We start from the raw sequence: 72,089 nt of genomic DNA on the forward strand, positions 1-72,089 counted from the left end.
CAAAAATGAAAAACCAAACTAATACTTTTTTTTAGAAAAATTTCTATTGTTAGTATGCTAAAAATAGATTTATCAAAATAAATAAGTAAATAAATATTAGGGAAATTTTTTTTTATCATCCCGCAATACAAAAATGCATCTTAAAGATAAATTCTAAAAAAAAACTACAATGCTCACAGAATGAAAGCAGAAAAAAATTTAGTACATATTAAGTAATGTACATTTAAATTAAATATTTAAAATGAAGAAAATTTATAAGGTTTAAACAAAAGCCTATAATAAACAGAAAACTGTTATAGTTCAAAATAAAATTCAATACTTATTGTACTTTATTATTTCTTTTTATTGATTATTAGATTTTTTTTTACCGAAAAAGATCTTTTAAGCAACGAAAAATTAAAATCAAAATTAAAAATAGGGAGCAGTTAAAAATTCACATTTTCCGCCACTTTGTGCTTTTCTTAGGTTACAATAGTATTGCATTGCATTTAAATAAGGGATGTAACGAGTATTTGACCCTTTTCTCAAAAAATTCAGTTGGTCGAATGATCCGCCAAATATTCAGCAGAGTATTTTTTAGAAAGTTATTTTTCTTAGTTTTTTTTTTTGTTTGAATTTGTATAGATATGATAAAGAATATTATAAATTCGTATTTTTAGCTACAGTATTGTTCATTATAAAAAATAGTTTTGACACAAATTTGCTAAATTTTAAAATACATGTTTCTGCACATGACTTGCAAATTTATCTTCTAGAAGGAAAATGGAAAAACGAAATTTGAAGACTTGAATCTAGATTACTTTATACTTAACCACAAATTTCTGTACTTCTGCTTTCTTTCTTTTTTTTTTTTAATTATATTCTGACAAGTCAATTTCGTAGAAAACTGATTTTCAGTGTTAAAGTTTTGTTTTAGGAACTAAGAACAATTTGTTTTTGCTGTTTTTATTTTTAATTTGCTTTACTTTTTTTATAGGCATTTTTATTATGACACAGCATTTTTTTTTAATGAACGTTACTAATAAGCTTAATATTATACGTATACGAAAAATATGATGTGAAAAATTTAAAGTGAGATTTTCAGTATAAGATTTTCATTCAAAAAATTAAGAACGTTTCTTTTTCTATCTAGCTTTTTTTTTTCTTTAAAAAAAAAAACTGCTATTTTATAAACGTTTTTATTATAGCGCGACAATTTTTAAGATCATTTCTGTTAGACTTAATTATTTTTTCTTGACTTTTCTGGTAATTGAATAACTGAGATGTTCAGCTTTAAAATATTCTTTCGAAAATTAAGATCGATTTTTATTTTCTCTGTTTTGCTTTTGTATGTAATCTTTAGCTTTTATGATAGTGCGGCATTTTCAAAGGCGTTTCTGATAGGCCTTAGTGTTTTGCCTTGTTTTACGAATACGTTTTTCCAGAAATTATTATTCTTATCATTGAAATTTCAGTTTCAGTGTTGCTAAGCTGCTAAATAAATGCTGCTATTTGGTCCCGAATATTCGGTAATCGTTACCACATTCGACCAAATCACATTCGTTGCCAAAAAAACGAAGGAAAAATAACTGGGATTTATGATAAAACTGTACTGAAATACTGAATCAAAAAGTGATTATTTAAATGCGTGAATGGAAATTCGCGTGTCGTAATGACATCGTAGTTAAATAACGAGATCAAAATCACGTGGAAAAGTATAGCAATGATTGAAGAAAAAAAATCGCTTAAATTTATGCTGAACTTAGCACAAATAAAGCGTGTCAAATGCTCGATTTAAAATTTGCTTGTAATAAAATTATCGGAATTTTTTATACTATGTGGCAGGGTTTGTTGATTTAAATCAAATGATTTTTTTAAAAAAATCATTGATTTAAATCAACTGGTTTTTTTTATACATATATTGATTCTAAAAGTTAAAAAATAGTGTTTTAAATTATTGATATTTTTATTATTTCTCTTTTATTTTAAAATTTATTTTAAATAAATTGCTGCATTAATTTCAGTTAACGAAATTTCTTGGTGTGTGTTCAATTCCAAGACATTTGAAATTACATTTTTAAAAATCTTTTGACTCGAGATTGAAAGTACACATTTAATGTTGTCTTATAGATTTGCATGGCTGTAGAAAGTAATTAACACGCATGAATTTATTGGTGGAAAATGTATATTTCTAAAGCTTGAGGTTATATTAAAAAGAAATTACCCTAATATGCCAAAAATAGAAAGAAAAAAGGCTGATGAGTTCAGATATTTTTTTCCTGATATGGTGTCACTTTTTCCATTCTAACTCTTTCAAAGTCTATTTGAAGCAGTAGAGTTATTTACTGGTAACTGGTATTTTTTTCTCATAATATGTTTACAGTATCTTTGACATTATCAAATTTTCGATAAAGAAATTTTGTGAAAAGAAATTCCAATGAGTACAGAGATTTTTATTAAAAATTTTTTAGCTTAACTTATCTATTTCGATATAGGATTAAAAATTAATATTTTAATAAAAAAATATATAGATCAAATATTTATTTTTGACGAATGACTGCATTCATAAACAAAATCTGTTACATTTATTTTGTCATATTAAAAATAAAGAGAAAAAAAATCACAATTTTAAATTAAAATTATGGTTTGCTAATTGAAACTTTGTCTTAATGGTTAAAGAACAGGGGTCTGTTCAAGCCAAATTTACTACCGCTTGGCGGTACCTTCACAAATTTAACTTTAGGAGAATACTTTTTCGTCAAATTTTATTTCTGTGTCTCGTAAGAAACGATAAATACATATTTTTGTGTTGATTTTTTAATATAATTTTTAATTTTCACAAATTATGTCTAAATTTTCTCAAAATAAGTACCTTTCAGAAAATCCTAGACAGCCCCCTGAAGTATTCTTTAAATTCTCTATTTCATCTAGTCTTGAAATTTCAATCATGCATTTGTTCCAAAATGGTTGCTATGTATTCAAAGCAATGTATTATAATGGAAAATTATTTTAGTAAGTTAGAGCTTCTTAAATATTGTTATAATATAGTTTTAATATTAATTTAATTTTGATTAAACATTTATAAAGGTTTTCTAATCATAAATTAAAGTTCTTACAATTAATTTGAATAAAAATCAAAAAAATCCGATTTAAATCAAAAAAATCTGATTTTTTGATTTTTTTTTTTAAATCAAAATCACGAACCCTGCTATGCAGGAATACATAGCAATAACTACCGAAAAAAATGGTTAAAAAAGTAGAAAGAAAGAAAGAACTGCAAAAAAAAAAAAGCTGAAAAGTTACTTAGATTTAAGATGAAATCGCACAAATAAAGTGAGCCAAAAAGTGATTATTTAAATGGATGATCTGAAACTCGCGTGTCTTAATAATATCGTAATAAAAATTCGGGATTTTCGAAATCATTTGAAAAGTGGAAATAATTGCATACGATAAAATCGGCTTAAAGAAAACACGTTAAACATACATTTACTCTAGAGTCTGTAAAAATTGAGTGCATGAAAACATGACGACTCAAAAGTGCGATTAAAAACTTATTTCGACATTTTTCTCATTTTTGAAAATTTTGTTTTAGAAGCTCTCGCGGGCCGCAGGTTGACCACCCCTACCTTATAAGAAATTCCTTATTATTCAATTAAACAGAAGTTATTAAAATTAAACGCATTATGTGCTGCATTACCTGGAAGGAAGTAAAGAAAGGAAATGATGGGGTACCAAATAAAAAAAAAAAGAGGCAGAGGTGAATGAGTCGCAAATTATAGTAATTTTTTTTGGTGGTCAAGTAATTTTATTTAGTTAGCACGTAGCTAGTGGTGACCACTAAACTTGCAATTTACCAACCGATACCTTATATATTTTATTTTATATTTTATAACAGCCGACCCAATTTTTGAGTTTAAAACTACTAATATTCAACTACGTAACCTTGTAATTTTGAACCCGATACAGAAGACAAGGGAGCTCCTGGATCAAGTATTGTGAGAAATTTGCCTTCGTGGTGGACTTTTTGGTGAAACTAACCCGCATTTGCGGTACGTGGTGACGAAAACCACGAAAACCGATGGTTAGCCTGAAGGCAAGGGGGCTAGCCCATGATCCGTCAGCCAATGAGGATATTAAACGTCAGCACTGTGGTCGGTGCAAACCGGATATGAAATTAGTATCGACCAGTCATCACTGGGATTCGAACCCGGTTCTTAGATTGAATTTGCACGCTTGCGTTACCAACTTAAAAATAACTTCAGTCTTAAATTAAAACGGCAGCAAATAAAGTTTAAAAACTATTTTGATAAAAAAAAATAACAAGTTTGACCTGTGATATTACTTTTAATAACGTTATAAGATTATATATCTAAAAGTTCTTTTTCTTTCGATGTCTCAAAGTTGAAGGGACGCTAAAAACTTTTGAAATCGCAAGTTTTCGAGATAACAAGATTAAAAAATATTGAAAAAAATTCTTAAACAATATTCTAAAACGCACAGTCATAGTAAATCAGAATTACTACTAAAAAGATATTTGTATAAAAGTTGACAATAAGTCTAAATACAGCAATTATAATTTATTTTTAAAAGCAACAAAAATATAAAACAATTCCGTTATACCAATAGCTATAGAAAACAAGCTAACAATTAATAACTAGCAAAAAAAATATAACTATTACTAATAAAATATTCGTCGAAAGAAATAATTAATCCCTTAATAAACGTGCTTTTGTAGTACATATTTTATTTCACATTGAAAATTATTATCACAAACTATTTAACACAGTGTATTATAGGTATGTAAACAACTTTTAAACTAATTTATTTCATTGTGTGCCGTCAAATTTCGAAATCGTTAAAAGTGTGCTGATCTAAAAAAAAAGGTTGAGAATCACTGATCTAGAGTATACCGTAATACATGCGTAACAAACAAATTCATTAATTCTTTTCGGATGTGTTATTATGATGTGAAACATTCAATAAATATTAAGTATTAAACCAAATGAATTAAATGAAAATACTGAACGGTACTGAATGAAAACCGACGCTAATAAAAAAAAATATATGTTTATCAAAAAAAAGCTATGTCAACAAAATTTTCACAATCAAAACATTGATTTCAGTTTTCCAGCGTGACTAAGAAAAAAAATTGCCAAGAACGATCAGTCGATGTTCAACTAAATATTTTATATGAGAAATAAATGTTATGATTTAAAACAGGAAAATCGTGAGCTGTAATAAAATTAAAACTGATGTTAATGAAATAATATTTGTTTATCAAGAACGAAAAATAACAAAAAAATTTCTCACTTACAAACGCCGATTTCACTTTTCCAATGTAACTTAAGAAATTTTTTTTACCGGGAACGATTAGTCGATGTTCAATTATATATTTTAAATGAAAAATTAAACAAATGTTTTTTCATCTCTTCGAATTGTAGGGTTGCCAGTGTTGGCACATTTGATTTTCCCTTTGACTGTAAAACTCGCCAAATCAACTTTATCTCGAAAATTTAGTTGATATTTTTTTATTATAAAGAATATTATAAAGATTTTATGATAAAGATTATAAAGACTTTATTATAAGGATTGTAAAATTTTTATTATCATGATTATTATAAATATTCTATCATAAATATTTTTATAATGATTAGTAAATAACGTTAAAAAATTTGGATTTTGTATTAACGCTTTTATATGAGTAATGAGTAACCTAAAATGTACCTTCTTCAAATATTTCGAAGTTTACAAATGTAACAGTAAATTACATTCCAAAAAATCTATTTTATGTCATTAAAAGTTCAATTAGTTTTTAAATCTAACTAATTTATAAAACTACAGTTATGTATTTTGTATGTAACATTATTAAATTAACTTTTGTTTCTTAATCAAATCAAATTTTAATATTATAATATTTGCCAAGTAATAATTGAATTTTTAGTGTAATTATATAACAAGATCGATTTCTAATTTAATAAATACTTTCTTCTTAACAAACACAAAGATAAATTCTATCAACAACAAAAAAATATTCTATTTATTTCATTAATAGTGATCAAAATAATGTTAGCGCAAAATAAATGTTTTTAAATGAAAAATCCCGAATATCAAAAAAAAATTAACAAATAAATTTAAAAGTATGGATTTATTTGTCTTTCCCAGTATACAGCCTAGTAAAACTTTAGATTTCGACTTACAAAATCGCATACTTGTCTAAAAAAAATATAAATTGCCTTTAGATTCCATAGTTAAAATAGCTAAAAAAATATTGCATTTTTTACATTAAATTAAATTTAGATGTCAACAGAAACTAATTGTTTGCATTTTTTAAAAAAATCGTTCTTTTTTCGTCTTACTTTTACAGTCAACTTTAAGCAGTAAACTCAAAATTGAATCGGCTGTTCAATGACTGTTATAAAATAAACTATACACTTCCAAAAAATATCCTAATTCAACATAAGTAAATGTTCAGGTAAATCCTAATTACTCGCGTTGTTAAAACCCCAAATAAAAAAATAAATCTTCAACTGAAAAATTATTTAAGCATTATTAAGCATTAAATTCATCAAAGTCAGGAAATATGAGAAAAATAAAAAGATAAAAGATTACTTACTTGCAAATGGAAGGTAAACTACGGATAAACTACTCCCACAAAACTACATGATCTATACTCTGGATTACTCTAGCAGAAACTGAAAAAAAGATTTTTTTTTTTTCAGAACACGCAACATCCAAAAGAATTAAAATAGAGAGAAAATGCAAATTAAGATCTTTGCGGGTTTTCGATTCGCTGAGAGTAAGTGACGCAATATAGACGTCACTCATTAGAAAATGAAAGCACCTTTTAAAATCCGAACTTTTATACATCTCGTCGAATCTAACTTAAAAGGGAAGCAATCTTACACCTTTCAAACAAAATTTCTTTTAAAATTACTTTTAAACTTTTGCAAAATTTACAAACTGTTTTTTAAGAACTTTTACTCAAGGTGTGTTTCATTAAGTTTTTTTAAAATAAAAATAGAGTTCATTTATTAAATGCTTAACTTATTTATTTTTTCTTTCTATGATAGAATTATAGATTACAACTTTCAAAAATAGACGTGTGTTTCGTGCTAGAAAGTAACATTCATTTAGACCAATGTTTTAATAAATTTTATGAAGAAACCTATCTAATACAACACTAGCTACTTTTTTAAATGAACAGTTGTACACACACCTTTTTTTTTCAAGTAAAAAAAGTTTACAATTCATTTTTATTATTCAAATGTAGTTAAATGTAGATCGCATTGAAAGTAAATTGTTTCTTTACTTTAAAGAGACTCGTTAAATTGTTTCTTTCTTTTCTCAATATACAGTCGGACTTCTATTTAACGAACTATTTATTTTACTTCTATTTATTACTATTTTTTCTATTTAACTCTATTTTGCTATTTTTTTTCTGGAGGAACAAAGAACTTTATAGAAATTTATTCTAAAAAAACTAATTCAAATTGCGAAGTGAATAACGAACTTTTCTTTGATATGAACTTACCCTATTCCCCGAAATATTTCAAAACATTTTAAACTTGTTAACGGATTTTATGGGGGAAATGACCTTGAATTGTTTCTTGTAGCCACTTAACTTTTAGAGAAACTAATCCCGCTGTGGACTGATCGTTAAGACATGGTTCCCAGCAGATCACAGAAGTCAAGCATCCCTGGCTACGGTCAGTGTGCGGGTGGGTGACCACTTGGATCAGTCTGCGTAGGGACCGAAGGTGTGCGATATTGGTCCTCGTTAAACTGTTCTAGCGTAAAGTGCTCGACTTCGAGTGCAGGTCGTTGGGCTACCGAAGCGGGGGTGCCATCCCCTCTGCAGAGGATCAAAATTGTGATGTCATGTCTTCGGATCATCCTCAGGGATGTTTCCCAGACCGTCGCCAAGAGCCCATTGTGCAGCTCTAGTGCGACGTAAATGAACAACAACAACATATTTAGAGAAACTAGTAAAATCTTTTTCAATCTTTGTTTGCATTTCAAACGAAAAACTCAGACAAAATTAACGGATTTTAACAGTAATAATTAAACTTAAGTACGCATGTGGTAATGAATATTTAAGAATACTTTCGCAAAAAATGCAGCTTTAATTTTATATATAAATTTAGCTTTTTTTGTTGAAAATGTATGAAGTATGTACTGAATAATGTTTTGCTCTATTCTTGCTTTCCATGCAGATTTCCTTTATGGTTATGATTTAAATAATAAATAGGTAGTTACTCGTTTACAAGATAAAGATGTATCCATCGCTTACTTAATTATGTCTAGTGTTAATGAATTTAAAACCTGTTTTGTCTTGTTTAAGTATTTCAAAAGGAGATTTTCTATGGAACGAATTTTCCGTCTAACGAATTTATTATCGGGATTAAGCGACTTCGTTAAATAGAGGTCCGACTGTAATTATGTTTAGTTTTTTTTTCCATCAGGTTTCAGAACAAAATGGTAACCAAACAAAAAGGCTTTCCTGATAGATTTAATATTTTCAAAAAATAGTTTCGAATGTTATATATTATAACATGATCAGGGATATTCCATATGCCAGTTATTCAAAACATACTCTAGATTAACAGTAAAATAATATTCCTATCCTTTTTGGCTCAGTTCGATTAATAGTTTGTTTTTACAACGATTTTTTGAAAAATAAATTTGTTTTTACAACGATTACTTAAAACAAATTTGTTTTTACAACGATTACTTATAAAACAAATTTGTTTTTATAATTTTTTATAAATAAATCCAGAAGAGAGGGATTAAAGAAAAGACATTCTCCTAAATTTTATAAAATTAGCATGGAAATAATTAAATCTAAGTTGTCGCTGAAACATAAGCATGGGAGTGGGGGACATTGGTTAAGAGCAAGTTCCTCCTAAATATTTACCAAACTTTTTCCATATCTTTTCTCAATCCCTCCAAAAAACAAAAAAACTCATTTTTATTCAATAAAAAAATTAAAAATTCCAGATACTTTATTTACAGTCCCTGGCCAAATTATTAGAAGCACTGTAAGATTCTATGTGAAATCTTAATTATCAAGTGATAGCGGATAGCAAAGCGGTTTTAGTCACGTAAATACAGATTCATTGTTTTTACGTGACTAAAACCGCTTTGCACTTGCTTGCGTCATCGCATTGGTTAAATTAGACGATATATAATATAAATAAAGAATATTATACCAGGTGTTATATTAATAATAATTCGATCAAACCATGAGACGCACTGTAGTTTTTTTAATAATGATATGTTTTGCACGAGTTTATATGCAATACTTTTATATTTAAACATACATGTAATGAGTTTCATTAATGAGATTTTTTTATATACTTTCTATTTGTATTTGTTTTTAACGTATTGCATTACAATGTTAACCAACTGATACACGAACGTAAATAAGTGCAAACCGGTTTCAGTCGCTTGAAAACAATAAAGCTGTATCACCTGACAATTAAGATTTTGCATAAAATCTTACAGTGCGTCAAATAATTTGGCCAGGGACTGTATGAGCAAATAACTGCACACATTGATCAGCTCCATAAAATTGAAAAATGATATGAAAAGTGAGTACAGAGGGCAAAAATAGTGAACATCCTGAGTAACTTTTGATCCAATAATCGAACTTCCGCGTACTATTAGTCACTTATGATTTCGGATCCTAAATATACAAATTAATTCGTGAAGACGATATTTTTTGTTACGAAACCAGATGGGTAAAATTCAAAAAGTTGAACAAAATCGGTCGAATAGTTCCTGGGAAAACTAATTTAAAAATACGACGTTTTTAAAAATTTAGTTTTTCAGGATCTACTCGACCGATATCGCTATAATTTTTGTATTCTGGATAAAAAATTATATTTTTAAAAATAATGTAAAATTTGTATACTTTTCTCTTCAAAATATTTTTTAACTATTATTAAATAAAATAAAAAATATTATGTATTTACTAACATTTATTTTTTGCATCTTAGAATAAAAGAGTTGGATATCTTAGGATATTGGACATCTTAGGACATCAATATATCTTAGGATAAACAAATTTTCCCGCAAATTCTGATATTTCATCCCGATATTTTTGGGGATATTTTTTTTACACATAATCGTCGTTGAACTGCCGACCCAATTTAGGTTTTACGACTACTAATGTTCAACTCCGTAACCCTGTAATTTTGAACCCAATCTGGAAGACAAGGGATCTCCTGGATCAAGTATAGGGAAAAATCTGCCTTTGTGGAATACTTTTTGAAATAACTAACCCGCATTTGCGTTATGTGGAGAGAAAAACCACAAAATCTTCCAAACTGACAGCAAGGGGACTTGAACCCATGATCCGTCTACCACTGAGGACATTTTACGTCAACACTGTGGTCAGTGCGAGCCGGGTGCAGAATTCAAACCGACCAGCTATCGTTGGTATCGAACCAGAGTCACCTCATTAGGAAGCGAGAGCTCTATCCCCTGAGCCACCATGGCTCAAATGTAAGGGATAGTCACAATTTGGGAAATATGATTCCCATAATTTGATCAAGAGAGAGATCCAAAGTTTGAATCCCATAATGGAAATTTTATTTTCTGCGTATTTCGTCATATCTCGAGAAGTTTTTAAGCTAATTGAAAACTTTTTGCTCACTATCATAAAATTCTTTTCCATGCTAAAAATAACTTTTAATCGATATTTATTGTTTTTTAACATTTAATTTAATAATAGGAATTGTAATTTAATTTTAAACTATAATTTCAATCAAAACTATTGATATAAACATATACAATTATTAACTTAAACAGTTATAAAATAAATACAAATTTCAGATATTAAACAATTATAAAAATCTATGATAATTGTAACAACGAAAATGAAAACTAACTTACTAGTATAACGCCAGTTTTAACAAAACTTTAAAGCCAACCTTGGAAATGGAATTTTAAAAAAAGCCTAAATCATTTTTGAGATATAACATATATATGAAATAACTGATTATATCAAATTTTTATGAAATTCTGTATTATCTTTACTAAATCACTTAATTATCAAGTGAAATAACTGAGATTTAATATCGTTAAACTAGAAACTATCGAAGCTTTTACAATTTACTACTCAACTAGACGAGAGAGAATAATAATTTGTTTTCCTAGGGTTGTTATAATCTAATATCATTTTCGCCTAATTATAGTTATTTCGAATTTTCCGGGCGAAAGTCGCCAATTCAAAATTCGCCAACTAAAAAAGTTAGAACTAAATATTACAAAACATATTTTAAAATCTAGATTTTCTTGAAGTATATTACAATAAGTTGCGAAACGCTTTACCATTTTAAAAAATACTGACCTAAATCAGAACTTTATACAATAAAGATATATTTTACAGCACATTTTTATTGTATTGTTGAAAACATAAAGCATTTTCTAGAAACAGATGATCACGATTTTTCTAAATACTGTTCTTTATATCCAAATTTTAAAACCTTCTTATTGAATGAAACATAATCTGTTCAAATTTCGTTTGACGTTTTTCTTTTAGTCCTTGTTCTTTTAATTTACTCCCTGCTTCATCAGAATTACAAAAACTCTTTCTCGTTAATCGATTTTTTTGAATTAAATTTTGATATTTTAGAGGGGATTACATCGGCAAGACAGGGTTATATCGGTTAGAGGGCGTTATATCGGCTAAACTTGAGTATGAACCCGAGAGAAATTATTTAAATCAGATTTCCATTTAAAAGATTTAATATATATACAATACATCAATAAAGAGTAGTGGTTGCTCAGGGGATAGAGCGCTCACTTCCCAATGAGGTGAACTGGGTTCGAATATCAGTGGTGGCTGAAATGAATTCTGCATCCGACTCGTACCGATCGCAGTACTGACGGAAAATATTCTCAGTGGTAGACGAATCATAGGTTAGAGTGCCCTTGCCATCAGGCTAACCGTGAGAAGTTTCCATGGTTTTCTTCTCCATGTAACTAAAAGCGGGTTATTTCCATCAAAAAGAGTTCAACGAAGGTAAATTTCTCCTAATGCTTATTCCAGGAGTTCTTCTGTCTTCTGGATTTGGTTCACACTTACGAGGCTACGGAGTTGAACATTAGTAGTCGTAAACTCAAAAATGGGGTCGGCAGTTCAACGACAGTTATAAATAAAATACATCAACAAAGAGCCGTTTTGGATCTGGGAATATAGCGCTTGCCTCCCAATGAGATAACCCGGGTTCCAATCCGCAACCGGCTTGCACCGATCACAATTCTGACGTAAAATATTCTCAGTGGTTCACGGAATATGGATTAGTATCCCCTCACTGTCATGTTAACCACGGGAGGTTTTTACTATGCGCGTAACGCAAACGCGGGTTTATTCCATCAAACAGTCCTCCGCGAAGATTAGTTTGCCCCAATCCTTGGTCAGAGAGTTCCTCTGTCTTCTGGGTTGAATTCAAAACTACGAGGCTACCGGTTAGATCACTCTCCTGATCAAACTATCAGGACCCTATTTCCAAGATTGCGGTTATCCCCTATACTTTGGAGGTCCGAAATTTGAATCCGTTGTAAGAAAAAATTATGTTTAATCAGAGAAAGTACGCTATTGTGTCTGATTTCGTAACTTAAAACTTCGTCTGCACGGATTCAATAGCATATTTAAGGTCACCCCCTAGAACCATTGAGTCCTAGAACGTGAAGTTCCAGTCATTAAATCGAAAGTAATTTAGGGTGATTCGTTCTTTTTTTGACGCACTGTACACGAGTGTCCATTTAAACCAGATTTCTGTATAAAATATTTATCTTGCACTCCGCAGGCTTCTGTCCAGTATGTAAGAGATAATGTTTAATTATATAAAACATGTTTCTTAGAAAATATTTTATTACACGCACTGCACGTATGAGGCACGACTTAGACTGAGGGTATTTACGGGCACTCCACTCCTTCATCTGGATTAGGGCCCTTAGGCAACGGAGGTATTGTCGTTAATAGTTGTCATAGCAAGAAGAAATTGCGGAAGCTCTATAGTTTGTCTTAAGTAAGAACTCCCTAACCGTTCGTCTGGACACGTGGCGGTAACCATGGTAACGAGGTATAACTATTTCAAATCGGGGTGAAACAGATTAACTTTAATGCCAACAGATGGCACGCAGACTAAATGAATATTAATGTTTTTTTACTTTGTTTCAGTTTGATTTCTATAGCTTTGATGAAAGATGATCGATTATGTCATGTCCGTCCTTTTTTTTTATTAAATTTGTTTTATCATTAGAGTTCGTTTTCTTTTAAAGACAAGCGATGCAGTATCGAAGTCTGGTAAAAAGATAAAACCGGGTAGGAAAGAATAATTGAATTATTTCTACTCTATTTCTTCAAGGGGTGCAGGGTTCGTGTTTATGGCAGGTTTCGGGTCTGGTCGGCGAGAGAATCTTTTTCCACGGTCTATTGTGTTAATTTTAAAGTGAAGAGAAGCTACCCGACCTCAGATTTTGTAGCGGGGGGAGGGGAGTTCTTACCGTAGACAAACTATAGTAGACTTAAGTTTAAACATTTATTCAGGTTTTTATCTAAATTTGAAAGTGAAGACAAATGGATGGAAACTTCCGAACTGAATCACACGGAGGTCATTTCCTGCTCGACGGAGCATCCATATCAGGAAAATTAAAAATTAAAAAAAATATCGGATAAGTTTTGGGTGAGATAGATCTGATTTATTTAAAAAAAAAAAGTATAAAGTAAGGGGTGGAATACTCCTGAGTCAGTGACCATATGAAGGTCATTTTAACCTCTCTGGGAGTATCGTGATTGTCGTGAAGATATCGCATAATCGTGAAGATATCGAGAAGAATATTTATAATGCTTGAAAAGTATTCCTTATGAGAGGGGAGGAATGAAATTATTGGGTTATGATCCCTCATATAACGAGTTGATCGCTATTTAGCATTCCATTAAATCCTACAGTCTCTTGCCTTACTAAAAAAATATGAGGTACGGCCCTGTTGAAGGCTTTTTGGACAATATAATGTTAGTTTAAACTCTTTAAGACTTTTCATACATTCTGCGAGAGTAAAGCTTTTCAAGGAAGTGTTTCTATATTTCTGTGTACATCGAATAAATCTTTCCTATAGTTTGTCTACGGTACGAACTCCCCCCGCCCAAAGTCAAAATTCCCTTTCTCTCGCCAACACGAGTCAAAACATTCCCCAAACAGTGATGAAATAAAGGAGCTTCTATTAACTGGACAATCGCCATCAGATCGTCATGATATTTCTGCACGTGTATTTAAACAAAAGTTAAAATCCTTAATGGATTTTATTGTCAAACACCATGTATTTGGAGAGACGCGCTGTTGGACGTATTCCATTGAATGGCAAGAAAGAGGTTTACCACATGCGCATATTTTAATATGGATGATGGAAAAGATAACACCTAACAGAATTGATGAAATCATCTCTGCAGAAATACCAGACATTGAAATTGATAAAGATTTGCACGAAATTGTCTAAAAAAATATGATTCACGGTCCATGTGGCTCACTAAATAATAATTCACCATGCATGTCAGATGGAAAGGGCACAAAGCGGTATCCTAGAGACTTACTTGCTGAAACTATTACAGGCAATGATGGATATCCACTCTATCGACGACGATCTACCGAAGATGGTGGAAAATCCATTAAACTAAAAGTACTCAACAATACTATTGATGTTGATAATCGTTGGGTAGTACCATATTCTCCATTACTATTAAAAACGTATAACGCGCATATAAATGTTGAGTACTGCAATTCAGTGAAAGCTATAAAATATATTTGCAAATATGTGAACAAAGGAAGCGATATGGCAGTGTATGCACTGGAAAATACAACTGCTTCTAACGATGAAGTCACCCAATATCAACTGGGACGCTACATAAGTAGCAATGAGGCTGTATGGCGTATTTTATCATTTTCCATTCATGAGCGATATCCAACGGTTGTTCATTTAGCAGTACATCTTGAAAATAGACAGCGTGTGTATTTTACATCAGAAAATGTACGTGCAAGAGCAATGTCACCACCGCCAACAACATTAACTGAATTTTTCACATTATGTAGAAATAATACCTTTGCAAAGACACTACTGTACTCTGAAGTACCAACTTATTTTACGTGGAATACATCAACAAGAAAATTTCAGCGTCGTAAACAAGGTAGAGCAGTACAAGGACATCTAAATTTATATTCCACAGATGCATTGGGTCGTCTGTACACTGTACATCCAAATAACGCAGAATGCTTTTACCTGAGATTATTATTAATCAATGTTCGTGGACCAATATCTTTCCAAGAATTAAAAACAGTCAATGGCCATGTGTGCGCTACGCTACATTTCGTGAGGCTTGCCAGAAATTAAGTCTCTTAGAAAACGATGCTCATTGGGATATTTCACTCGCTGATGCTTCTAATACAGCTCAACCACCACAGATACGTACACTATTTTCCATCATACTAACTACATGTTTTCCGGCTAATCCAAAGGATCTTTGGGAAAAATATAAAGACTGGCTAGCGGTGAGTACCGAGAGGTGCAGGCATACCGAAGTTCAATAACTCGGTATTGCCGAAGAATATACTTCCGAATATCATTACCGCGGTATCAAAGAAATACCGGTAAATGACGGTATTACGGTATATTGCCCAGGCCTAGCCTGCACCTCTCGGTACTCACCGCTAGCCAATATCTTCGGCCGACCGGCGGCGAGGAAGTGGCGGTATGGTATGGTATCTAGGAGGTATTGGTATGGCACGTGATTGATTTAGGGGTGAAGAACTCAAAGGCTTGCGCGTAATATTTACGATACCTCCTCTCGGCAGCTAGGAATTTCTCCTACAATATATTGTGGTATCATTTGACTTTAAAGCGCATGCGTCATATCCGTGGTATTGGCGATATCGGATTTCAAACACCCGCGCGTTATATCAACCCTCCATGGTATACTTAGTTACTGATTTTGGTTTCATTTTGAGAATAGCGTGCTTCTGATTTTAAAAATATCCGAGATTGTCGGATCTCCTAGTGATGTTTATAATTGTGTTGATATTTATAATTGTTGATGTTTATAATTGTGTTGATGTTTATAACTGTTTTGATGTTTATAATTGTGTTGATGTTTATATTAGTAATTGATGTTTATATTAATAAAATTTTTCTGTTTTAAAATAATGATGCTTTATAATTAGTTGATTCCATGGGATAATTATGCTGCGAGCTAATATAGGATAAGTACCCCATTTTTTTTAAATGATGCTCTTTAAACACATTAATTTTTAATTGCAAAATAGTCTTAGCATTTATAATATACATAACAATTTAATTACCGCGGTATATCATAATATCGTGATATGAAGCTCACAATATACCACAATATCGAAATTCTGACATTGCCCAGCCCTAGTACATATGCTAGATTTTTCATAACGGCTTACTTAAGAGACCTTTACCCTCGGCTTGTTGGATTGTAAGTTAAATTTTTGATTTTAAATTTCTTGTACTTAATAAACTTTTGGTGATATAGTATTATTTGACAGCTCAATACCTTTCAAAAAAGGTGGAAAATAAAAGTTTTATTTGATTAAGAAAAATGGCGCTTGATAATTTTAAATAATTCTAGGTAATTTTTCTAAAAGCAATAAAAATAAGTGATTTGTGGTTTTGAGTCAATCATTTAAAACTACACATTTGAAAATTTTTAGATTTTTTTAAAAATTTATTTCATTACAGTAAAGAATTGGATGATGTTAAAAAATTCTAACAAAAATTGCACAAAAACATAGACTATTAAAAAAAAAAAAAAAAAACCAACAAATGTATACTATTTAACTATCATTCAAAGAATTAAATAAAGAGGATAAAAAACATGTTTAGAATTTCTCCACCCTGTTGTAAAAATTGAATTAAAAAATTATCTACATTAGGAATCACAAATTAGTAAATAAAAGTTTCCTAGCTCTGAATAATTAATTGCTGTTGGAAAGAGGAAATATATAATTAGGGTGACCAGACGTCCCCGATTTCCGGGGATTGTCCCCGGCGAGGACCTCGTGTCCCCGGTCTGTTTGCGTCCCCGGTTTTGTCCCCGGTTATAAAATTTAAAAAATTTGTGTAAAATATTTGATAAAAATATGTTATATGTAATTTTTATTTTCTCAAAAATTTTCCTACAAATTAATGTAAGCATTGAAAATTAAATATAAACTAGCTGTCTTGACCTTTTTTATAATTTCAATAACAGATGGCGCAACTGGTACTGTTAATCAAGAAAGAATTTATTTTGGTATTTTTTTTCTTCCCTTTTTCAGTTTCAGTTTAGATTTAAGTCATTATGTTGGTATCATGCTCTGTTAAATCAATCAAAGAAATAAAAGTAAATGTCCGGTAAGATTTTGAAAACTTATTTGTTGTGCTAAGTTGTCATTATTTTCATTTTCCCACATCGTATTAGTTTCCATAAATTTAATGATATTCTACCTAATTTTTATGATTTTTCCATTATATAGGTTTATGATTTATTTAAGGTTCATTCCACTAGTTTTTAAGAACACACTATAACTTATACTACAGAAATTTTGGAGCACATAGCTTTAATATCTAGTTATGTTTACATTTTTACTAGGCTGTACGCCAGACATGTTTATATAAGAAAAGAAGTTTAAAATAAGACGTAACATGAATATTAGTTGCTGCTTTTAAAACAATTAATATCTTGGGTTACATAAACTGCCAATATTAGCTAATTTCCACTTAAAACAACAACAATTACTACATTTCTGTTTTATTTTAGAAAAATAACTAAAACATTTCATAATCAGGTAAACATTTTATAAATATCTAACCAATAAAGTATAAAACCATTTTTTATGCAATTGTTATTATTATCACTTACGACTAATTAATTTTTATGAATTCTAATTTTATTCTACATTTTGAAAACCTCATAATTTGTTATCGTAATAGATATTTAGAAAAATATTTTTATTTCTCTAAAATAGATGTTAATATGGCAACAGAAACAAAAAAAAGAAAATGCCATTATTTGGATGGTTGGAAAAACGAGTTTCCATTTATTGAACCGAATCCTGATAATTCTTCCAAAGTAAAATGTACAATGTGTGGAGCAACGTTTTCAGTTGGAAGTGGAGGACGAACAGCTATAGCAGATCACATTCTTACAATTAAACACAAAGAAGCTTTGGCAGCAAAAACAAAAACGAAATCCGTCAAACAGTTTTTTCGTAAGCTGGAACCATCCAAAGAAGAGTTTGACTTAGCAACATATGAAGGAACGCTTGCATTTCACACCATTCGTCACAACCAATCGTTTCGCAGCATGGACTGTACTTCAAATTTACAGAAGAAATTTGTAGACAAGAAATTTTCTTGTGCCCGAACAAAATGCGAAGCTATCGCTGTCAATGTTTTTTCTCCGTGGGCATTTCTTGAATTGAAGAAAGATTTACAGTCTGTTCAATTTGTAACAATATCTTACGATACTTCCAATCACAATCATGTAAAATTACTTCCTATTTTAGTGCGGTATTTTCAGTGGGACTGTGCTAAAGATCCAATTAATAATAAACTTGTATCATTAAACGAAATTAAAGGAGAAACTGCAAAGATTTTATCTTCAGAAATATTAAACGCACTATTCGAGTTCCAATTGAAGGATAAAATGGCTGGTTTGTCTGCGGATAATACTAACACTAATTTTGGAGGATTGTTAAGAAGAGGAACAGAAAATGTTCATACTAAACTTCAAACTGAGATAGGAAGAGATATTTTTGGTTTTGGGTGTAATGCGCATATTATACATAATGCCGCTAAAACTGCTTTTGATTGTTTGCCTGTAGATATTGAAGTTATGGTATCTAAACTTTTTAGTTATTTTAAAATTTACACAGTCCGAATTGAAAGACTGAAAGAATTTTGTGAGTATGCTGACCAAGAATATCATCAAATTTTAGGACACATTCATGTTAGGTGGTTGACATTACTTCCTGCTGTAGAAAGAATTCTTAAAATTTATTCATCTCTTAAAGAATTTATGTTGTCTGAAAAAAAGTGCCCAAAAATCTTGAAGAATTATTTTGAGAGTGAAACAACCGAGTTATGGTTGTTTTTTTGCGCATTCGCATGCTGCAATTTTTAATCAAAGCATCTTGAAAATTGAAATCGATGACAAATGTGTTATTGAATCTGGAGCTGTTGTCAAGGATTTGATATTTAAATTGAAAGCACGAAAGAATGCCAAATTTGCTCCACTTGTTGTAAAACCTGAATTGACTAAATTGATTGCTGAGAATATCATTACTGAAGATTCTTATTTAGAAACGTCGAAAGATTTCTATGAAGCTGCGATTTCATATTTAGAAGCTTGGAACGATAACAACGATGATATGTCTGATTTGAAGTGCCTTCTTTTAGATTGTATGCCTTCACGGTCTGAGTTCGACGAGGCAGTTCTGTCTCTCTCTTCAAAATGTACAATTTTGAATGTTAATTCCGACGATTTATTTGACGAGTTTACTTATCTTGAAGGTTATTTGGATTCAAAAGACGATAAATGGTACCAATCCGTACACATAACAGACAAATGACGCGAAATAAACAATTATTTTCAAAAAAACAATATACCATTTACAAATATCAAAAGAATTGTTGAGCTTTCAATGTGCTGGCCAAGCAGCAATGTGCCTGTAGAACGGGTATTTTCGCGTATAAATAACTATTGGACTGAAGAAAAATCGCGAATGCATGTGAATACAGTGAAAGCGGTTTTATCTGTACTGATTAATTTTGATTTTTCATGTGACATATTTTCTCAATTACTCGAAAAAAATCCTGAAATTTTAAAGAAGATTCATTCTTCAGAAAAATACGGTGTTTAGAAACAGTATAATTTTAAAAGCAATACAATTGTTTTGTTAACAGATTTTAAAATTGTGTAAAAATGTTATGATCACGATTTTAAAGATATAATTTATGTACTAAATTATAAAAAAAATGTAAACGAAAAAAAATAATATTTTTTAAGATAAATGATCAAAATTTTTTTCCAATTTTTTCTGTCGATAAAATGGGGGGGGGGGGGGGGGGGTAGAGATGAGTGTCCCCGGAATTGCCCGAAAAAATCTGGTCACCCTATATATAATCCATTTTGTATAATTTGATTGGCCTATCAATAGCCTGATAATGTTTCATTTTTATTTCCCCCTTGCTCTTATTGACCTTAATAATGATTGCTCAAAGTAAAATTTTTTTTAAAGCAATTGAAAAAAAATTCAAGTTAAGGGCTGGTCCAGGGCATGCCATAGGTTTTAGTGGCCCTGGGCGAAGCATTTTCAAAATAATTGCATCTAAATTAATTAAATTATTAATTGTATCAAATTAATTATCATAAATTCAATAATATCTCATCTAAATGAGTTTGTTCTATTTAAGTATTAAAATTAATAATAATAAAGAACAAGAACAACAAAAAAATCGATCAGTTCCATTAAAATATCTTTTTTTTCCTAATTGTTTCTTTGAATTGATAAGTCATTTTATCAATTCAAAGTATTATTGTATTATATTCCAATTGTATTATTTCCAGATTTTGGGTAAAATGCCTCAAAAAATCTTACCTGCTTCTGGTGTATAAAGCATTGCCTAATGGAAGCAAACACATACACACAATCTATTAAAAATAGAATTTATTGCAAAAGAGTGCATTTTTTTTAAAAGAGAACACATTGTTGTAAGACTATGTATATGAATATTGTATACTCCATTGAATATTTCTCAACATAACAGTAAACTAATTTTACAATCTGGATTAATTCTAATAAATTGAAAGGCTTCCCTTTCCATATTGTTAAAAGAAATAAAAACATGAGTATCAACACTATGGTATTGGCAAGACCTTTCATTTGCAAAAAAATATAACTGTTTACTTTCAACAAGTAAAAAAGAAGACTTAATATTTGAAAAATTTGTAATCAATTCTGGTATCAAGAGAAAATCGCTTTTACAAATAAATCAAAATAATATATATATATATACATATCAAATTAAGTATAGTACACTCATGTATTAAAAGGTTTCCAAGAAAGTTGTTATGCTACACCATTAATTATATATCCTGGTATACATTAAAAATATCTATTGTAGATGTTAATTTTATAATTTTAAGAGTGTAACATAACCTGGATAACTAATCTACAAATTAGGGGTGCACAACCTGCGGCCGGCCGGAGCTTTTGAATAATGAAGGAAATTTTTTTTTCTTCGAATATTGAATCACACGTATGTCATCTTTTTTTGACGAGCTCAATTTGCACAAGTTGTGTTGTAAATCTCTGTTGTTTGTTTTTTAGTGGTTAAGGCTACTGAATTCCACATGGTTTTAAAAATATCAAACTTTTTTTATATGAATATTACGATACGCGAATTTCAAATTTCAGTAATCACTTTTAAGACTCGCTTTATTTTTAGCGTCCATAAATCCATGTGACAGTTTGATCGTTTTTTCGGCAGTTATATCTACCTATTTCCATGCAGTTAATCCGGATGCATTTAATACGATATACGAAATTATTTCTAGTATTTTCTGCGTGATTTTAACGATCTCGTTATTTTAACTGCGATGTTATTTCGACATGTAGGTAATCGCGAGTTTAATTAATCACTTTTTGTTGCAATTTATTGTGCACATTTTATCGTAAATCCAAGTTACTTTTCTATCGTTTTTTAGGCTATTTGCGCCATGCATTTGTATGGGATATTTAGAATCCTGATATAGCGACATAAAAAATTCGAAAAGTGGAGGAAGACGCGAATTTTTAAACTGCTCACCGTTTTAATTTTTTGTTGCTTGTGATTTTAATTGGATAAAAATAAAACGTTCACTATTTAAAATTCGTAAAACTTCTAATAATACAATCGAAGTAATATTTGAATTATATTATTAAATAAATATTGAATCTTATATTTAACTATTAACGGTTTTGTTTAAACCCCATAATTTTCTTCAATTAAGATATTTTATTCCAATTTAAGTATACTTTCATTCTTCCTGTAAAAATTGCAGTTTTTTTGTTGTTAGAATTTATTTTAAAATTAACTTTAATATTATGTGATATGATAAAAAAAAACTCATTTCTTTTCTCCAAAGTTTATATTTTCTTGATAAATGTATTTTTGATGGGAAAATTTTTAAAACAAAAAGCATTAGTTTTTTCAAAATTCTAGAAATTAAAAGCATTTGATTTCCTGCAAATATATTACTAAGTTTACTGATAAAAAATTTAGCGCTTATGTTTACATAAAAATTACCATATTTGCCCTAACATGCAAAAATTCGTCCTTCGTTAGTCAATCTGCTGAGCAAGTGTCTCAAAAAAGTTGTACACCCCTAGACTAAGTAAATTTTTAATCTTTTTCTTTTCTTGGTAAATTTTTAAAACACAAAGTAAAGTATTTGTAACACATTCACTTTATTTCTACTTCAAGAGCATTAGAATGTTCTTTGATATTAAATTGAAAATATAGTCAATAAATTAACACAGAAGAAAACTAGACAAACAAGACTAAGATGTACATAAAAGTAATTGGCCAGCCAACAAACTACATATTTTTTTTACTGGCATGACATTACAAAACATTAAATAGCTAATATTTAATTTACAAATTAACTTCACATTTTATTGCATTTTAAACATAAGAAATAATAAGCTAAAATATATTTCATTAACATACTATGAATATTCTTAGGCACTGATATTTCAGATCTGGCAGGCTTGACAAAATTATTACACAAAAACACAATGTTATTTTACTGAGAAAATGTTAACAACTTTATTATTAAACATGATAAACAAAATAATTTATTGCCAAGTTGACTTTAATGCTCCTGACATCAGAGAATGCAAATATTTACTTTAAAACTATTTTAATTACATATTACTAATAGGAACATATGATACAAAATAAATATTTTTTTCTGAGTTAAATGTGACAAAAAATTATTTTGCATTAGCAAAGATGGTTAAAATTTTGAATATATATACATAGGTGTGTGTGTAAATACAAGTATTTGTTTCCTGCTTTTCGATTTATTTTAAAATACAGTTTTATTTTAGTCCCATTTTTATTGCTAAACCAGTGTTAAATTATCATTTGTCACAAAGTTACTTTGAAAACTCAGTAATTACATGCTATTATAACAAAAGGATCTAAAATTTTTTAATAATCAAAATAAAAAAAGAGCAATTTTAATGATAATCAATTGAGTAATAATATTAAAATTTGCCCAAGAGTTTTTTTCATAAAAATGAGTCCAGCTCTAAATTTTATTACACTAAAATTTATGCAAATACATACTGATAAGTACATAGCAAAAATATATATTTTAAAACATAATAAATAAATAATTTAAAAAAAAAATAATTTAGGTAGTCATTATTTAAGTTAAGAACAAAATTTGTAAAAAAAAAAAATATTTGATGAAATTTAAAAGAAAAATAAATAAATTAGATTCAATACAAAATATACATTATTTATCATAAATTAGTTAAAAGAACAATGAATGTGCCCAAATAGAAAACATAAATATTTGAAAAAGCAACAACAGTATGAGCTGACAAAGAACAAACATTAAAAAACCCACCGAGAAGTTTTATTTCTTCATAAATCATTACAAAATAACACTGAAAAATTACTATACACATTTAATAACATGAAATATGCAGTATATTGTTAAAAATAATTTCCACTTCCATGAAGATGCTCGGTGGGTTTCAAATATAGAGGCTGAAGATTAAATTTTGATGACTAGTTCTTCAGAAAGCTGAAAATGACATTAGCTACCATTTTGGCATAACTAGAAATGCTTCTAAAACACACACAACATAGCTCATATGAAAAAAATATTTAAGTTTCGGAATTTCAATTATATACAATTTTAGCTTCCTTTTTCATAAATAAAGAACTTAGTAACATATACATACTTAAATTATAGCTGAAATATAAATCGCATATATTTCAGTGCTTTTATTAACCGAAGACAAAAAAGGTAATGCTTAAGTAGGATCTAGCATTAAAAATTATCACAAAATATGGTTTAAATTAAATAACACAGAAGTGCAGTATACTCTCGATTATCCATACTAAATTTTTGTCTTGGTTAAAATTGGGAATTGAAAAAATGCTAATAAAATTAAAAAAAAATGAATGAGCTTTATTTTGGTACTGTACTGCAGGGGTGCAGATAATTCTCAGAGCTTAATATTTCTCATAATTTCTTTGGTTTGAAATTGCCCTTAAAATTATAGCACTTTTTTTCTTTTACCTTTTTCAAGATATTTTTAGAAAGTTTATAAATTAAAATTTTTTTTTCAACGAAGAAAAATAAATTCATTTGATTTTACGCAATTCTTGAATAAACTAGCATCTGTGTTAAAAATAATAAATTAAAACATAATGAAATAGTAATAATTTATAAAACTAAATTCAAGGCTTCACTCATAAACTTAAGGAATTCAAACTAAGAAAAAAAATTTGATAAATGACATGACGTTTGTGTTATATTTAACATCAGAAATATTCTATTTTTTGCAGGGATAATTTTCCATTCCTTCTTTCATAGTTAAAATTTTTTAATGAGAAACGATAAAAATTTTTGAATAATTTTTTTAAAAAATTGGACCAAAGAATTTCTTTTATTTCGTTCCTTGTGATTGGACATATTCTATACCCCTGCTGTACTGTTTGGTAGCAGATCATGTAAGAAAAAAAAGATACTAAATGAATGCAATCAGACAAAATTAAAAGTTCGCACATAAACTAGACAATGATATTCATATTACAATGACATGAAGTTATTAACACATAAATAGAATGTAAATTAATCAAGACAAAACTAAAAAATATTGTAATTTTACTTTTATATGTAATGGATAATTGCGAGTATACAGTAATGGCAAAAAAGTAAGCAGAAATATATCATAACTGGCCTCATGAAAGGTAAAATTAACAATTACATAAACAAAAAAATTTAGCCTTGTGGTATGGGATATAAAGAAATGCACATTTATTTAATGGATTAGCATTATTATGCAGGTTTACTTTAATGTGCAAATTATTTTAATTTCGGGTTAAAGAATTCCTTCAAAAGAAATTATTTTTGATAAATTAAGGCGTAAAGCCTATTTTAAAGAAGGATAACAGAGAAGATGTTCCAACACAACAGACACTAATGTTTACATTTAAAAACTATTTTAAATATATGCATATTTAAAATATGAATAGGTGTTTTAAGCATCCAGAATTTTTTAAATTTTGCTATAAAATAAAAGAAAAAATGTTAAATTATGATAATTGTAATACTGAATTGTGATAAGGGAAAAACATATTGTAAAACCTATTTTCTTACAGTTATTTAAACTCTAATGAGAAATGTGGATTTTTGGCCAAAATTTGTCAGCAAAATGTAAATATACTTTCATGTAATTCTTTTCAGCTGTACACCAGCCAACTTCAGAAATTTAAAAAGCTGGATCTGATAAACATTTTTCTTCATAACAACTTTGTCTTGCACTACAATATTGCACAATAAGTTGAGAAAATATTGAAAATAAAATAAAACCCTCACTTTCTAATTTCTTTGTATAAATTTATTTTAAGCCCAACAGTTATAATTAACATGTACGCTCAAGTTAACATATATCAGTCAGTAGTTATTAAACAGAGATTGGTGAATCTAACAAAAAAAAAAAGATCGATAAAAGTTAAAGGTTTGGTGCCATTATTGGCGATCGAAATGGGCTACAGGAGGTGTAGAGCAGAACTCTCTACCTATGGCAAAACTTCGCATGTTTTCACCATTAGCGGGTGGAGAGTCATAGGAGAAGGAAATACGTAAGTTTATCTCTTGACTTTGAAATAAATTAAAAACTTTTAAGTTTTGTAAGAAAACTACATGGAACTGAAAATTACATTGATCATAGTTCTAAGAGGAAGCGTCGTGTAAAATTAAAAAAAATATTTGCGACAATCAAATACGAAAAATATCAAGAAAAGAGAAAATATCGTAGTACATTCCTATACAACTGAGAAGAGGAGAGGGAATTTGAGCGTTGCGATCGGGAATAGTTAATTTTCAATGATATATAGGTCACACACTCACTGTGATTTTATGTAAGAAATTAGACAGTTCAAGTATTCTTGTGGCAATGGGTCTCTTTAGTTCAGCAATGGATGATGGATGGATGAGGGTTGTAAGTTGGAATTGCCCATCTTGTAGCTTTAAAAACAGGCTTGTTAGGATTGAAGTTTTGAGACCTAGCTAGCCATTACATTACCAAATATCTCTATATTCCAGATAATTAATACGATGAACTGAAAGTTGTTGTGCTTTGTTTTTCATTAAAATGAAATTACGACCAATTGCACCCCTTAAAAGGTGAACATAGGGCTGCAAAATCTTTAGCCCTTTAGTCACACTTGATGGTTTAGGGATGACATTCTCAAATTTATTAAGGTTCCTTATTCAGAAGCAATCAGAGAATTCATTTTTATGGATGATAATGCCATGTCACATCATGCAATTGTTTTATTTGAGGAAGGTATTCTTCGATTGGTATATAGCAAGTTCCTCGGACATGAGCTTAATTGAACATGTTTGGAATTACTTGATGCTTATTATTTCTGAAAGCAATTCAGCAGTTAGACTGCTCTCTTCTGCAAGAGTGGATGAGAATACTTGTCCCATTTTTGATTCCATACCTTATGTGCGTTATAATGCTGTCAATCAGGAAAAACCATACCCCTTATTGTAACCTAATTTTATCTCAGATATCAGGTTTTTTTTTCGTATAAAATAAAAGAACTGCACATTTTTTTACAGCAGCAAGTACCATTAATAAAATTTAATTATTGCTAGTTCTTTATTTTCTTTTCTTCCTCAAATGTTAAAAAACCTATATTAGTTACCAATTTCATCATATGCAGATTTAATCCAAAAACATATCTCTCAATTGCCTTGAGCAGGGTATATACAAATTTAATACCACCTTAATTTCTTTGTTAAGTTGGCCCAGAAAACAAAATGGGCACATAAATGAAAATGCAAGAAAAAAAAAATATTGTACAAAAATGTATTAAACTTAGAAAAGTGGAAAATTAAGGAAAGCTGTTCATCATTTTTGTCTCTTGAAAGTTATATAAAACAAATGCATGTCATTTGACCTATATTTTTCAATAACTGCTTCATTCAAGTATTTATTCATAATTCAGTCATTTAGGTGCAAAATCTAAAAAGAATTTTTAGCAGAGACAATCTTCAATTCTTGATTTTTAAAATTTTTTCTTACATAAAAAACAATTAAAATGTATTGTACCAACCATAAGCTAAAGTTTAATTCACAAAAATACCCCGCTCGAAAAGAATTTCATATCCAAATTTGTATCTTTAAATTATCAATATACAGTCAAACTTGAATAAGATGAAGAGAAACAGTTTTCATCACTTTATTTTAGAAAACAATAACTATTGTATCATTTAATACGAACATAAAGACTGATCACCGAAGTCAAGCATCACTGGCTGCGGTCAGTGTGCTTAGGGACCGAGGGTGTGCGATATGGGTCCTCGTTAAACTGTTCTACCGTAAAGTGCTCGACTTCACATGCAGGTCGTCGGGCTACCGAAGCAGGGTGCCATCCCCTCTGCAGAGGATCAAAATTGCGATGGCATGTCTTCGGATCATCCTCAGGGATGTTTCCCAGACCGTCGCCAATAGCCCACTGTGTAGCTCTAGTGCGACGTAAATGAACAACAACAACAACAGCTTCCATTTTTGTCAAAGTAAATTTTGCATCTAATGAAAACAACTTCTTCATTGGGGTCACTTTCTTTATTCGAACATATTTATTGCTTTACCTGGACTTGACAAGTGAGGATAATTCACTTGTTCTTGAAACAGAGGTAGAGGTCACCAACAGAACACAAGAAGGGGCATGGACTATTGACAAGGGTGTGAGTGGCTGAGACTAGGTTGTGATTCTGGAGAAAGAGAAACGAATAGCATTTTTTCCCTGATGAAGGTGAAATTCCTTCATAAACATCATTCTTTAATGAGTATTTCATTTGGTGGTTTCTATTTCAGCAAGAAATGCCAATTGAGCTTTGAACAATTTGGAAAAAAGTGGAGTTTTTTAGAAACAAATGTAGAATACAAAATTTCATATAAAAGTCAATAAATATTTTTTAAATGTCTAACTTTAAAGAGATTAATGCATTTCTAAATTTTATTTTTTACTTTGCTATAGACATGATTTAAATTAAGAGATGAAAACATTTTTCACCAGGGGGTCACATTGATATATATGACAGGGCACACAACTGCTAAATAATGCAGTTAGTTATAGAAATTTAATGTAAGTCAATTTTAGTGTAGGTTACTAACTAAAGCCTCAATATCATGTGGTTAGGTCAAATAGCAGTAATTTTCAAAGTATCCACCAAATGCTGACCTGTCAAATATGTTTTTGATTTTTTGTTCTTATGCTGTACAGGTATTTAATTATTTCTGTCTTAAATCATTAATTATATATAAGTACCAGTCATTTATTTTACGCCACTAGTTATCATCTGATATAAATGTCATTCAAAGACCCATTTCACTTTATGAAACTATTATTTTAGATGAAATGAAATGCTTCTGTGGGCTACTCTAAATATCATTGTAACAACACATGTTTAAGGTCTCTATTTTATATTTCTTGACATTTTTGTTTTAATGTTTTGGAATCAAAATAATCTTAAGTAATTTTTGCTGTTTTATTGGTCAACACAAATTTTGGTTATTAAAAATTTTTTTGCTGCACTTTGTCTTAATGGGATTTGAACTGTAATGTCCAGTATCCCTAATTTTTGTCAAAGAGAAATTACCGTAACAAAATAATTTTGAATTCCCATAACTTTTTTTGGCACAGATCCTTAATGTCATCCTTAATCATCCTTAAATGAGTTAACTCTTTATAATAAGTGCAATATATTAAATTTATTGCTAACTCCTAACTGAGAAGAACCACTCAAGTGAATTTATCTGCAAATTTACTAAAACGGGTAATAAATCAAACGTTTTTGTACAATTTAACAGTGAGGCCAAATTTTTTGTCTTCCAATAAGCATCGATTTTTCATTTAAATAAGGGCCAATTTAAAAAAAAGTTGGTTCTGCTTTTCTGGAACCAAAAAGCAAACAAAATGACTAAGGAGGATTTAGTTTATGAGTAGGTAGAAGATAATAATATTGAAACTAGGGTAGCATATCCTATTTTTTAAAGATTGATTCAAATAGCAAGGTAATATTGGGGAAGAAGCAGACTAGAGATGTCTACCCCCTCCCCAAAAGTACACCTAAGCAAACCATACTTAAATTAGGGATGTAACAAATATTCGGCCAAATATTTGGCAAAGTATTTTTTGAAAAAATATTTTTTGGCAGTTTTTTTTAATTTTGATTAGATTGAATAAAGAATAATCTAAAATAGTATTTTTAACTATACATCATTACAGATGGTTTTTATACAAATTTTTAAGATCTAAAACTTGCACTTGGCTTGCAAATTTATGTCCTGGAAGACAAATGGAAAAGCGAAATTTGAAGAATTAAAACGAGATTACTTTATACTGAATCACAAGTTTTGTACTAACAATTTTTTTAAAAATTTATATTCAGGGGCAGGTCAATTTCCTCATTTTTCGACACTTTTTATTTTTATCTAATCTGAGAACATTTTTACTTTTTGTTTCGTTTTCGCTTTTTTTATATTTTATTATAGCATAGAATTTTAATGAAGTGTTTCTGATAGATTTAATTCTTTTAGATTAACTTTCTTTCTGGTACAGTTATAGATAAGTGCTAACATAGAAATTTGTGATTTTCAAAGCTAAAGTTACGTTTTAAGAATTAAAAAATTTTTTTTTTCTCTTTTGATTATTCTTTTATTGCCCCTTTTTTCTACCAAAAAAAAAAAAAAAAAAAAAACGGCATTGAAAAAGTTAAATTGGGAATTTTAGTGCTAAATTTTTCTTTTAAAAATTAAAAAAAAATTTTGTTTCGTTTTTTATCTAGCTTTTACTTTAAAAAAAAAACTTTTGTTTCTATTGACATTTTTATTACGACATGGTAATTAAGTGGGTTCTTATTAAACTTGGTAAATTTTTATTGTTTGATAATAGGGTAATTGAAAAACTGAGAGTTGGTCAGCTTTACAATTTCTATTGAAATTTAAGATTGATTTTCATGATAGTGTAGCATTATTTCTCATAGAATATATTTCTTTTAGCGTTTTATGGATACTTTTTTTTCGGAAAATATTATTTTTAGCAATTAAGTTTAAGAGATTCTTTTCTATTTCTCTTTTCTTTTACAACTTTCGTTTTTTTTAAAATCTTTTCTATTTCTCTTTTCTTTTACAACTTTCGTTTTTTTTATCTGTTAGTCAGCTTTTTCCTTTTAGCCCATACTAATAATATAGCTAAGTTTTGATCATTTTTCACTCATGAATTAACTTATTTAGACATAAAAAATAAAATTTGTTAATGATTCTTTTAAAAACATTTTGCTATTCAGGTACCGAATATTTGGTAATTGGCTTGTTTTTTTTTTTTTGGCCGAATCACTATTTGTTACATCTCTATTTAAATTTTCTTTTAAGAACAGATAAAAAAGGAGTTGGTTTGCAAATCCTTTTTTTTTCCCTCAAATTACTCTTTCCTTTTTTAAGCTAATAATCTTGATTACTCTTTAAATGTCTATCAACTTTAAGCTTTTTGGCTTATCTGAGATTGAAACTGTTTCTCAGTTTGGACCAGACAAGCCCACGTGTAGAAAACATGCGTTCAATAGCTGCCGAGCTAGCTGATTTATGTTTTGTGTTACTTATTTAATTGCAAGTGTGACTGATAAGTAAATATTAGAGGCCATCTTATGTTTTTTTCTACTGATAATAGCCTAAACTAAAATGTAAAGAATGAAAAAAAGAAGATCCACTAAGATGAAAAGAGAATTTGGCATTTTTCTAATAGGATTGCTTTTTACATAGTTATCAGCAAAAAATATTTTAAAATATCTATATGACAGAGTTCAAATAAAATTAAATTAATTTACTGAAATTAAGAAAATATTTTTGGCTAGTTCAAATCGAAAAAAAATTATATAAACTGTCTAATGATATTATTTGTTTGCCAGCTTTTTAAAATAAATTTTATGTTTAACATATTTTTCAATATTTATGGTACATGCTGTTATAGAGTTAGCAATAAAATTATTTCATTATCTTTAAGATATACTAAATATTTGCCCCATCTCCCCCCTTTAAAAAATAACACACAATAAAGCCTCCCCTCCCCCCAAAAAAATCCATCTGGATAAGTTTTTTTTTTTTTTTTTTTTTTTTTAAGGCCTTAGAATTGTAGGAAGACATATCTATTTTACAGATACTACAACACTGATATGAGTTACTTTTCTTAATTGCTTTCGCAACTGAAAATTGCAACTCAAACTTCTTTCAACAAAATGAATATTTCAATTCCCTTCCAATCCTACATGTTGCCCAATTAAATAGATATCTTATTCACTTATTGAAGATTTCTCTCTTTTTATACATATTTATCACTGCAAAACAAAAGAAAATTGGGAAAACAACAGATTATCTTGAGTTCATTATACCAGCTAAGACAACTCCATGTAGTTTATCATTTGCTAAAATATATTTAAAAAGAAAATATTTATCAGATTCCATCAGGAGTAATTACACGAAATACATTATTAAAAAAAGGGAGGCAATTAATATGGACTAAAATGAAGTACCTAGAGCAATATTTGAAAAAGGGAAAAGAAATTTGTTTCTTTAATCTTTATTAAAAAGGTATTAACTAAAGGAACAGGAAGGAATTAAATACTAGATGATTTTTAATGAATAAGAAGAATATTCAAAACGCAATTATAGCATTCAAACGCAAATTTGAGAAGTAGAATTTAAGAGACAAGAAAGAAAAGTAGAATTAAGAGATTATTTAACTGTGACCAATAAATGGATTAAAACTTTTAAGGTGACATTCGAATGTTTTTTTAAAAACAAATATGGCAGATAAATGTTATGTTTTTTATGCTTAATCATGCATAATTATTGCTATCATTCTGATTTCATGCCACTTAAAATGAGTAAGGTCAATACTTTTGTAAAAAAATATTTATAACACAATTATATTATTTAGGATATTTCTTTGATTTGCAATTCTGAATATTAAAACATGATTATCATATCACAAATGCTCAGTTACAAGCAGTAAGTTATACTTTATCAATGGTTACTACACTGGTTTCCAAATAAGAATATCACAGGAGTCTTAAATGCTTTATCTTTTGTGCCTAACATTTTCAATTGAACTCATTTAAGTTTTGCCAAATAAACTAAAATAATTTTCTTTTTTGAGTTTCTATTGATATAAGAAAACAACTACTCAGAACTCAACATTGATTTTAAATATATTGGACAATTTTTTTTTTTTAAAAACATGGAATGGAAGAAAAACCAAAACAAACACATATTGCAAGATTGTGCGAGTCTATAAATGTTGCCTTCTCTGCCAAAATAAAGTATGCTTTCAAGTTCTTAAAATTTTCTAAAAAAAAAAACATAATGCCTTTTTTACATTTTTTATGCATTTTACTGGAACATTTGTTAAGTTTTTAGAGCAGTAAGACCAATAAAATACTTAAGAGATTGTTTACTTGAGTATAAGAATAAGAGTTAGTTAAAAACATAATTTTTTTTATAAATAACCTTATCATATGCTCAAACATAATATAAATATTTTAAACAATTTTTTTTCTAAATTTGCAGAAAGTTACTAATTTCAAAGATATTTTTTCATTGTTAGACATCTACCAAACTTTTTCAACTCAATCAAAGCTAGGTGTATAAGGGAATAATGAAGATTTCTCTAGTTTCTTTTCTTCTCCAATCTATTTTCACAAATAGTAATTGAAGATGCACTTTCTGTAATAATAAATATTTATTTTGGTTTTCACAAACATTCTTTAAATTTTTGCCTGATGTAACATGTTATGTATATCTTTATAATTGTTGTAGAGCACCCTTTACAAGTTTTTTAAAAAGTCTTTAAAGAAAAATAAAAACAAAATAACAAGAAAAAATTAAAATCAATAAATAATATTTAAAGCAGAAATTTCTTATCATTCTTAATATACAGTTTTAGTATCTTAAAATATGTATCAGGTTTCTTTTGTTCAATATAATTTAATAGATAAGAAACTTATGATGAAATTAAAAAAAAGTTAAGTACTTCTGCAACAGTCAGTTTTGGCTAAGGGGTTAACGACTAAACAATTTTGTGACCAATGGCATAATGGTAGCAAGTATTCTAAATCAGTTGTCTATGTTTTTCAGATCAATCAATCTGAGCCCCCACCTAGTCCTTACCTTAACCACTATGCTATTATAACTCAAAACATAACCTTCTTCAAATTTTGATTTTTACTTTTAAATTTATGAAGCTACTAAATATGAAGTTGCAAACATATTTTCCCTCAAATGATTTTCAATTTAGTAGAATTCTTTTAAAAAAAATTTTTCTTCAAAATTTTAGTAATTTAATTTGTAGGATAAAATCTTTTTGTTATACACTACACTTACAATAAAAAGTTTAAATATGCTTTTTTGAATAAATCATAAGTTTTTTTCCAAATAGTTTTCTATAGTTGATGTGTCAGCTCTTCAAAAACATAGAAATGAAAATAAGCAAGTGTATATATAAGTGTATATACTTAGTATTGAGTAAAACACACCTATAAGTAACTTATAATTGGTGCCCTACAGAATATTTACATGTTTTATTTTTCTAAGCTTAAATTTTTAAAGAGCTGTCTTTAACCCTCTAACTGCATAATTCTTAAATAGAAATTGTGTTTATTGTAAGTCAAATTTTTAAAAACTTTGAACATTTTATAAGAATTTAAATGTAATAAAAATGCGTAATATATTGATCAAATATTAGAAAAATAAATCGTTGAAAATAGATGACATTTTGGCCAGAAATGTATAGAAATCTTGGGATTATGCAATCAGAGGGTCAACTCTGAATTACAATGGAAGGCTCTAGATCAGCATTTTTTTGCCACATTTTTTTCTTCTTTTTGCTATGAAACTTTTTATGCTAAAGAAAAGTTAATCAAAACATTAAATGTTTATCTTTTCAGTAAGCATTTTTCAACATGACAAAACATATGTAAGCACCTAATTTTTTTGAAAGGAATGTATGAGACTACTCCCCATAATCATCAATGCATGTCCGCCCAAAGCGACAGGCAAGTTTAGGTAATGCACGAGAAACAGCTACCACCACCCTGAAATTCGAAGCTGTTAAGTTAGTAACTACTCACATTGAATATCATCAAACAATCCTAACATCTTTAGAACAAATATTGGAACATATTCAAATCATCAAAATTATTATAGTGCATTGAATTTGTACATTACTTTGTATCAAGACACCTTTTTTTGTAGTTGTGATAAGCGCAAGCTTTAGTAAAATTATTTTCAAGAAATTTATCCACAATATATGCAATTTGTACGCGATTTACAAAAAGAAATCCTGTTTTTAAATGTTAGGGAGCATCATTGAATGCAGTAGAAAAGAAACAAAACTTCACACAAACAATGTTGCCAACTGAAAATTATAAAAGCACATCAGAAAATATCACGAGATTGAAGCAAATCAATTACAGTAATTCTAAAAAAATAGCATTGCAAACTGAGGTGTGGGAAAAAAAAACAGTTTTTGGTGAGGTGGTGATTACTGAAAGCAAAGCAGGTATGTGATGCAGACTGCCCACAGTTAAGACGTTTTCTATCTACGACTTGAGTTGGTGATTATGGGGGTAAATCTGAACCTTATGAATTACACATCTTGTTGGTAATAATTCGACATGTAGGACAAAGTTCCTACATTTGTTTTTAATACTTTGGTAGAAAGTGCATTTAAAAGACCAGATGGTAAAAATATTTATCTTTATGTACATTAAACAGGACTTAAATTATTTAAATATTTCCATGCACATTTCCACACTAGTTGAATTTTTAAAAAGTTTAAAACTCCAGAATAAATTAAATATTTTATACACATCCTTTTGGTAATCTTAACACATAGACTTAAGAAATACTTATTAGATATATACTTTAAGTCCTGTTTAAGAACATTAACAGCAATCGTATGGCAAAATATTCATACAATTTAAATATCTCATTAATATTTTTGTTGCCTTATTTGATCAGTAAATATAACAAGATTTCAACAACCTTTCCCAGTCAACTATAGATCATGAGATATATGTGTGGTCCACTGACCTTCCTTTATAATAAAACTATCTGGACACAGTCTATTGTGCTAATCAGCGGAGGAGGACGAGGAACCTGGCAGTGTTAGATGGTCATTTGTTCATCCAGTGGATGTCGTTTGGTGCTTATGACTACACCACCATCACTAGTCAGGCTCTGGATACTGCTATGGTCATCGGTATCACTTTGGTTACTATTATAACCCATTATATCAACTTCATCTGTTTAAAAGAAAGTTAATTTAAATTATACAATAAACTAATACATATTTTGTGTATGTCTAGTGATGGGATACAAATAATTCAAGGACAGGTGCAGTTTAAAGAAATGTTCAATAAGCTATAAAGATAGACCAAATTATAAATAAATATAACTATAAAAAATATGAGAAACTATAAACTAATAGACCAACGTACATAAAAACATACAAATTAATTTTTCTTAATAGAAGGAGAGAATGAAAATAATTTTGAGTATCAAATTATGTTACTAATTCTTCTTTATGCAAAAATTTAATTAGCCTCAGAAGCCTAATTACAGTGGTTTAAATTACACCTCCACAGATGTAGGGAAAGCGATCAAGTTCTACGCTTTTTCTGCTGGATTCCACACTTACAGGTTTGTACACTTTTATTTAATCGATAACGATTTAAAGATGACATCACCTCATAATATGCCTCAGCTGCCATGGAATTTTTAAATTTTCCTACAGAACAGGCATCATACAACTGCAGCTACATTCTATGCATCGAATTATAACGTCATGTGCAGACGAGGTTGCTTGGGTCTTCTACGCTCGTTATAAATGTATATAAATTAACATGTTACTACACTAAGCTCTTACTGTTTACTTCTCACAAACCGTTAGTCAGTCCCTATCCGTGTTGCAAGCATGTGTAAATATCTGGTTCATAATGTTTGTTTAAATTTAATGTATAACTTTTGTAAGCTACATTTCAAGTCTTTAATGTTTTATTTTTTTAGGATGTTTCTCTGCTTGTTACAAACAACCACGCTTTGCTACCATCAGCTAATGCTTGAAGGCTTATGAATACGAATTCCCCGTACAAATATTTGGTTCTCTCAGATTTATTTTTCAATAGCAGACCCTGCGATGTGGGACACACACGATTTGAGAGTGCACCTTCAGAAAAAATATAACTATAAGTTGAAATAAAAATATTTAGCTATTTTGAATAATTATTTTCTTTTAATTCAGTGTTACTCACAGGCTTTCTGAATGAAATTTCCATTAATACGCCACATGATGAATAATTGATATCGTACACACCGTTTTTCTCTTCTGTGTACATGCATATTATTTGTCAGTGTACACCTCCATTTCAGCTATAGTCAAGCTCAGGGTTCATACAAAGATCAGAAGAAATCCACGGAGTATCCAAGGAGTCCAAAATTTTAAGGACTTATCAAAAATTTAAAAACTTTGTGTAAAAGATAGTTTTTTTTTAAAAATTAAAAAGCAGTTATTATAAGGAACTTGAAAAAATGTATATTTTGAATTTAATTTCTAACCCTTTTGAAATAAATTTTGACTTTGTCAAACTTCGTCAAGAAAAATAAATTAAGTTATCATTTTAACACATAAATACATTTTCCAATTTCATATATTTTAATAAATCTTGTTAAAGTACAGATGTTAAGGATTGACATAAAAACATACCAATCTTATATTTTTAAATTTGAATACATAAGAAAATCTAAGGCATTTTATACAAAAAACAAAAAAAAATCACAGCAAATTAATTAAGTTTGCTTGTAACATGTAAAATTATTTGCTGTTATTTTTCTTCCTCTAACTCTTGCAATTCAATTTTTATTCTTTTAAAAGTTTTCTTAAACTGCTAGATTTTGACAGCTAAGTCATATCCAGTGGTGCAAGTGGCTAAACATGGCTTAGGAGCAACAAAAAGCAATTTTGGAGCAGCGAAACGAAGATTTGGAACATATGTAATAAAAAGAATTAAAACAAGAATTTTCAATTTCGCTCATTAATAACATGTCTTATATTTTTCCTTTTTATGAAGGTCCCTGCATTAAAAAATTAAGTTTCTATTTGGTACCTTCCAATGCTGTTAAATATTCTGCTATCCTTGACTTTTCCTCAGATAAGAGGATTTGTTCGCTTTCCATAATCGACATGTCTTTATTATTTAACCCATCTTTAATATTTTTTTCAGCTGTGGCTATAAGATCCTGAGAAGCCTTCAATTTTTTTTACAAATAAATTTCAGCAGCTTTCAATCTGCATTCCTCAGTTTTAGTGTTTTCACATTCCTTTCACTTTCTTTTTTCTCAACCTCTAATCGAGCAGAATAATTTTTAAATGCTGCACGAGCCACTGTAATCATATCTTTGTCAACTTTAAAGTTATTTAAACCCCCTATTTTGTTGATATGTGACATAACTTGTCTCAAACCATTAATACTATGTGAATTTAAACTTGCCCTATTGTCAAGTAGCTTTTTGTTCACACTAAAACTTCTTTCAACATCGGCATTCCCATGTGGTATGCACAAAAGAGATTTAAAAAGCTGTGCTAAAAGAGGATATTTGATATTTCTCAAATTTTCTTTCTTCACAGAATAGTTTTTCCAAAACATATCAATTGGTGCATATTCATTTCAGTCAGAAGAATAAATTTCTGGTTTTCTATGTAACCTCGTCCATTCATCTAGTAACAAAGATGCCTTAATAGAAGGGTCTTCCATTCTCATTACAGGATGTAACACTTTAAGATGCAACAGTAACCTATTTTCAAGAGGCAATGCTTTTAATAACTTTTTTGCACATGCCATAGACCTGACACCTAAATACATAAATTTTTTTTCTGAAGATAAGGATGTCATCACATTTGTGGTATCTAGTCCAATATCTATTAAATTTGAATTTTGCCAAATATCTGCGTTTTCTACATACAATGATTTTAAGTCCTTTCCTGACAAACTAAGAAAAGCAGAACTCTTTAAAAAACGCCCTAACAATGCCTTAACTAAAGACACCATTTCATCATACAGCAAGTGAATCAATGGTGTCTCAGTTTGGAAAAGACCTAAAAATTAATTTAATATAGCCAAAATATTTCTTTAAAAAAAAAAGAAGAGATTTTTGCAAAAGCAATTTAAATAAATTCAATATTGCGTGGCTCATACTATTTTCTAAATTAATAATTACTTTATTTAATTCTGTAAAAGGTAATTCAACACTAATTAATTTAACTATTATTTAAGGTTATCGAGTGTATTTTCCCTTAAAATTTTTATAAATGTTATTGGTAATAGCATATTCAACAAAACATTAACAAGATTAATATTGATCATACTGAATTCATAAAAATATGTAAAGAATTAAGCAAATTAAGAAAACTTTAATAAATTTTTATTAAAATTGGTTACCTAGTACAGTATTTCATTAATGAAATGATTAAAAAAAAATTAAATAATTTTTAAATGCAAATTCAATGAGTATTGAAGCTAAAAAAACTTGTCAGAAGTAAATTATTATATTGTCCCTACACTCATAATATTTCACAAATCTGTGATAATTAAAATTTTTTATATCAATTGTTTTAAATCAATTAAAAATTTTTATATCAATTGTTTTAAATCAAAGATCATTTTTAAATCATTAAGAGATAAATTAAAGTATTTTTGAATGACAAATCTGAAAAACATAAGATTTTTTGCTGCATTTAAAATTTTGAAAGCCCCTCTCTTCATGCTTGCCTCTAAATATTATTAAGTTTTTTCCTTGAACAAGTTAAGAGCACCGAAAATTTTGAAAGTAATAATTGAATAATAAAATGCATTAAGTAAAAAACAGAAAAATATTATTTAAAAAAAAATCAATTAAGTAAAATCAATGTTTATATACAATATGTAATTAGTGGATGGTCCCTCAGATAAAATTATTATGTTTAAGAAACTCAATTAATTTTTATCTTTATTAAATTAAATGAATAAAGGTTAGATGGAAATTTTGAGGTTATGAAGCTTTGTGATTCTTGACTGCTCTGAGGATCAACATGAAAATATGTACTTAGTGAATGGTCCCTCAAATTAATTCAAAGATCATGGTACTAATCTATAAATAGAATAGCGCAAGAAAGCCATTAGGCTGCCATTGACGAAGTTGATAGCACTTCAATAACTATGAAATTAACAAGAGAAATAAAATTTTCTCTTGTTAATAAAATTTGGCAATGTTTAGTTGGTCCCCGAAAGTTCGAGAGAAGTTTCGGTTCCATTTCAGAGAGTGGAAAATGAAGCCTGAAATTGAGAATATCTTGCAAAATAAATCAGAGTTGCATATGAAAGTGCAAGAATCCTTCCCACTGAATCCAGAGCAACCCACATGGCAGTAGCTTGGTTGCCACAAAATTGTGCCTTCATGATACCCAGGGAAAAATATCCTTTTTGGAGCAATTTAAGCCAACTACTTCAATTTGGAGCATGTTTCCACAATTGGAGCGGATCGGCGCAGCACTTGCACCACTGCAAATCATTTAGTTTCCCAGCTTGGACAGTAAATTCATCAGCGGACTTAGTAAGTTCATCTATGCAAAGCAATAATCTAAGGAGTTTCTAAGGACTAATTTGGAAATCTAAGTAGTTCCAAGTACTCCTTGGAGACTTTTTTATTTCCAAGGAGTTTCTAAGGAGTATAAGGAGTCTGTACGCACCCTGCAAGCTGCTATGGTAACAAACTGGTTAATTTCATTACAGGGGAAGGTGATCAATCTGGCAACTTTGCTATTACTTCTAACTGCATGTTTGTCTCAAATGTTCAAATTCAAAAGATTTTTTTACACTTTAACCGATAGAAATCACTCATTAATTATTTAATTTTGATATTTTGAGAGTTTTTCATTAAAAATGAATAAAAAGAAACCATTGGGTGCAGAGTTTCTTAACTGAAAGAAAGAACAGGGTGTGTAGCCAAATCTTTCAACAAAAAATAAGCACCTTTTTACGCACTTTTTAAGCCCTCAAAGATATTTTTAAGCACTATATACATTAACAAAATGCAAAATAATTTTCAAAGACATTACATGATTATGATAAAATAACTAGTTTCTGACAAAGAACTCTTTTCTTCATTATATTAGCCATTATAAAAAGATCGAGAGATTTTTCGGTTTGATTTCAGAGGGTGGAAAATGAAGCCGGAAATTAAGAATATTTTGCAAAATGCAGCAGAGTTGCACAAGAGAGTGCAATAATGTCACCAAATCCAGCTTAGTCGATGCACACTCGAGGGAAAGGTTACAATGGAATAATCATTATGAAAGGTTGCAAGCAAGAATAAAAAAGAAATGTGATAATATGTACATTGCACAATCTGAATTTAGTTAAATATGATTCAGTAGGAAATATTACTGATATAGTTGTATTTAATAATTTACATCTACTTTAGTGAAAGTTTAGGCAGATGGGCCTTACTCTGGGAATGTTCTATGAAATGTATTGTAGAAAAACACTTCAGAAATCATGTTCTACTAGATGGTCTTCTAGATAAAATTGCTTAATAGCAATGAATGTTAACTTATGCAACATGCTGTTCGTCTTATATCATTCTATCATCAAATAAAGGTATAAAAATTGTAGAAGCAACTGCTTCACAGAAATAAATGTCTTCCTTTAAATTAACTTTGATGCTAGTATTTCAAAGCAAGATATTAGAAAACATTAATATAACTTCAAAAGCAGAAAATATCAATGATCAGCTTTCTTCTAGAGTAGAACACAACTTTTCAAAATTTTTTTATGACTTTTGATAGTTTAGTCAATGAAACAAAAGAGCTTGCAGATGTATGTATAATTGCCCAGTAAAAGACAAACAAAAGTTGAGTTTTATGTTGATAATTGATGTATTAATTGAACCAAATTCATAAGATTTCAGAATATGTCCTCAATCAACAATATGTCCAAGTTCTTCAGTGCCAAAGCTTTAATTGGGTACACAAATAAAGAGTAATTCGAATCAATTACTAAATTTTGTGAAAAGAATCAAGCTCAATTGCATCAGAAATTATTTGTTAATGAAACATTTTGTCAAGTGATATAAAAGAGAGAAACTTGACAAAAATTGAGGTAACTCATCTTCTGATGATTGAGAACAATGTTTTATCCTCTTTTCCTAGATATGCGTATCGCTTTTTTTTCTTCACATTTCTGACTTTGCCAGTAACATTAGCATCAGTTGAGAGATCATTTTACAAACTGAAGCTAATCCAGGGTGCATAGTCAGATTTTTCAACAAAACATAAGCACCTTTTAAGTACTTTTTAAGCACTCAAAAAATAATTGTAATCACTTTCAAAAAAAAAAAAAATCCTTATTAGGATCTGTACAATAATAAAAACTATTTTTTTCTATCGTTTAAAGTTCTTAATTTATAAACAAAAAATCAATCAAATTCAAAAACTTTAGATAATCATGATAAAATAACTAGTTCCTGATAAATATTGCAGAGAAAATTGTAAAAATCATGAATTTTGTGTAATTTAAAACGAAAATCGAAAAGGCAAAGAAAAAATCTCTTTTTTAAAAGATAAAAAATTAAGCAATTTTTACAAACCCCGTATAAAATAAGCACCTTTAAGGGCTTTTAAAAAACGTAAACCAAAAATAAGCACCTTTAAGCACTTTTTAAAAACGCTGCACATCCCGTAATCAAGACTTATTTAAGAAGTACGGTGAGCAAAAAAACCCAAAACAGAACACCATGAATAACTTTTGATTTAATTATTGGATTTTCATCCTTGAGATCTCAATCTTAATGTCTGGAGGGGGTGACCACAAATATGCTGATTAATAAGAGTGGACGAAGGTTATGAAATCAGACACAAACAGTGGCACATCTAGGATAGGGTTTTCAGGGTTAAAAATCCAAATGGATCTATTGATGGCATTTCCGACAGCTACTGCTACAGATTTTTGTTTTGTTTTTAAAATCTCAGTTCCTTTTTTGATATGATAATATTATGATATGTGAATTTCAAATCGCACAATAGAATTATCACTTTATGATGACAATGACTAGTCGTGACAATTTCATTACAAATGGCAACAAATATACAAATCTTTGGCTATAGTTACATTTCCAAGATAGTTAAGAAATAATTACAGGAGTGTTTTGCTAATTGAATGCTGTATTTGCAAAAAATCAGATTTTCCATCAAATTTTTTGATCAAGATAAAACACTTAATGTGATATAACAACATTTGAGATTGACAAAACGTGGAGAGAAAAATTAATACACAAATTTAGAAAATGCTGAAGAATTGGCAGCTATGAAAGTATAAACAAAGATGTCTAAAGTAAACAAAACCTTAAATTTTGATAAGTAACAGCAGTCAATTGTCACAATTTGAATTTGCTGATTGATGTAATATTACAGTATTATATAAAAGTTACCATTGAAAAAAAGTACAAACTGAGATAGTATTCTAAAGCTTAAAACTAATGAATGCTGGTTATAGGGCATTTGAAAATGTAGAAGCTGACATCTCTGATAAGGATAAACTGCTTAACCTGAGCAAAGCAGTACAAAAATTGGACACCTAAGGATTCGAAGAGATTAAATTGGACAATTACTAACAATTTTAGTTTCTTATAGTTAGTATTTATTAAATTATTAATAATTATATGTATTAGTACTAACTTTTTTAACAATTTTGACAAATTCTCTAAAATTGTAAACCAATATTACTTTCAAATAATAGGATAAGGTACGCAATAAAAGTGATGCTTAGCATCACAAAGTGCAAAAAACAGCACACTATGCTACACAGCAAGACTGATAATATCCCACTTTAAGAGGACTGGTTTACTCCTCATGTGGCCTGGAAGGTATCGACAAACTTATGACAGAAGATATTAATGAATTTTTTATAAAAACAAGTAACAGCTCATTTAGTTGCTATTAAAGTCTAGCATCATTCACAATTTGCTAAGAAGAATAGAAATGTGTTTAAAAAAATAATTATTATTGTTTTCTGTACATTGTTAAATTATTGGGAGAAAAAATTAACTATCGATTACAACTGATCATTTAAACAAAATCAAATTAATAAATTAGCTAGAATTGTAAATTTTACCAGTATCTGAAGCAGATGAATTGGTGCATAAGGAAGTCCCAGAGCTGCATTCGCTAATTTGTCTTTTTTTGTGCGTTGTTATAACATTAAAGCGACCCAGCTCATTTAAGCGTCGTCTCAATCTTCTTTGTTGTTCCAGAAGAAGCTCTTTTTGTTCTTTGTTTTTTCTATCTTTTTCCTCTAGGGTCTAATTTTTAAAAATAAATTATAAATTATAATAGAAATTATAAAATGACAAATCATTACAAAGTTCAACTATTGTAAAGATGAGATTCAAGCATAAAGAAACAGCTTATTTGCCAGGAGCACCATCATACACAAATATAGTACAAATAGAGTAGAATAAAGTTCAAAAGTTGGAAAGATATAATTAAAGCAGATATTAAAATCAATTATGAGAAAAAATATATCATTATATATTAGTCAATAGCATAGCTTCAGCTTCTGTCTGTCACAAAAGATAGTCAAATGTTTTGAAAGGTTTTTGACAAAGAATTAAAACTGCAGGAGTAGGTTTAAAAACTATATAATAGTAAAAAAAGCATATACAGTCTTAAATATTTGAGTAAAAAATCAAATTCATATTCCCATTTTCTTATAATGGTCAAAATGGTTGTTTTAAGTGGGTAAAAAATTCGGCCATTCTAGTGTTAAAGAGTAAAAAAACAATATTAAAAAATTAATGATTTCCTAATGTTAAACAAATATTCTACCGCAGTAAGGTCATTCACAATAGAGTTTTTGATGATGTAGTAACTCTCCCGAAAAGCTAGTCAACTACTGAAATATACTTATGGTTGATATGAGGTGAAGAAAAAATTGTACCAATCGATGGCACCAGAATCCAACCAGCAAAGTTTCACTATGAATAAATGGTGGAGTCCTTGGTTGTTGACATAGCCTTTGTGTTCAGTCGATGTTTGAGTGCTAATTTATTTGTGCTATATACGATAGTCCACATTTTCATGAAATGTTGCATATTCCCCAGTTGTTAATACATGCAATTGGTTGCTTGAAGTTTGAGAAAATGATTTTGTTATTTGTAAAAAGGAAGCACTACTAAATTATTTGTTTCAAGTTTGACATATTCATATTAAAGATTATGAGCACATTTGGACATCTTCTCAAAAATATTGTTGATTATCTCGAGAAGGAAAATTTTTATCTTGGACAATAGAGGTTTCACCTAAGATAGAGAGAAGATATTTAGAACATGTTAAATACTTTGTGGCAATATTTTCACCTTTCCTCTAGCACTGACTTCCACACTTCAAAAACTTGTACTAAACGAAAAGGATACTTTGGACTAGTTCCTTTAGTCTAAACGAGTCCTTTAGTTTTTAGAGCGCGCTAAACATCTGCTTCAAACGTTGCCATTCTCAGGAATTGCTTGTTGTTAATGACTCGTGACGTGAATTTGTGAGTGCTCAAACATGTCAACTTTTATCTTCCTGCCTTAGTTTCTGGGGATTATTCATTTAATTACACAGTACATTAAATTGAAATATTTAATGTGATATTAAAAATAGCTTTATGTAAGATAATGGTTATGGCTCCTCAATTAAAAAAAAAAACATAATATATAATTCATCAAACTTTCTAAAAATTTCAAAGCAGTACATTTTTATTTATTTATTCATTCTTTGACTGTAGCTCTGAAAAACATTTATAGGACGTTAAACAACTTCATTTACAATTGAACTTTCAAAAGTTGAATGAGACAATGGAATGACCTCTCTCTCCTGGAATTTAAGTTCAGAAGTTACAAAGTCAATTATTTACAAGTTAATGTCTTCACACTATTCAAAGCTTATGGAAAATATATTTTTTATTTATCGATCCAAACTCTATTATAGATATGCTTTAGTGTAGCTAAAGGACATATTTTAATAGGGCTTATATTTTATCCTTTATTTTATTTTATTACTTAAATTACTCAAGTTATATGATTAAATGTATAAATAGTAAGTATGAGGGTAAACGTGGCTTTTAACTACTTTTCCGCATTTTTCCTGCCGCTCTAAACGAAATAAAAGAATAAGTTTAATTTCTAATGATTTTAATTGTTTCAAGCAATTAAATGTTACAACCAAACAGATTACAATTCTAGGGTTAATTTAATCATTGTCACATTTCAATTGAACATAAAAGGAACATGAGCATTCTTGTCTTTTTAGGGCAAAATAAAAGAACAATTTCTATTTATAATTTCTAAAAAAAGTATATTAAAATTATTTGCTAACATATTAATTACATCTATAAGATTTTTTTTTATTCAAAAATCTTTTATTTCAGCATTAAAGAAACTCTAAAATTAGCACGGTTTTGTAATCTTTTAATAATTTTCTATTTAGCATGTGCTCTTTAACAAAATAAGGCATATCGAGCATTTTATACAACAGACATAACAATATTTCCTTTGAATTGTGCTTAAAATGAGAAATAATATAAAAAAAATTTTAAGCAAATTTTTGCAATATTATCTTTTTTAAAAGGGCAACTTTCTTAAAGTTAGAGGGAGAGTTTGAACATCAAGATAAAATTGTAAATCCATAGTTTTTTGTTCATTTAAAAAACAAAGCAAACTGTTGTCTTCTTCGCTATGCCCATATACACATTTACTTTTCATTACTCAAATAAATAGGAAATATTAAAAAAGACAAACAATAATTTATCTTCATTTTTCAAAAAAATAGTATGCTTAGTAAACAGTCAGCTGTTTTGCACTGAATAATTTTGATTAGCAGAATATTTTTAATTTCTTTTAACAAGATTTAATTCTTAGCTAGCTGGCAATAATTCTAAGTATTCTTTTGATAAAAACTTGACAATAATTTAAAAAGGAATTTTACATTAAAGCAAAACCTAAATTAAAGAGCTAAAACAATTTATTAGTATATGAATGGTATAGAATAATATACCTGGTTGCGTAAAGAATAAGATTTTGAAAAAGGTTAAAATTTAATTACATAGTTGGTAAAAATAATTCTGCGAAACATACACGGACAGATAATTAAAAAATTTATTCTAAGATTGAGACTATATATAAGATGTTGAGAAATTTTAAGATGCTTAAAAATGTTGACTACGTATTCATTATAATAATTATAAAATATAAATTGAAGAAATAAATATATTGTTCTAAATCTATGTATATGTTTGTATACTATTAAAATTATATCACTTATTTAAAGAACAAACTAAAAGTAAAATTAAAAAAAGCTGATGCATAATCACATTCTATCAGAACCATGCTTTTAATAGATAACTCAACATTCTTTGAATAAATTTTATTCAATAAAATGTTCAAATTTCTTTATTAAATTGTGAATAGATTTTCAGACAACTAAAACAGAAAATTGTATTTTATAATTTAAAAAAAAAAGCATTAGTAATTGGTTATTAGCAAAAAAAATATGTATGAAATTTTACCCTACACACGTGTAAGTGAACTTTCTTGTAGGTTATCTACATTTAAATATTAATTGCTCCATCTAAATATTTCTTCATTGTCGGCAAATTATTTTCTTAAAAATAATTCATTGGAATTTTTCTCTGCTTCTACTAAGTAAAAACTGTTGAAACTTTAGATTTTGCAATACAAAAATACATAGAATAATATGGTATGAAAAAATTTATATATCAGAAGATTTTTCATCCATAATTAAATTAAATTAAATAAGAAAAAATTATTATTTGCTTGAAATTATCTTAGGATAAACAGGTTTTATGAGTGGGGGCCAAAATTTTTTTTTTCGAATTACTTAATTACTTTCAAAAATATGACTTAAAACTCAAATAGTGAAATTAACATTAAAGGGTCCAAACTTTGGATCGCTCTCCTGACCAAACTATGGGCACCATATTTCCCACATTGCGGCTACCTCCTATATTTAAAAGGTAAAGAAAGCAAGTACATAAAAAAAAGATATTTATTCAAAGAAAGTACGCTTTTGTGTCCGATTTTGTAATTTAATTAATAGTTAGCACCACATAATTAGCATATTTAAGGTCATCCTCAGGAACCATTAAGATTGACACTTAGGACAGGAAAATCCGATCATTAGAATAGAAGTTATTCAGGGTGATATATTTTTTTGTTTACTGTACATATGAATCTTATAATCTTGATTTAGATTATATAACGCTGGCAGACTCATTTTGTGGTTTAAAATAAACAGCATAGACAGAGATGGAGTATTCCTTATTTTAATGCGACACCATATAAATATATATATATTTTCATTCCAGCATTAAGTTCAGTTATTTAGAAATTTTTTAGGAGAAAAAATAAAATTTTAAGTTGTTTATCATGTTTGAGTATAGAGGCAAAAATACAAATAAACTATATTAGTAATAATAATATTCTGACCTTAATAAATGCTTTGGCTTTGGTCAAGAGACCTAAGGTAGTATGTCGACTCGATTCTGGCCCAAGGGGAACAAGCTCCTTTAATTTTTCAAGACAATTTCTTAAGTGTGCTCGCCTATAAAACATAAATCATGATTCATTTTGAAAAAAATCAAAATACACATTTCTAAACAGCTTAAAACTTTACCTGTTCTTCTCCAATTCATTATGAGTAGATCTAAAATGAATAAAAATTATGTAAGAAAATAATATTTATGTAGAGTAAAATTCAAAAATCTGCAAAGTTAGGGACTGGAAGCACATACTTAAAATTTAAATGTATAAGAATATAGATTAAGGAGGAACAGCACAGTAAAAGCCTGTAAAAAAAGATTTTTGAAAAATAAATTTTGCAGTGATTGTGCTTATAGGGCAGGAACTCCAAAATTGCCTCTAAAATTACGGGCAATTTAAGGACGCTTATTCTATAGTTCCTGCACTTAAGTTAAAAAACATTTAAAAAAATAAAAACTGAAATTCTTTTAAAAAGTTTCGCAACTTCTTTAATACAAAAAAAAAAGGAAAGAAAAGAAAATAGTCTAAATATGGATTATTGTTAAGTAGTAGCAAAATACAAGGATTCTCTTGTGAAAAACAGTAGAGTATGATCTAGTGTTGAGGAGGGAGTAGAAAGATAAGAACTTTTTATATACTTCTCCTGCTTTTATGTGCTATCAAATCAAGGGTAATTGTCTCTAGTACTGGAAGTAGATTAATATCATACTTGATACACTATAAAGACTTAATCATTCATTTTGTTATTTAGTTTGTTTTATGGCATATAACATAATTTTTGAATTTAAATTTCTTCAATTCTTTTTTCAATAAATAATATTTTTTCGTCCAGTTAACTTAAAAAATTTTTTTGTTGGAAAAATCACAAAAATTTTAGATCATATTACAAATAAAAAAATTAGGGCTTCTATAATACTATGCTTATAACTTATTTTTCAAAAAATATTCATAACTTGCTGTACTCATAAGTTTAAAAAAAAAATTATTCAAATTTAATTCCGTTTATTTCTTTAAACTATATGAATATAGTTTCCATTGCACGCAGGATTTTAAAAAATACTTTTTCATAAAATTACAGTGGTTTGAAAAAAAAAGTTCAAAAATTACAAAAACATTTTTGGGGATTACTCAAAACTATTCAACTCAATCCCTATGTGCAATGAAAACTATATCGATTATGTCAAGTCTGAAGTAAATCTATTGAAAATTGTACTACTTAAGTAGGCCACACAGTGAGAAGGCAAGCTGTAAGAAAGAGACATACACATGACAAATTCTTATATTTTTGTGTTAGGAATTGCAAAGGTGATGTGCGCATGCTAATGAAAAATAATGGGAATCAGACTCTCATAAGTCTTTTACTTATTGCTTGCCTCTTCAGTGTGATCAATAATCTATATAAATATATGAAATTTTACAACTAACTATTATGCATCAATACCAGGTCAATAAGATGCTTCTACATAATTTTCAGCTGTCTCAAGTGCTAGTCTATCCCTTTTTCTTGTCGATCTACTAAAGGGCAAAACTGAGAGATTTGTCTGGTGGCCACTTTTTGCAGTTGAAGTACCTTAATAATGATTTTGCTTCGAAATTTTTATTCAATACATTAATCATTTTTAGTTTAAAAAATGAAATTATATTATTATAAAAATACTATATATATATTATCATTATAACACATCATTTTAAAAAAAATATATAATGGGTTGGATTTTAATATATAATGGGTTGGATTTTAGACTTGTTTTTTTTTTTTCACAATCAATTTTTAAGTTCTATGTCAGAATGAAATATAATAACTAACTCTGGAAATTAAACCAAAAATATTAAGGTTAGAATTTCTGCAACTGTTGCTCTCAGCTTTATTTATTCTTTCATTGTTCATTCTTTTTTTTAAACTTTATGCATTTGATTTTAATATTTTTTTCTTCAGATAAATCTTATAATTCATTCATTGCTACGTTTTTTCTTTTCTAATTTTATTGTTAAGCTTTTTTTTTTGTTGGAAATATTACTTTTAAAGGGGTATTTAATATTTTGTCATTCCAATTCCTGTTTCATTGTCATTTGGTACAGGTGCGCCAAAGACAAATTACTGCATCTGCTTTTTTTAATCCCATTTAATCTTTCAGCAACAAAACAAAATCAAACATCAGCCTACTCTTTGAGGAGTTTCTTTTCGTCAATTATTAATTTTACTTTATGGCCTCGATAGAAAACAAAGTTAGCCATATCTGAAAAAAAATCATTAAAGAATATTATATCAGCCCATAATCACGAAATGAATTTTCATTTAAATAAGACTAAAAAAAAGTTGAGTTTGAATTTTATTATATTGCCTGTTTAAAGATTTCTTATAAGAAATTCATTATCATATAACTTGTGAGACAGTTAAAAAAAAAAAAAACAGAAGTTATAAAAAATAACTGTTCTTTTACATGCATTATGCAGGTGCACATTTTCAGGAACTAAGGAATGGTGAGAATAGGATGGGGTGTCAAATGTCAAAATGAGGCCGTGGAAAATAAGGACGCTACAAATAATCAGCTACTATATGGAATTTAGCCCCTTTGCCGAATATTCGACCAAATATTTCATAAAGTATTTTTTCCTTCCTTTTTTGTTTGGATTTGAATAGGTTTAATATATAATAATCTAAAATGGTATTCCTCTCCCCCAATACATTAATAGAAATAGATTTTACACAAATTTGTTAAGTTCTAAAGTTTGCAAGTTAATGTTTTGAAAGACAAATGAAAAAAAAAAGAAAAAGAAATTTGAAGAATCGAAACTTGATTGCTTTATACTGAACCACGAATTATATACTTTTTTTAAAAATGTATTAAATGCAATTTAGTCAACAATTTAAAAGATTTTTGTTATGTAGGTTGAGAATATTTTTTGTTTTGTTTTAGCTGTTTTTATTATAATGTGGCATTTTATTACGGTGTTTCTGAGACTTCATTCCTTTATTGTCACTTTTTTCCTGTACATTAAGAACCGGTAACATAAAAAACTTTGATTTTCAATGTTAAAGTAATATTTTAAGAACTAAGAACAACTATTTTTGTTTCTCTTTGGTTTCTTTTATTAACTTTTCATTTTATTATGAGTGGTTTTATTATGATACAGCATTTTTTTAAAGAATATTTGTAATGAATGTTATTTTGATTTGGCTTCTATCCAGCTTTGTATTTTTTAAATTTTTATTTTATTTTTATTATTGACGTTTTTATTAAGATGCAGCAATTAGAGGGTTTCTATTAGACTTAAGTGAGTTTCTATTTACTTTTTTCTTCACTCACTCTTGAAAATACAGAAATTGGAAAACTTATGAACTTACTACAGAAAAAATACTAATTTTTTTCGAAAATTAAGATCCATTATTATTTCACTTTTATACATAATTTTTTGCTTTGATGGGAGTTTTTCTGATAGCATGTAATTTTCAAAAGCGTTTCCAATAGAATATGTATATATATTTCCTCTGTTTCTTTTTTTCAATTTAACTTCATTTTTTTGCAGCTGTTAATTTTTTATTTATCTTAAATATTTCGAATGGATAAATATTATAGTTTTTTCCCCCTTTACCCTATACCAATAATATAGATCAGTTTTGATTAACTTTCATCAACAACTAAACTTATTTTTGTAAAATATTTAATAATGATTTTTTTAAAAAAATGTAGCCATTCGGGCGCTGAATATTCGACTATATCACTATTCGTTTCACCCCTAGTGGCAAATGATAGATTTCATTGGTGGCCACTATATTTCCTTTAGTCACCACATGGCAAAAAGCACCGACTACTCTTGCCCATTACAATTTACCCTTATGCCATATGTTTTTAGAATAGTGATCAAAATTCTGAGGTTTTCTTCATTTTGAGCACATTCTTTGGGTATGCACATTCTGGGCCTACATTTGTTTCTAATTGCACCAAAACTGTCAATAACTCTTTGCAACTCACGTTAAAAATTATTACAGCTAAATAAGTCACAATTTCAACTATTTATATTGAAAGTACCATAAATTTTTTCAAACGAAACTTTAACAAATTATTTCAAAGAATTCGTTAAGTTACTTTTTTGTTCCCCATTAAAGGGTTTTTTTATGTGAGAAAAAAATCTCTGAACACTTGCTGACTTGCTGTTCTTGACATTTTTTTAAACAATTTCTAAAGAATCATTAGTCTGACACTTTAGGTATATTGAGCATAAAATTATTTACATTTGTTAATAATGTCTAATGTTCTAGAACAGGACAAATGATAATTACAAATTTTCAGTGGGAATCGCTAAAAATAAACAACTCTCACTAGAAATAATTTTACATTTTTTTAAGCGATTAATTATTTCATTTCGCCAACTAAAATTGCAAAAAAATGGAACCTTGTTTAATTTAAAATCCAACCTTAATAACTTTTGATTTAATGATCCGATCGTCATGTTCTAGGACTCTATCTCAATGGCTTGAGAGGGTGACCTCAAATATGCTAATTACCAAGTGCAAACAATCAGACACAAAAACATGCTTTTTTTTAAACAGATTTCCGACCCCCTAAATATAGAGGTAGCCGCAATCTGGGAAATATGGTTCTAATACTTTGGAGCGCTCTCTTAACCTAACTAGTGTGGCTACCCTATATTTTGGGGGTCAAAAATCCGAATCTGCCAAAAAAAGGTATGTTAATTCAGTGAAAGTACACTTTTTTGTCTGATTTTGTAACTTAAAATTAAGGATGCAATGAATATTCAGCCTTTTTGCCAAACATTGGGTCGAATGTTCGGATAAATATTTTTTTAGGAGGAGTTCGAACAGATTTAATAAAGAATAATCTAAAAACGTATATTTAACTATACATTCTTTGAAATAGTTTTTACACATATTTGTTAAGTTCTAAAACTTGCTAATTTATGAACTAAAAGTCAAATAGAAAATTGAAACTAGATTACTTTATACTAAACCTTAAGTTTTGTACTGATTTAGTTTGGTATTTTAACTGAGCGTTTCTTATAATCTGAATTTTTTTATTGTCACGTTTTTCCTGTACGGTAAAATAAATAAACAAGTAAAAGTGTGATTATCAACGTTAATGTAACATTTCAGAACTAATAAAAAAAAATTTTATTTCACTTTTGCTTTTTTTAATTAACTTTTCTTTTTATCTGAGTTTTTAAAGAGCGTTTCTAATAAACGTTATTCATTTATGTTTTATGGTCCTTTTTTTCTAAAAATACAGCAAAGTGAAAAAGTTTGAGATTTTTAACGCTAAAATGTTTTCAAACATTAAAAGCGGTTTTTGTTTTTCTCTTTTTAAAAACATTTGATTTTATTATAACACGGCAATAAGAAGGGTTTTTATTAGACTTTATTCTTCACTTTTTCAGAAAATACGGTGATTATAAAAAGTGTTTAGCCTTAAAATTTTTGTTCAAAAATTAAGATCGATTTTTCTCTTTTCTCTTTTGCTTTTCTACATAAATTTTTTTTATAATAGCACTGCATTTTGAAAAGCGTTTCTGATAGACTATATCTTTCAACGCTTTATGAAAATTTTTTTTATGGAAAATATTATTTTTAGCATTAAAGTTTTGTTTTAAGAATTAAGATATTTTTTTCAATTTCCCTTTTTCTTTTTTTGAACTTTACCACTTTAATATTTTTTTTAAAATAACAGTTATTCAGTTTTTTATTTATCTTAAATATTTCTAATTAGCTTTTTTTTTAAAATAACAGTTATTCAGTTTTTTATTTATCTTAAATATTTCTAATTAGCTTTATTATGTGAAATAATTCTATTATAGTTTTTTCTCTCCTTTACCTCATACTTATGACATAGCTAAGTTTTGATTATTTTTCAATGATGACTAAACTTATATAAGCATAAAACTATTTATATTTATACTTTCAAAACTATCTCTCTCTCAATATATATATATATATATATATATATATATATATATATATATATATATATATATATATATATATATATACACACACACACATATAAATATATGTATGTATACACACACACACATATAAATATATGTATGTATACATAGAATCAGTAATAAAACTTATTAATAATTTTTATAAAAAAATTTTCTATTCAGTCGCCGAATAATAGGTATTTGGCCGATTTTTTTTTACTGAACATTCAGTTTTTGGCCAAATCACTATTCGTTACATCCTAACTTAAAATATCATCTGCACTTATAATTAGCATATTCGAAGTCACTCCATCGAGAGAGTCCTAGAACGTGAAGATTCGATCATTAGATCCAAAAGTTATTCACGGTGGTCCTTATTACTTTTTTTGACACACTGTACATTCTGCTCCAAACATATATTGTTTGCATATTGCGCACCTGTTAACGTAGATAAATTAAGAAATATTTATGGTGATGCATTTATTAAGTGTATACTCTTCGTAAACAGAAGAGGTCGTCAAGGCATGAAGCATGGTCGTCAAGGAGCCAAAAAAGTGGTCAACATATCTGCCCTTTTGATACCCGAATGACGAATATATAGGAATTGGAAGAAAAAAAAGGTTGGGCAAGTTTTCCACACTCCACTTTACCATCACTATGGTTTGTTCAAATCATGCTTTTTCTCTATGTGTGAGCAAGAAGTAGAAATATATACTGGAGTGGAGATAAAAGCAAGATTTGCCAAAACCATGGCAATGGACATGAGGAAAATACCGAGTGGGAAATCATGTAACCTTAAGTGGCTATATATAGTCATTCTAAAAAGGATCTCTTATTAATCAACAAAGCATGTATCTTAATTTTTTGCCGCAGATATACTAATGTTCAGAATGTAAGGATCAGAATTAATATTTCTTTAAAACCAAAAAAAAAAAAAAAAAAAAAATGCAACAACAGAAAATAGCACCAGAAACTAATGTGAAGAATTTTATATCAAGTTTAAAAAAAATCCTACAATATATATTATCTTCAATTAAATTCATTTTACTTATCCAAAGGAGGAAATCTAATAATGAAATCTATCTACTTGTCATTTTATTTTATCTACAATATTTCATGGCAACGAATGTTAGATTTTTGAATAGAACTAATATATAATTTTTAAGCATTATTGAAAACAATGAACTAGTCAATAAAGCAGGAATGGCAAGTTTCTTTCCCATGGTAAAACTGCTCAAGAGGAAAAATCGATTTCTAACACAAGTGGAAGAAACTCTTTTTCAAAATGAAAAATCAAACAAATATATATATATACCTCTGTTAAACGGACACTGATGGGACCGAAAAAATTGTCTGCTTATGAGAGCTGTACAGTAACAGGAAGGATACACTAATAATAAATTTTAACACCATTTTTAGAGTTATTGTATTGTCCAGATATATAAATAATCCACAATAGCTATTTACAGTTATATTTATTTAACGTTAAAAAATACTATTTTTCAATACAAAAAAGAATCTATGAAAAAATTTGATATTTATACATCATTTTAGATGTCGCTACAGAGAAATGAGTACGTTTTTTCTATTTAAACAGACATTCAAGTTAGCCATCTGATACCAAATAGGCACTTATAGTTTCATGTCACTTCCTCAGACAGTTTTATTATTAGGTTTAGCCCCAGTCTAACACCTTCCAATCACTTAATATGAAATGTGGTGATACCTTATTGAAGATTCCCATGATGGAAAAAAAAAGCAGCAATGCATACTCGTAAGTTTCAAGACCCTATGGGGGTCTTCAACATTCACAATTGATCATATGTCAAATGTCTGAATAAATGTTTCATTTATTTACACCTCAATCACTAGATTTCTGTTCTCTTTTTTAAAAAAAACCCAACTGTGAAAAATGCAGTCTCCAAATTAATTAGCAGTAAAAAGGAATTTTCAGTGGGTAAGGGCATTTAAAGTGCCATACCAACTTGTGGGGTCTCATAGCCAGTATTGTCCAGATGAAAAGATGCTGAAGCCTCAAACACTTCGCATGACCAGCATCCTTTCTTTGCTAAGACAAAGGAAGGACAATGATTGATATTTTTACTTGCGGCTAAGCCAAAAAATTTACATGCTTTAAGAATGAAGGACCATTGCATATTTCCCTTAGAATTTAAAGCAGAAATGGTCTCCCCCCCCCCTCAAAATCAGAAAAATTAACGTCCAGTTTGAAGAGAAAGAAAATAACATGTCAGAGCATAAATGACTGTCCGCGTCCGGTTAAACGAGTGTCCGCTTTGCGGGAAAGGTACACAACGGTTTATTCATAGAAGATTTACAGGGAATGTAAAATATGTTTATAAAAAGAGGCACCCATTTTGTAGGAGTGTCCATAATGTGAGGTTTCATTGTATACATATATATATCCTCTAAAAAGCTAAGAATTGCAATCTAGTTCCGAGTCAATCGATTTCCGAGCTATTTAACCAACACTTTTAAATATATGAAAATTAAAAAGCAACTATTGGAATGAAAATTTAATCTAATTATTTTTTAAGAAATTAAATTAACTGTAGTCCTTCAATATTTTATGGAAATGAGTACAATAATACCTTATATTTTATAATTATATAAAGAACTGTTGAAACCTTATAATCAAAATTTACAAATACAACTAACTTAAAAAACTACATACTAAACAAATACACTTCAACAAATCTCATACTGTATTTTCAATTACAAATAGCATGTTAATTTAATAACCAAATAATGTTAAGTTTAAATAATTGAACCACCTCTTAAATAATATGAATTTTAAAATTCTGCATAAAACTAAAAGGAATAATGCGAAAAATAGTTAGATTTTTAAAAAAAAGTATCTTGTAAAATTTCTAGTCTTATAAATTTAATTTGTTTAAATTTAAGTTATAAATAAAACCTATTGCTAAAAAAATTAGTCATTTTTAATTTCTTCTAGTTATCACGTCTATCCTATTTCCAATAAATTAAACAGACACCTTCTTGATTGTTCACATTATTAGCAAAATGAATAAATTTATGATTTATTTCATAATTACCCTCAAAAATTTCCATTCTTACTTGGTCTTTAATCTATTGGTTAAGCATGTTATTGGTATAAACATGTCAGTTAAAAAATTAATCAGAACTTAAAAATTTCATTGTTTATGATCGAAAATTATACAATTCTCTTACTTCTGATAACGGGAAGAAACACATTTCTTTGTATCAGCTTTATCCACCATAAAAGTTTGCCAATTCAAATTTTCATTTATTTATTATTAGATGCATACACACAACTAACAATAACAATAGAAAGATTTGCAAATTCTAAGTTGAAAAAAGCTGTTCGAGAAGAAGTTAAGTTTCTTCCAAATCCAACTATGAAAATAAACTTTAAAAACTACTAAAATTGATGAATTAAAAAAATGAAGGCAATTTTGTCCTTTATTCAGTGCTTAATTTAAAAAAGTTTTTAGTTTAGTCTCTAGTCTTTTAGTTAGCAGATTACAAAGTCTAGCGTACTTAATTTACTTTTTTAGAGGGATTAATACCTTATGAAGCAATGAAATTATGGAAAAACAAGGATTTTTAAAAACTTGGGAAATTTCGCTACTATATTAAGGCATATTTTTATAAATGCACACAAAATATTTCAGTATACAACTATCAGAAATTATGAACAATTGGTTAACTGGAAACACGTTACATAATATTTGTTGTTGCATGCCATTTTTCAATACTGTCAAGACAATTTTAAGGCAAGGGGGTGCGTTTCGTCTTATTTACAGTGGCGCCATCTATTGCCAAAAATTCAACTTCTGACACACAAATACATCACTGCCCCTTCTACAAGGACGACACATTCACACACTATCCATCCATCTGCAGATTGTAATTTTGACCTGAACTAGAGCATGATCAATCTCCGATCCAGTACACTTAAAGGTATTGATTTGTTATGGGAACTTGGAAGACTTAGAGAACCAGAGAGACTTAGCATGCACCAGTGACCATTTTGTAAATGGAGAGTCTTCGGCCGGCGGGGATCAAACTCACGAGCTCTTGGACATGGGGCCAACACCCTACCAACCAGACTATTCTGGTCTTGCATAATATTAGAATAGCAATAAAGAGTTTTACAATTTCTTTGAATTTTTTCTGCAACATCAAACAAAAATTCTTCAAAATAATATACCTATCTATAGTACTTTACTTAAGTTTTTAAAAGCTTGGGGAGTTCAGTACTAAATTTAGGTACATTTTTTAAATTCATATAAAATATTAGTATAGTAGATAATTATCGGAAATCAAGGTTGGAATTTTTCAAGAAACCATTTTCTTCAGAGACACTGAAACAGGGGTGATTGTGGCCCCAACTCAAAAATTCTGAAAATTTCTTGGAGTAAAATCATTCAAAAAATTAATATCTTTATAAATTGAAATCATTGAAATTTTCAAAACATGATATTCTAAATGAATTATATGCAACATAATTTAAATGAATAATTATGTGTAAGTTTACTTTTATCTCTAATCATATTTATTATTCTACCAGAAAAAATATTTACAAATGAAAGAGATGCCAAGTATAAATTCTAGTTCTAATATTTTTAAATAAAATATACAAGAATTTTTATACACGTATAAATGTGATCGATGATTTCTTGAAACTTCTGGACTTCGGATTTCTAGAAACTTTTAGATCACGGTTAGCGAAAAATCCAGAATTTTTCCGGAGCACAATCACCCCTGCTGAATTAATTGAGATAATTTATAGGTTGCTTATAATTTTTTCTTATGTAAAAATTTTATTAAATAACTTTGATATAATAACTAGATTGCAATTATAAACTATTAATTTTTTTTTTAAATATATATTTCTCTATGAAAAAGATTTTCTATTTCTTTCATCTGGGTAAAGTAAGATAGTCTTCCACAGCAATTTTTTTCACTATGGAAGAAACTTGCTCTCCCTGACAGAAATTATAAATAATTGATTGTCTAGAAACACACCACATAGCATTTGAATAGAACATGAGGGTATTATAATTTTTAAGAAGAATTTGTGCAGCACCAAACAAAAAAAAAATTCTAAGAAATATATCTATTTGTCACTTATGCCTTAATTAGTTTAACTAATTTTGTACACGTATAAATTTGGATAGAAAGTGAGCAAAAAAAAAGCTTAATATGACTCACCAAATTAAAACAATTAACAGAGCTTTCACAGTACATAACAAATTAAATGTGCACGAAAAAAATAGGCAGTGAGCAGTTGTCAACAGAACGTTAAGGTTAGTTATACTATACTGAATTACTTAAATAGAGAGACAAACAGAAATAATGAGTGCATTTTAACACATTTATCACACTTAAATTATCTATAAACATAATATACAAACGCAAAAAATATAGAAATGCATCATTTCAATTGCTGCTTCATTTTATTTAAATGGATGTTACCATTTTAGTTGTACCAGTTTCCTTGAGATTTTAGCTTCCTACAAACAATTTCAGTCTGAATGGGCATTGAAGAAAAATTACTTCAAAAGCGTGTAATAAAAACAAACGGTGAACAGCTGTCAACAGAATGTTAAAGTTAGCTAAACTGAAGAATTTAAATAGCTAAACTGAATAAGATTATTAAAACCATGTAAAATTCGTTAGATGAATGGGATTTAAACAACTTTGCCACACTTAAATTATTTAAGAGCATATTATTATGTGCATACAATCGCAAAGAAACATGTTACTGCAGCATGTTATTTGTTGCTTCATTTTATTAAAATGGGTGTTTCCATTTTAGTTGTACCTGTTCCCCTGAGATTTTTTGGATTTTGGCTTTCTGCGAATAATGTCAGTCTGTACGGGCATTGAAGAAGCGTATCCATGCTCTGCTTCTGAAATAAAAGAAGAAGAATCATTAACAAACATAAACTAATCATTATGTGTCAAAATCAGCTGATCGGATGCAATGGGTGCGGGAATTGTTAGAATAATGCTATAACATAACAAACCTCTTTCTCTTCTTTCCAAAAATTCAGCTGCTTGTAAAAGAGCAGCAATACTCATTTTGTGGATGATCGATCGAAAAAGCTTCAAACCACGCGTTTTAAAAATGGCGATGCTGAATTTCTCGCTTCAACTATCTTCAGCGTTTGTTTTCTTCCTCGGTTGCTCGCACGTTGTCAGCCGAATGTTATGAACACGAATCTATTCGGTTACTCTCGTGTATCGCAAAATAATTGGTCTGTTTCGAATTCGAATGTTTCCGACTTTTTCCGAACAAGAACGAGGCAACCAATAACAGTTTGTGTTTATTCAAGCTGCCAAAGTAACCTTCCCACGTGGTTTCCGCGCCCATCTTTTAAAAACATTGCTTACCTTCCTCTACCTCTTAGCTGTCACAATCATTGACATTAATCGTAAGCGTCATTTGACCACCGTATTTACTTTTTGAAATATTTAAAAACATTTTTTTGCGAAATTCTTTCAATTTCTCTTGTATTATACCGGACATAATTATTTATAAGGAAGGAAAACAATCATTTGATAGGTGCAACAGGAAGGGAAAAAATTTATTTACATTATACACACGGGATAATTTGTAGTGCGGGAAAAAAAAAAGAACCACTCTGAATAATTTTTGATCTAATCGGATCTTCACTTTCTAGGTCTCGATTTTGATGGTACGTCTGGTTATCCTCAAATATGCTAGTTAATTAGTGCATACAATATTTTACGTCACGAAAACAGACACAAAAACGTACTTTCTCTGAAATCCATACCTTTTTTTCAACGGATTCAGATCCCCAAAGGCAAAGTGGGATATATGGTCCCAATAGTTTGCTCAGGAGAGTAGTAAATATATATTTTTTATTTTATTTAATAATAGTCGAAAAAAGTTTTGAATTGTAAGGCATACAAATTTTTTTACACCTTTTTAAAGAACGTTATTTTACATGCCAAAATCAGGAGAGCCGGAAACTTATATTTTTGGAACAAGGGAAATCATTTTGCCTAGTAAAATTTCTAATTTAAAAGACTCATAAGCAGGTATTTAATTCATTTGCTTCAAAAAAATATTTTGTTGCTAATATTTTTATTATATGCTACGTTCCACCACCAATGATTTAACGATTTTATATATATTATATATAATTATTCTAAGACATGTATAATTACTCTAAGAAATATATATATATATATATATATATATATATATATATATATATATATATATATATATATATATATATATATATATATATATATATATATATATATATATATATATATATATATATATATATATATATTGTCTTTATATATTATTTATATCTAATTTTTGTCTTTTTAATAATTATTTTTACAATGGAAAGGATATTTTTCTTCAAATTAATGGAATGCCATAAGGATCTAATTATTTATCTCTCTTAGCTAACTTATCTTTGCATTATTATGAAAAAAATTATACTCTTACAAGGGAAACTAGGGAAATGTGACTCGCCAATTTTGAAATAAATTAGAGGGATGTATGCCTTATGAGGAATAATTTTAGGGGGAAACATTCGTTTCGGCCCATAGAAGGTCTTGTGAGAGATAAAAAATAATTCAATATATAGAAAAATCGGTATTTTATTACTTCAATGTAAACTGTTAGTTATTGTAATTGTCTCATAATCCAATTAATTTGTAATTAACTGGATAATTAATTAATTTTCTGATTAATAAACAAAACAGAAAATTAATTATTAATTATTAATTAATTATTAATTATTTATTTATTAATTAATTGATTTGCTATCAACATACATACACCAATTAATTTGGAAAGATTTTGAAGAAAAAAATTAAGAAAATTTGATGTCAATTTTTTTTTTAAAAAATTAACCTAACAGGTTTTTCTAAAAAACTAAAGATATATAAAATTTTCGAAATCAATTTTGACAATAAATATGCATTACCACACGTGAAAGTACCACAAAATTAATTGGAGTATGAGACAATTGCAATAACTAATAGTCTGCATTGAAGTAATAAAATACCGATTTGTCTATATATTGACTTATTTTTTTTCTCTCACAGGACCTTCTATGGGCCGAAACGAATGTTTCCCCCTAAAATTATTCCTCATAGGGCATACATCCCACTAGTTTATTATAAAATTGGCGAGTCACACTTCCCTAGTTTCCCTTGTTAGTATTAAACTTGTTTTTCGATATATTGATGACTTAATTATCTTTAATTTCCAAAATTTTACTATTTTATTAAATGATATTTACCCTGAGGAATTAATCTTACTTCGTAATCATGATAATAATATTAATTTAAATTTTTTGGATTTGGGTATTATAATAGTTGAAAATATCTGCTTTGTTGATTTAAACGATAAAAGAAATGATTTTAATTTTAATATTAATAAACTAATTACTTGGAATTCTAATGTTTCTAGGTGCATCTATTTAAATACCACTTTTAATGAAATAAACAGAATTAAAAGAATATGTAGTAATATTTATTTACCCAAAAAAACAAATCTATAAACTCTTTCAAAATTTGATAAAAAAACAATGGATACCCAACTAAAGTAATAAAATTTTATATAAAATCATTGAATTAATCGTATATTTTTGTGGATATATTTACTAAACATTTTCTTTGTTAATTTATATAATTTTCCCATGCACAAATCCATTGCCAAAATTATTTACTAAATAATTTCTTTGTTAATTTGTATAATTTTTCCATGTGCAAATCCATTTCGGGCAAATCCGTGGTTAGAATTGTTTACTAAAAAATTCTTTTACTAAATAATTTCTTTTGTTAATCTATATAATTTTTCCATGTGCAAATCCATTTCGGGCCAATCCGTGGCTAAAATTATCTAGTAAAAATTTCTTTATTAATTTATACAATTTTTCCATGTGCAAATCCATTTCGGGCAAATCCGTGGCTAAAATTATCTATTAAAATTTTTTTTCTTTGTTAATTTTTCCATGTGCAAATCCATTTCGGGCAAATCCATTTCGGGCAAATCCGTGTTGAAATTATCTATTAAATTTTTTTTCTTTGATAATGTATATCATTTTTCCATGTGCAAATCCATTTCGAGCAAATCCGTGGCTAAAGTTATTTGCAAAACAGGCAATTTATGTTTTTATTTTCTATTTATATTTTTTCTTAAATAAACATCTATTTTCTAAAACTATTTATGGTCACCTTTTTTAAATTATCCAGTATAATATTACCTTGCGCACATCCATTTCGGGCCCATCCTTGGTAACTAACAAATCAATGCACAGAATAACAAATCACTTCAGCAGTGCAGTAAGAACGGCACTTTAAAACCCTCTAGTTACACTCAATTTGCGCTTTTGTTTTCATTTTTTGTAATCTGGCAATCTTGTGGCGAAAACATTTTTAAATCATTCTTGAAAAATTTCCCGTCCATGTAAGTGCATCTGATTTCGCTACTCGCTTTATAGTCTATGTGTTATACTCTTTTTTCTTTTTATTTTATTTTATTTTCTGTTTTTACATGTTATTTTTTCTTATTGTGTTCCATTTTATTTGTTGTAATTTTTGTAAAAAAATTTTTTGAGTGCTCTTCACACTATTGTAGTAATACATTTTGCTTTTGATACAATATCAGAAAGCACTCTTTTTTGCGGATGTAATCGTGTAGGCTGATGAAAAGATTATATCTTTTTTTTCCTGTTTTTTTTTAAATTAAATTTCATCCTTTTTTTTTTTAACTGTTGTTTGTTATTTTTTTACTTGTTATTTCCCCCCCTTTTACATATGTCTATAATTTTTCTTTGTTTTATCTTCATTTTGAACTTATATAATATATATATATTTTGAAAAAAAAAACTCAGAAATTTTGAATTGCGCATTTAAGCTTTTGAGCGAGCCAAATCTTAATCAATGATCGGTTTTTCCGTGGTTATTTTCAATTGATAAAATAATAACCATCAATTTTATCATCTGGACAATCCCGAATGTCTCTTTCATAGTGTTCTTGTCTAATATTATAATTTTCAGAATATTGTGTTAAGTATAAGATAGGTCGCATTTATAATTCTTGCAGGGGGACGCACCTATGTCTATGTACGCCACTGCCCTAAATTCTTGTGAAGAACTGGGGTTCGATCCTCTGTGGCTTGCTTGAAGTCCTTCAGATCGATAGAAACTTGCTCGCTTAAAGTAAAGACGGCTTGTGCACAATACTGACCACATTTCCACACTCAGGCAGGTGGTGATGAAATTGAAAAGCTTTTAACCGTCATGAGCCCCTTGATCACAATGAGCTGTTACTGTCCTTTTATACTACGCAATAAATAAACCTACTAAATGTAAGAAAATGAGAAATAATTTGCAGCTAAGATGAAGACATAATTTTTCACGATACCACTAATCGAATAACAAATAATTAAGTAATAGGCAAATCTCGTTGAATATAGATTAGAAAGATAGTCTGCCGTCACACACATGTCACATAAGCACAGATGTTGAAGGCAAAGAAAGAATTAAATAACCCTTGATATTAGTTAAAAAATAAATAAATAAAACATTAACGTTAGATAATTAATTATAACTTTCCTGATTATTTTTTTTTAAATTTTGTTTTTGTTAACCTTTCGGGTTATACAAAAATCAATCAGATAGATGGAAAGCAAAAAAATCCTATTTCCTCACCCCTGCTAATCAGGGGAGCCGGGATGAGAGGTCGAGGGAGGTCATTATGACCTCCCAAAAATTTTCCACGTTAGGCAAATCTTGTCTAACCATTCGGTAAATCTTGTCTGACCATTCGGTAAATCTTGTTTAACCATTCGGCAAATTTATTAAAATTCCTTTCCTATCACTCTCTTTTCGTACCTTTAGAAAACATTTGTGAAATTCGTAAGAATTTCTGATTTATTTAGTTTTTTTTTACATAACATTGAAAAATAAGATTGGCGTCATGTAACCATCACGCCATTTTCCTGTTTCTTGCAAATCTATCCCCTTCTTTACATTTGAAATCAAACATTCGTGGCAGAAATCTCATTTCCGAATAAAATTGAAGGCACCAAATAACTCACTTTTGATGAATTCCTTCATTACTTCTTCCTTTACAAAAAATGTGACAGCGAATTGTTAAATACTTGTATATAGTTTGATCGTACAGACAAATGAAGTTAAAAATAATATTAGTTTATTTAATTATTCCAGGCATTTAACTTAGTTTAAAAATATACGCATAGATTTCTAGGATGAAAAGACTGCTTAAACGATACAGATACAAAGTTCAATGTTTAATTTGTGAAAGTATTTCTGATTCTGTTCACAAACCAAAGCAGGAAGAACTTTGCCACGATGGAAACAACGTATTAATTAAAATTTTGGGGGCACCTTCAAATCTTTTTGATGCAGCAGGAAAAAAAAAGTAAAGATTAATTAAAAAAGCGAATTACTAAATGTAATTTGGAAATGATAGTCTCAATTTTGCTCTTTTATTATATGCTGTTATTTTATTTAATCTATAGAAAAGTGAAACATAAAGTTAAATGGCAATGTATTCTGTTATTATGGTTTATTATCCTGCTTTTTGAATTCAACAAGTAAATGTAATTTTAATGAATTCATCAAATTTTAAATTCTATTACCAATTCTTTTAAAAAATTTATTTTATCATTTCCTTTATTAAAACTTATATTTTCCTAAAGCATGAAAGACAAAATATTCGATTTCTATTCGGTATTTCGCCAAATCATACATTATCAAATCATAGGAAACTGAATCGGTCGATAGAAAACTGATGAATAATATTTATTTGACTTTACGAATTTATTTATTCCTCTTTTTTACTTACTTATTAAGTGGTTCGATAATTATTTAATTTACTGACCAGAATAATTAAATATAAAATACGATCAGTAATGAGTTGGTGGAAAAAAGAAACACTGAAAAAATATTAGCAATAAGGAAATATATTTTATTAAAGTTAATGAAATGCATCGTCATGCATATTTTGTTCTTCAATGATTACGACTTTTTACTTAATTTTTTCGTATTCGACTATCAGTCAAATTAAGGTATTTTAAAAAGTTCAATTCAAAGAAAAAGTTGTTTAGTTATTTATTTTTAAATTTTGAAATCCTGGCCAGAATCCAATGAATAATTTTCAAGCTCATCATCGAAGAAGAGTGACTCCATTGTACCTGGATGAAAATAGAGATAATCAAGCAACTTATGATTTGACAACTTTTTTAAGGAATCATTTCCATTTACTTTTTTTACTCTACTATGAATTTAATGAAGGAAAATCTAAAATCGTGCATAAGTGTTGTAAGGACACTGTTCGATCTTATTAAATTGCCTATGAATAAAAAATAAATAAATTTAGAGACTATTGAGAAAGTGAAACAATTTTTTCCTGAAATGAAAATGGACACACACTCCTTGCAGGCTGAATTGGGAATTCTATGTGATTTATGTAGCGATAAGGACATGTGTTTGCGCGATGTCTTCAGAAAGCCTGAAAACTTCAAAAAAATCACTTACTTCAGCAAATAAACTGTGCCGTTTGGTATTAACTGCTCCTGTAACTACTGCTAAAGATGGGAGATGTTTTAGCCAACTCAAATTTGTAAAGAACATTATTCGTTTCACAAAGAGCGATGACAGAATAATTAGTTTAATGATTATTTCTTGTGGAAAAAATTTCACAGAAAAGTAAAGGCACTCATGAATTAATAAAAAATTAGTCACCTTTAAAACTAGATGGATAAAAATTAAGTTCAATTTTTAACTTAATTTAATCAGCTTACAATGTATCTCACGTTTTTGCTTTGATGTTTTTTTGTTGCTTTTATTCTTCTTTTATCATTTGTTTTGCTTATTTTGTTATTAATGCATATGTTTCGTTGTTATTTATACTCACGTAGTATTTATATTAACTCCTCCAAACATTATTTTGATATCACAAAAATCCTATATTTTTTACTGAAGTAGTTCGGCTTTACCCTGTACTCTACAGCCCCCCATTCGCGACATCCAGGGAATACTGTTGAAGGATCGGTTTAGGCCAAATCCTCAATTCTGTTCTCAAAAAGATTTTGGAAAGAAATACGTCACACTAGAACTGCACGTTCTAGTGTGACGTATTTCTTTCCAAAATCTTATGCAAATATCACAAGATTATTAAATACATATCTAATTATTTAACAGAGCTGATAAATATTTGGTTAGCCACTGAGTTAAGCTAGATACTAAAAAGAAAATGAATATTTTAGGGATGGTTTGTTCAACAAATGAATTGTAAGTTTTTTTTTTCTTTTTTGAATATTTGATATAAGAGACAAAGGCAAATATAAACTTTTTGTGAGACTTCATTTGTTTTATTTTTAACATGGGCAGTACACACAAGTCAGTTGCAGTGGAATCTATAAGTTAAAAAATTTTTTTTAAGGAAAATCTCAGTAGAAATCATCTATATGTATAATAAGAAAGTAGGAACCGAGATATTTCACTTGTTTAAATAACTGTTGTTCCTTAAATGTTAAATACATCTTAGTTTAATTGAAATTTAATTAATATTTATTACTGATGATTTTGTTTATCGTTAAAAGAAATGCAATGGGAATAATATAATTAAAGTTAAACACAATAAGCAATTTGGATCATAGATAACTCACTTGTCTTGTTCTGTCTACAAGATTTTGATATATTTTATAATTATTAATTTAATATTTAATCTGAAGTTTATAGTATATAAAGTCTGAATAAAAACTTTGAAAGTAAGAAAAAACATTTCTAATTTAAAAAAAGATAAAAATTTTTATCAAATATTTGTTGGAGCAATTTTTTTTAAAAGCATTTTTGGTCTAATATGTTTTTATACATAAAATAGAAATTATTAATACAGTAGCTATATCAAGTTCCTATATGAGTCTGTTGGGAAGCTTTTATCTCAGCACCTATTAACACTAAATCAGTAGTACCTAATTTCACTATCAAATAAGTATCGATAGCATCGATAATAATTTGGCGAATTTATAATGGTCTTCCCCTCCAGAAGATAAGTATTTTATATTTTATGTTTTTTCAAATTTATGAAGCAGGTAAATGTTAAAAATAAGCGTTTCAAATTAAAATGTCTTGCCACAATTGCAAATGCATGAAAGGTCTAAATCGAAAGAAAAACAAATACAGTTGATTATCGTAATGCTCGTTAAAACTCATTTTGATTTTCATGGTTCATACAATTGAATTTAGAATCAAAGTGTTGAGAAGGTGAATTTGATGAAAACCAAGTAACAAAAAGTTTGCTAAAACCTTTTTTTACAGCAAATAGAATAGATAATTGTTTATTTAAATTCATACTGTATAATAAATCGATGTACAAAACTTTTTTAGTTAGTCTTAATACTAAATTCAACACTTAACTTTTTAAAACCATTATGATTAAATCAAAAAAAGTAAAATATTTTTGTTACAAATATAAGTACTTTCGGCAGGGAAATTCAGCTATTTTTGTTCAACTTTTTTTTATTCTATTTAATTTTTTTGTGAATGTCCATTTTCTCCAGTATTTAAAAAATAATAAAGTAAAAATAACGAAGTAAAAATAAATAAATGAAAATAAAATTCAGCTTATACTTCTATTAAAAATATTATGCAAAGTTACTAAGCATATTATTATTCAACTAAAAGTTTTATCCTGTAGAAGATGCAGCAAGTCTATAATATGATGTTGCAGATTTATATGTAAACAAATTTTCTGCTACCAAACACACAAAGTCAAACAGCTAAATAAATGCAGATTCATAATCTAGTACAGATGCTATATAGTCAGTAATTGAATTTGTTTTACAATAAATAAATTGACTAAGGTCATAAATAACCTTCTAGCTTTATATTGTTTACTTAATTTCGTCTGATTTAATGTTAAAACATTTCCTTGTAAATAAAAACTAATTTAATGCTTATTATGCAAGCAAAATTGACTAAATATTTCAACTATTTAAAAAACAAACATTGTTGATTGAAGAATGTTTTCTTAAAACGAAGAATCTTCCTTTCAATATGAAAATTTTTTATCATCTACACTTTTTATTTTACACATCAAAATCTCCAAAATATTTTTTTATCTGAAAGATTAAGAATTATTACCAAAAATTTAAACTTTCAGATAAAAATTGCTATTAAAAATTTAAATTTCATAAATTTGTCAGAAAAAATTAAATTATCTAAGTTTATTTATACTTTGCATTCTATAATGTCTGAATTAATTTTATTTATAAAATTATAAGATGGAAAGCATACATATACTTTTAATATTAGATCATTAAGTTTAGTAAAATGTTTCAAGTTCATGTCAAGTTTTTGAAGAACAAAGGTAAGGTCTTCAATATCCAATAAAAATATCTCTCAAATATCCAAATAATATATACAATTCATATCTAGTGGAAGTCAGAAATCCCTGAAATATCACTGTTATGGGCTGGTTATCTCATGGATAACTGTGATAAGTTACATATACCAATCAGATGTCTCTTGGATATATAGCAGATAGCAATATCCAAATATCTGCTAGCTAGATATCACACAGATGCGACCCCTGGATTTCTGTCGGAAATTTCATGGATATTCAGATATCTCAGAAATCTCTGCTGGATCTGGGAGCATTAATTTTTTTTTAATCTAAGAGAGATCTCAAAGACGTGCTGGGGATATTTATGAGTGGGTGAGATTTTAAGGTCTCGTCAAATGTGCACCAAACATATGCTTATTTTATTTTACTTATTTATTATTATTTTTTATATACTACTCTTTGTGATTTATATTCATTAGTTTTTTCGAAGATTTTTGAATGACCTCTAACCTTTGAAAATATTTGAATAATTCAATACAAAAGTCCACTGAAGTTCAGTTCACTAACAGTTAAAAAGTTATGAAAGTCTTAAGTATGTCAGTAAAAAAAAAGTACAAAACTGTAGTTTTTTATGCACAAATCTTTCATAGTTTTTATGCTGTTAGTGAACAGAAATGTTTCTTTTGCTTTGCTTAAAAATACAATGGAATCAATACCTCTCTTGCTTTATATAGAATATATACATTTTTGTATGAGCATTATCCAGTTAGCAAAAATTTGTGACAGTTTATTTTGGATGAATTTCTTTGCATGTATGAAGTACGTTAATCATGGTAACAATTGCACAAAATATGTTGATAGAGTTCAGGAAAGAGAAAAACAAAACGAAAGAAAAAATAAAGTTTATCAAATGTCCGAAGACGGGAAACAACGTAGACGGTGGGGACATCAAGCTTTGCACCCTTATTACAACCAACCAACAACTCTAAGAACCAACTTTATCAACTTGATTTCATTCAATTCATTTAAGAAAATACATAAATAAGATTACCTCACTTGGCTAGATAGAAAAGACAGGCACGTAAATAAGTATAAGCACAAAGATGTCTATAATTAAGCACAATTCAAGTTTTATTTACGTTGTTTTAGTTTCATTCAATTCAGCGAAAGGAAAAAAAAAAAAAAAAGAATGGTTAGTCACTTGCCTAGATAGCAATACCAAATGCGTAAGTAGGTATAAGCCCAAAACAGATTCGATACAAAAAAAAATCCTTCTGATCTGATTTAATTGAGGGTGAAAAATAAATTGGAAACAATACCCCAATTTTCTAGGAAGCCATATTAAATCTATCATCCCTCCCAGAGTAGTATCTTGAAATCATGTACTAAAGATGAAGAGATTATTAATTATATACCATACGATCCAATCAACACTGTTTTCAAAGTATTCAATGAAAAGTTTTACTTGTTAAACATAAGAATGCTAGTTAAAAATATTTATCTTCCAATTAAAATATGTGAACAATTTAGACAAATTTTGGATATAAGCAGAGAAGAAAAATAATAGTCAGATAAAATATTTTTTTTATATTATATTTAAATGTCTGAGTAGGAAGCAAAAAATAATAATTATAGAGCAAAAATCTACGAAACAAATGCTGATTAAAATAAACGCTTATACGTATAAAAGACGTTTGTCTGCAGAATTAATTCTACAGCAGAATTCTACAGACGAATAAAATATTTCCACCACCAAGAGGATCCCAGCACATGATGAAACGGTGTCTCCCATCTGCGTCATACTGTTTCAGAAGTAAGGAAAAACCACTTATAAACATTTTTGTACAATTTTTTTTTCCCTTTGGGACAGATCAAATATTATGTAAACTCCCAAAGGGGGAGGAAGTTGATTATTTTTGCTGACAAGGGGAAAGTGGGAAATGAACTTGATTTATGTAAGACTCCAAAACCCTCATTTTATCATATGCAAAATAATTGTAGCAAGAATTTAGAAAAAATCACATACAGAAAAATTTATAATTTGCAGTAAAAAATAAATTCTTGGAAAGAAAAAGTAGAAGAAACATTTTTTCAAAAAGTTTTAAAACTTTATAAAATAAATTTTTTAATGAATATTTATTAATATACACGATTTATCTGCATTGAATTCTAAAATTTTTAAAATTAGATTACTACAGTAAAAATGGAAGCCACATGGAAAGAAGGACTTTCTTACGTAAGCATGGGATTAGAGAGTTTGTCATTTGCTTATTTTTGTTGACAAGTGCCAAAATACATGCTTACATAACGGCTCTTATATTAACAATAGCGTATAATGTAAAAGTTTCCGCTACAGTGGAAATCTGCATTTATATGTGCGCTGAAGATAGATCCCTATTATTTGAATTTTTTTACGGTAGATGAGTTGAAAAAAAAATTAAAATAAATAAATAAAAAATAAAAAAGTAAGGAAGAGTATAAATAAAGCACAAATAAATAGTTTTTTACTTTAATTATAGTGAGACCCCAATATATATTGGACAACATTTGGTATACATTTAAAGATTATGTACTTTTACAAAATGATTGATGTAGAAGTAGAATTGGTTTCACTCTCATTGGTCAGAGTTACAATGAAAAGTGAAAAATTCATTTCAAGTAATGTTTCATGCCATATAAATAATTTATTATTTGAGTTTAGGGTATTTTGTGTCCTGACTAATTTGTGAGGAAATTCAATATAAAACATTATTCGAACAGAGCTAGAAACTAAAATGACATAATTTTTTATGTAG

The 72,089-nt window shown here is 28.5% G+C and overlaps 2 protein-coding genes across 2 annotated transcripts; one reads left to right on the forward strand and one right to left on the reverse strand.

Moving 5' to 3' along the window:
* Positions 1 to 14,490: 14,490 nt before the first annotated feature.
* Positions 14,491 to 15,372, forward strand: LOC147801874 (uncharacterized). The gene has a single exon (XM_087154522.1). The coding sequence runs from the start codon at positions 14,491 to 14,493 to the stop codon at positions 15,370 to 15,372; it is 882 nt and encodes a 293-aa protein (XP_087010648.1).
* Positions 15,373 to 32,488: 17,116 nt separating this feature from the next.
* Positions 32,489 to 60,249, reverse strand: LOC107451629 (max dimerization protein 1). Its single transcript, XM_016067785.4, has 6 exons — positions 59,948 to 60,249; positions 59,743 to 59,830; positions 48,106 to 48,135; positions 47,919 to 48,033; positions 43,547 to 43,733; positions 32,489 to 35,647 (listed from the first exon to the last, which is right to left on the reverse strand). Exons 1-6 carry the CDS (start codon positions 60,000 to 60,002, stop codon positions 35,511 to 35,513), a joined length of 612 nt encoding a protein of 203 aa, XP_015923271.1. The 5' UTR covers positions 60,003 to 60,249; the 3' UTR covers positions 32,489 to 35,510.
* Positions 60,250 to 72,089: the final 11,840 nt, after the last annotated feature.

This window comes from Parasteatoda tepidariorum, chromosome 11, assembly GCF_982258835.1.
Source record: "Parasteatoda tepidariorum strain Cologne lab strain chromosome 11, Ptep-v5.0, whole genome shotgun sequence".
Lineage (NCBI taxonomy): Eukaryota > Metazoa > Arthropoda > Arachnida > Araneae > Theridiidae > Parasteatoda > Parasteatoda tepidariorum.

What these genes read in the sequence shown, in the direction of transcription:
- LOC147801874 (XM_087154522.1), top strand. Translation starts at nt 14,491, where the DNA reads ATGATTCACGGTCCATGTGGCTCACTAAATAATAATTCACCATGCATG.
- LOC107451629 (XM_016067785.4), bottom strand. Translation starts at nt 60,002, where the DNA reads ATGAGTATTGCTGCTCTTTTACAAGCAGCTGAATTTTTGGAAAGAAGA. An exon ending in TTTGGAAAGAAGAGAAAGAG is followed by an intron (nt 59,831 to 59,947) that starts GTTTGTTATGTT and finishes CTTTTATTTCAG; the next exon opens with AAGCAGAGCATGGATACGCT. An exon ending in AAAAAATCTCAGGGGAACAG is followed by an intron (nt 48,136 to 59,742) that starts GTACAACTAAAA and finishes TATTCATTTTAG; the next exon opens with ATCTACTCATAATGAATTGG.